This window comes from Nyctereutes procyonoides, unplaced genomic scaffold, assembly GCF_905146905.1.
Source record: "Nyctereutes procyonoides isolate TBG_1078 unplaced genomic scaffold, NYPRO_anot_genome, whole genome shotgun sequence".
Classification (NCBI taxonomy): domain Eukaryota; kingdom Metazoa; phylum Chordata; class Mammalia; order Carnivora; family Canidae; genus Nyctereutes; species Nyctereutes procyonoides.
Window position 1 is genome coordinate 29257313 of NW_026575044.1, and position 72089 is coordinate 29329401.

At 34.9% G+C, this 72089-nt stretch overlaps 1 protein-coding gene, 1 non-coding gene and 1 pseudogene across 2 annotated transcripts in view; 2 read left to right on the forward strand and 1 right to left on the reverse strand.

Annotated features, from left to right (window-relative positions):
• Positions 1-5315: 5315 nt before the first annotated feature.
• Positions 5316-36300, forward strand: LOC129508646 (elongation factor 2-like; annotated as a pseudogene).
• Positions 36301-48112: 11812 nt separating this feature from the next.
• Positions 48113-48223, reverse strand: LOC129509184 (U6 spliceosomal RNA). The gene has a single exon (XR_008664298.1). It is a non-coding gene; the product is annotated as a U6 spliceosomal RNA (small nuclear RNA).
• A 1143-nt stretch (positions 48224-49366) lies between these two features.
• Positions 49367-72089, forward strand: part of CCDC178 (coiled-coil domain containing 178) — a 374243-nt gene continuing 351520 nt past the window's right edge. Inside the window, exons 1-4 of the mRNA XM_055323597.1 lie at positions 49367-49433; positions 49824-49913; positions 58958-59097; positions 71055-71077. Of these exons, the coding sequence (XP_055179572.1) occupies positions 49367-49433; positions 49824-49913; positions 58958-59097; positions 71055-71077 (320 nt within the window). The remainder of the gene's footprint in view (positions 49434-49823; positions 49914-58957; positions 59098-71054; positions 71078-72089) is intronic.

The window sequence follows — 72089 nt, forward strand, 5'->3', positions numbered from 1 at the left end:
CCTCAGTGTCCATCGAAAGATGAATGGATAAAGAAGATGTGGTCTAATTATACAATGGAATATTAATCAGCCATTAGAAATAACAAATACCCACCATTTGCTTCGACATGGATGGAACTGAGTGAAATAAGTTAATCGGAGAAGGACAAACATTATATGGTCTCATTCATTTGGGGAATATAAAAAATGGTGAAAGGGAATAAAGAGGAAAGGAGAAAAAACGAGTGGGAAATATCAGAAAGGGAGACAGAACATTAGAGATTCCTAACTCTGGGAAACGAACAAGGCTTGTTGGAAAGGGAGGTGGGCGGGGTGTGGGGGTGACTGGGTGAGGGGCACTGAGGGGTGCACTTGATGGGATGAGCACTGGGTGTTATGCTATATGTTGGCAAATTGAACTCCAATAAAAAAAAAAAAAGTAGGATGCCTAACCAAGTGACTGAGACACCTAGGTCACCCCCTTCTTTTTAAGAAAACTACCAGAATAATTCTTTACTATATTATTTAGGTCTGTTTCCATGGGAGATTGGATATGTGAGAACTATCCCTTTAGCAGGTTGCAAGTCTGGTACTTTTCACTATTTTAATCAATTTTAGAACACTAGATTCAATGCTATGGTCAATGCTATCTTATAGGCAATTTCTAAATTCGCTAAGACAGTATTATGGATCAGATGAAATCATGACTGTCTTAGAAAATAGCGACTTAATTTCCTCCACAGAGTGCAGAATCTTATGTTGATAGCTTATAAAATGACATGAATTTCACTCGCTATATCTTTACTGAGCATTGCCTTCATATTCACTTTTGCTTTATGCTTACATAACTTTTTCTCACAACAAATTTAAGATAATATACAACAAAATATAAAATGAAAGCTAATGTAATGTAAGTGGCAGCTGAAAATAAGGGCCAAAGGGCTTACATGGTTGCTAAAATTAGGCTTCATGTCTGTTTGATAGGATAAGAGAAGAAACTCAGATAGCTATCTGAATCTCATAATTTATACATGGTTTACACTGATTTCTTGAGTTAAACAACTGCCTGTAAGATCTCTCCTGATATTCAATCCATTCAGACTCTCTCTCTTGCACACACACACACACACACACACACACATTAATTTTCTACACATAACTTTGTGTAGATCTACTGTGTGATATGATGAACAATGTTATCAACAATTAACATTGTAGTACATTTCACATACCTTTTTAATCAAAGTACCATTTGATAAAAGTTGAAAGAGTAACATTAACTGTTAAAATGACCCCATTACATGGAAAGCTAATAATGTTCAAACAGGTAACTTGATGTTGGTTGCATCTGATTCAGGAAAATATCTGAAACCACACAGGAAAGTCTTCAAACACTACATCTTTAAAACAACATATGGGGATCCCTGGGTGGCGCAGCGGTTTGGCGCCTGCCTTTGGCCCAGGGCGCGATCCTGGAGACCCGGGATTGAATCCCACATCGGGCTCCCGGTGCATGGAGCCTGCTTCTCCCTCTGCCTATGTCTCTGCCTCTCTCTTTCTCTCTCTGTGACTATCATAAATAAATAAAAATTAAAAAAAAAGAAAACAACATATGGTTTGTAAATAGTGTCCTTTTGGGCAAACTTTGATAAAACTGCTTAGAGAGACTTCAAGGTTGTATTCTCTGATGAAGTATTGCATTGTATGTATTCTATAAAATATATGGATTGGTGCTTTATGACATGCAGATGAGATGAATGGAATCTTATAATGAAAACTCAGGGGGTGCTTTCCTGGATAAATGACTACAACCTTACAGAGGGTGACAACAGGGATATCTGTAGGAATGTTTAGTATTTAGAAGCATTGAAGATTTACTTTAGAAAGTTCTAAAGGTAATCTTTAGCACATGAATATTCTACATTGAATATTCTCCAAATTCTACAGCATTGATGATAAAGCAAAATGGTTTTGGTCTTCAAATATTTTAAATCATATTTCATTATAGAAAAACATTAGTAATGGTCTCTGAACTTACTTTCTCGTTGTACATCAGTGTGAATTACTTACAGTGTAACACTGAATCAAGTTTTTGTAAAAGGTGATTGGATGTAAGAAAATTGAATTTTGGAGAGTGTCTTGCCAAACACAGTAAATTTTAATTTAGAGAAACTGATAGCATGCCACTTTTTCAGATATAATTAGATACTGGTTCCAATTGTCTACTGAAGACCCTGCTGGTCCATCTTAATAAAACATTATTATGAATAAATAGAAGGATTCAGCTAATTCTCTATAGCAGGTGTGGTATGCATTTATTTAATATAAAAGCAGCTCTAAATAATTCTGGTGTAAGTGAAAAAGGGGTCTAAAACATTCTCTTGTTAAATTTAATTCTTGAAATGTTCAAACACTGTCAGAGATAAATTAAGATAGTTGCATGCATAGGTCTTAAGAACTAATTAGATAGGGGCTGATTAGGAAGAGAAAGCCAAGAACAACTAAAGGACATGTTTATACTTGATATGTTTTCATATGGTTGAAAATTGTTTAGATTCAACCAAATATCTTTACAGTATCTATACTATTTTCTTTCTTCCTAAAATATAATATCTAGCATGGTTCCACTAATGGTAAACTCCTTGTTTTTTCAAAATATGTTTTTTCTCTCTTTCTTGAATGATAGTTTTTCATGGAATGTATTCTTATTTCCTCTATTTTTGTCATTCTGATCTTTATCTTTTATTGTATGTATAGAAAACTATTTGTTCTATTTTTAGAGAAAGTTTGTTTTTATATTTGTTAATAAGATGACCTTATCTATGTGTTCTTATTTATAATTGATCTGGTATTGGTTTAACTTTACAGTGTCTGATTTCTGTCCTAGTTGAGTGTCTGCTACAATCTTGCCTTGGGTTTCCTGAGATACTCCTGTATCTTTATTTAAAAATCTCACTTTCATTTATTCAAATTAAATTAGTAGGAGTTTTAGTTTTCTATACTACCTAACAACTTACCCTAAGTGCAGCAGCTTAAAATAACATCTATTTATTAGCTCACAATGCTATAGGCCAGAAATCCAGGAGAGGTTGATTGAGTTGCCTGCTCAAGGACATACAGGTCAAAATCAAGCTTCTGCAGGATGTATTCTCATTTGGAGCACATTCTTTTTCTACGTCTATTTGACTTGTTGGTAGAATACAGTTCCTTTAGGTTATAGGACTAAGGTCCCCATTTCCATGCTGGCTGTCAGCTGGGGCCTTCTCAGCTCTTAGAAGATGCCTGCATTCTTGCCACATGGTCCCTCAATCTTCAAAGCTGACATTGGAAAAGATCCCTGGTGTCAAATCCCTCTGAAGTTTCAAATCTTTGACTCCAGGAAGAGGACAGTTCCTTTTAATGATTCATCCAATCAGGTCCAAGGCACCCTGGATAGTATCTCTTTTCATTTATTTTTTTATTGTTTATTTTTTTGATGGTCTCCCTTTCAAAAGTCAATTGTACCATACAGCAAGCTAATGAAAAGAATAAAAGTCCAGAGGATTAGGCAGAGAATGTATACCACGAGGTAGGGTCCTTGGGATCCATCTTAGAATTCTATCGTAATAGGGGCAGCCCAGGTGGCTCAGCAGTTTAGCGCCACCTTCAGCCCAGGGCCTGATCTGGAGACCGAGATCCAGTCCTGGGTCAGGCTCCCTGCCTGGAGCCTGCTTCTCCCTCTGCCTGTGTCTCTGTCTCTGTCTCTCTGTGTCTCTCATGAATAAATAAATAAAATCTTAAAAAAAAATCTATCATAATAGGTATATAGCAATTATCAATGAGTTCTAATAAGTGAAGAGAAAATTGTCAAGAAAGGTTTCTAGTAGGTAAAGTTTTGTTTTGCGAGAAAAATCTAGGTATTTTAATATATTCATTTAGATACTTTGAATCCTCATGAATATGTATTTATTGGTATGCAAAATGATTTATTTAGTTTAAATTTAACATTGTATTGCTGACATGTCAGATTTAAATGATTAATGGAAGAAGATGGGAAAGTGGAGAGTACATTCTAGAATCTATTTTTTAATTACAAAAAGAGCTCTGCTTCTGCATATATAAATATAATATTAAGACCTCTTCCTTTTTTGCATCTTTGGCTGGAATAATCACATGGCCTTGCTGATTTCCCACCATTGTAAAGAATTACTAATTGAATCGACTCTTTTTTTTAAAAAAAAATATTTTATTTATTTATTCATGAGAGACACAAAGAGAGAGAAAGGCAGAGCCATAGATTTTGATTACTTAATCTTCCAGGCTTTTGCCTGTTTCCCGTGTTGCCTGGAAATACGATTTGTCTGTGTGAGAATACTAATTCTTATCTTGATGCTATGTTTTTAAGTATCTTTAGTTTATCACCTAGTGGTTTGCTTCATTTGAGAAGGCAGCTGATGATGCCCCAGTGTTTTTGAAGTCTATTTCATGTCACAGTATATATATATATTCATTGAAGAGGAAACAAAGTTTAGGCATACATTTTATGCAACTTAATATTTTGTGAGATGGACCTACCATACTTCAAAGATTGTTTTTTTTTAAAAAAAGATTTTATTTATTTATTCATGACAGAGAGAGAGAGAGAGAGAGAGAGAGAGAGAGAGAGAGAGAGAGAGAGAGGCAGAGGGAGAAGCAGGCTCCATGCAGACAGCCCGATATGGAACTTGATCCCGGGACCCCAGGATCAAGGCCTGGGCGGAAGGCAGGTGCTAAACCGCCGAGCCACCCAGGGATCCCCCCTGAAAATTGTTTTTTATTAAAAATAGACCCTTACACAAATGGCTTGAATTCACTTTCCCCACCTGAAACTCCAGGTACAAAGAACAGTTTTCCTTTTCTCCCTAATAGTGTTTAGGTTTTTCAATACCAAAGTCAGCTTAGACCCAACAACCAAACCTAACAGAGCTTAGCACTTAAGTCTTTCTTGTACTGCACCAAGGGGCAAAAGAGAACAGACGCTGGCAGGCTTCCCTTTCACAGAAATGATAAATGAGGATACCAGAAACAGCTTTTTGAGAATAAGAAAGAGTCCTGCTTTCTTCGGATTTAATATGTCTGTGATGCTCTGATTCTCATAGTAACTGCTCTAGGAGAGGCGTCGACTGGCGCCCACCCCGCCCTCTTTAGTGAAGAGGAAAAGGAGTTTGGCGCGCGTGCTGGTTACTAAAGGAAGGGCGCCGAGGGCGCGGCGCGCGGGGGGCCTCGCGCTCAGGCCGGGCGGGGGCGCGGGGCGGGGGCGCGGGGCGGGGGCGCGGGGCGGGCGCACCACCCGCTCGGGAGGCCCCGGGGGCGCGAGCATGGAGGGCAGGGCCGGGCCGGGCCGCCTCCGCCCCGCGGTTGCCTGGACACCGAGTAACCGACCCGGAGGGCCTCGGCCGCCGGCGCCGGGGAGGCGGCGGGGTTGGGCAGGAGCGGCGCGGGGAAACGCGCGGAGCCGGTGAGTCGGGCTGCGCACTCCTCTGGTCGCCCGCACGGCTCCCAGGGGCAGCATCCAGACCCGAGGAGCCGGGGCGCCTGCGCCCAGAGTTACACCCCACTCGGTCAGTTCCTTAATCAATCCCTTACGGGCTGTCACTCGGCGAGTTTAAGAAAAATCCCCGTGGCTCGGGTAAGGGATGTAAAGTCTCCCTCCACTGGCCGCCCAGCTGTACTTCACATTGTCCAGAACTGCATCCCTAAGCTCTCTTTTAATAATTATTTCTACCTTTTATTTTGCTTATAAGGCCTCCTTGTGGTGGCTCATGTATTATTATTTGGATTGCTATTTTTCTTCTTTTGATATTTTGTCTTTCAAGTGTCTGCTCAAATACTGCACACCTAGTTAGGGCAGAGGCTGGGAATTTGTTTTGTTCTATAGCACCCCAAGTAAGATGATCCACAATAACACCTCCTTTCTGCCAATGAGGAAAATGAGGCACACAGCTGATACGACTTAACTAAGGCCTGAGAATTTGCAAGATTCACTTCCAATTCAAAGAATTTTCTATTTCTTCCTTGACACTCATTGGATGCTCAATAAATATTTGAAAATTGACTTGGTCATATCCCAGGCCCATTTACTATTGCATGATCTGTCTGGACATCTTGACCCAAATGTAGCATTCTAGAGATATCTCTGTTACTGGGTAGCTCAGTTCTTGTCTCAAATGCACTAGAGAATTGGAGACCCAAGACCTGAATGGGGAGAGTTTATTGAGCAGTTGAATATAGTACACTTTCAAGAGTGAAAGCAGGCCACTGCTTGAACAAGAGTAGCAATGACACCCAGAAACTCTAGAAGCATCCTTTTATTTTTTTTAAGATTTTTTTATTTATTCATGAGAGACAGAAAGAGAGAGAGAGAGAGAGAGAGAGAGAGAGGCAGAGACATAGAAGGAGAAGCAGGCTCCCCTGTGGGGAGCCTGATGTGGGACTTGATCCCAGGACCCTGGGGTCATCACCTGAGAGGAAGGCAGACACTCAACCACTGACCCACCCAGGCATCCCTAGAGGCATCCTTTTAAGCCTGCTTTTTGCATATGTAAATTTGGCATTGATTGACATTTTTGATTGACAACTGGTGACCTTAAAGATACTTAAGGGCAAGTTTCACCCTTTGTGGGCATGCTCAGCACTTAGAAGTCCCCTTGTGGCTTTTGAGCCAGCTCTGTGGCTAGGCCTTTCCTATTCTGTTAGCCCTTAGAGGTGGCTCTGAAGGTGTGGCTGTTAACCCTCAATGGTAGCACTGACAGTGTGGCCAGCACCTGCTTTATCCCTCCTCACTCATGCCTAACAAAAAACTGCCTAATATCCCTAACTGTCCCTCCTCTCCACCAAGTCACTTCTTGGTCCTACTTGGAAAATTGGGTTTAGGACACCATTTAGCAAAGTTAAGAACTTAAAGACAAACGGACGGCTAATTGTCAGACACATCCAAACATCTAACAACTTAAAGGATTTTGAGCTGTTGATGTTGAATTATACTCTAGACATTTATATGTGAGACTAGTGCACTTCTTTTTTGGGGGGATTTTATTTATTCATTAGAGACCCAGAAAGAGAAGCAGAGATATATGTGAGGGAGAAGCAGGCTCCCTGTGGGGAGCCCAATGCAGGACTCCATCCCAGGACCCTGAGATCACAACCTGGGCAGAAAGCAGACACTCAACCACTGAGCCACCCAGACTGCCCACGACTAGTGGCATTTCTATCCTGAATTCATAATACTTCTCATTTTATTCTTGCATTCTTAAGGTTTTATTATTAACCATATCTAGCTAATTTCCAGAACGATCAAAACAATAAATTTGAACATTAATCTGATTTTACTTGGGTGAAGTTCCATTATGTTGGGAACTGCCACAGCTCTTATATACAACTCAGCCTTTTCTCTTCCGCTCTTGTTCAGATTCAACATAACCTCAGACTCAACTAACCTGTTACTACATCCTCAGACTTTGTTCTTTCTTCTCTATGCTCTATGGCAGTGAATGATACATGCATATATTTTCTTTTTCCTTTCAACTATGGACTTTATTCTCACACAGGCTTATTCCACTAGGCTAAAACTATGATTTCCAAGAGTTCCGAACTCATAAATTCCCATCCTTGTTCCCAAAAAGAAAAATCTAGAAATGCCCTGAGATGAGACTCCTTGACTCCAGTTGGTTCACCTGCCTGTCCCTGGAGCATTTATGTTGAGGTTAGGACTACTAGGATTCATAGCAATCTATTTAACCATGTAAATGGAGTTGGCAAACAATTTCTCAAAACCAAGGAACCTTCCTTAAGAAGGAGAGTTTCTGGAGAAAAAATAGAAACAATATTTGTCTACCCAGAGTTTACTTAGGCATATGAAACATTTTTTTTAAAGATTTTATTTATTTATTCATGAGAAACACAGAGAGGAGAGAGAGAGGTAGAGACACAGGCAGAGGGAGAAGCAGGCTCCATGCAGGGAGCCTGATGTGGGACTTGATCCCGGGTCTCCAGGATCACACCCTGGGCTGAAGGCGGTGCTAAACCGCTAAGCCACCTGGGCTGCCCAGGCATATGAAACTTAAGGTTAATGAGACTATTGACTAAAAAATTGCTAAAATGCTAGACATTGGAACCTAGACAAAATGGAAAGCAGAAAAGATATATAGTAGAAAGAAAAGGGAGGGAGATTAGGCAGCTGGAATACTCAAAGTAGGTGAAGAATTTGTATTGTGGTAATGATGTAAGAAAGAGAATTGGATTGATCATAAGCTTTTGTATTATGTGCCTGGTGGAAAAATTGTACATTCACAAGCAGATGGCTGCATGGGTGAGCCTTAATGATCATGATGTGTTTTCTGCACAATAATAACACTAATAAAAATATACGGAATTTCAAAATTGATTCTGAACTTTTAACCTCAGTTATAATGCTATGGACACAAAAACCACCCAAATAAAAATAAACAGAGGCTATTTGTTCAGAGCCTGCAATAGCAAGGGAGTCAGCCACCATCATTTGTTTAGGGCGGGTACTCAAAGGGGACAAGGGAGTGGGAAAGTTTTCTAGTGAAAAAAAAGAGAGAGACAACACTGTAGGTGTGTTCTGATTGGAGGCTGTGGACAAGGGGACACTGGAGATGGGCCAACAAGGAGCTGAGCATCCTACATGATTGGTTTGAGAAGCTTATTTGGCTTTCTCTGGCTGGTTCTGAGTTGGAAGTACAGGCAAATATTAGGAAAGCTGGCAGGAATTGACAAAGTCCTGACTGTTCCTGGCTGATTACTGCAGAGGTTGTGGTTTAGCTTCCTGCACTGGTTGGTGTAGAAGGTTGTGGGTTAGAATTCTATTTTTACATATGGTTTGGCCCTTGTCCATCTGTATATTCAGTCTCTCAATGTTCACAGAAATGCAGTTAAGTAAACTTAATTTTACCCTCATATTCTAAAACTGAGATATGGAGAGAATTGGACAGGTTAAGTATAGTATTCATGAATATGCAATTTGTTAGTGAACTCTCATTCACTGAATTTAAATCATGGCTATTTATTAAACACTTATTATATGCTGGTCAGTGGACTAAACAGTTTGCATATACATGTTATATTAATCCTCATGACATTTTGAGATATTATTGTTTTCACCATTTTCTAGAGGAGGAGCCTGATGCTCAAATACATTAAGTAGTCTTTCTCAAGGTCATGTAACTGGTAAGGAGCCCCTCTGGAACTTAATCCCACATCTTACTGATTTAAAAGATATGTTCCTTGGCACTTGGTTAAACTGATAATCTACTTTCATCACTCTGTCACTGTATTTCACCTTAGTCTGTATCTATGAACATTACCATCTGGCCTCTTTTCCTGGGTACTTATAGGATGTTTATATGAGCAGAGATAATTAAAAGACCTTTCCGTGTGAAATGAAGGGATTTAATCCACCATTAGGATACTAAAAAACATTTGGATTGAACCACAGCCAACAAAATGGATGAGCTGGGTATGTAAAATCACATGGTGAAAGTAGAGGGTGATGAAATGGTTGAAAGGGCAGTGGGCAATTACAACCAAGAGGGCACAAGTACCTAAAATGGACTGCTTCTCTTAATAAACTAATAAAATAGTTTGCATAGAAAATTAGTTATCTATAAATAAACTAAATATTGCTGATGGTTAGTAAGATGTTTCGTGGACAAACTAGACAATTATTTTCCTTTTAAATTTGTTTTGTGGAAATGAGACTATATATTTTTTCCTCGAAGAGAAAACTATCCTCAGGAATTGTAATTGTTGAGCCCCCAACTCACACTTACGACAAATTCTTTGAGGGACTGAAGAAAGAAAGATGAGCATTTTGGCTAGTAACATGTTAGCCAGTGTCAATTATGTGTTAATCGCCTTTAGTGTTCCACTGTTTATGGAACTCGTTTACTCTGTTTGTGCTCTCAGAACAATCTTATTATAGGCAAGGATGTAGCACAGAAACAATAGAAGATATGCATGGAAAAGTGTCCGGAGATCTCAGGCACAGATTTCTTTATTCTCCCACCTCTGAGTCACATAGGTGCTTTTGGTCAGTGGACTAAACAGTTGCATATATATGTCTGTACAGACAAGTCTGGAACCACTACTGCTGTGCATCTGAAGAACCTCTGTAAGCAAGAAACCCAAACCTTCTCATGTTAGAGATCTCTTATAATGAACTCCTCATACAGACCTATTCTAGCTATGTTTCCCACTTTTAGTTTGAAAGATCCCCTCTCCAGGCTCTACTGAAATTAGATGCAATTATAAATCCAATTATTATTACTAAACAGTGCTGGCAGGCTGATATATACTTCTTTGAAACAACTCACAGACCCATGGTTTCAAAACATCATTTATCTTTAGTTAAGGCTTTCCATAGTGTTGGCCAAGGGTCAGTAGCTCTGGTGATAAGCTGCAATTAATCCAAACAAGCTAAAATGAACCCATTATATGCATAGCCTATGGAGATGGCAACTTTTAAACTAAATGCACACATTTTTTTCATAGTAGAACTAGCAAAAAAATAAACATCCCCTTTTTTTATCTACATATCACTTCATGTCTAGCTCTTTCCATCCTGTATCTGTTCATTTTCTGGAAAAAGTAGTTTATGCATATCTTTTCTTCAAGCCCATTCATTGGGCTTCTTGCTACCCAAACTCTACTACTGTCATTTAAGGTCACCCATGACTTACTGCCACATTGAATGGCCTTTTTCCTCCTAGTCTTTATCTTATGTAACTTTTTGAAGCTCTGTAGGTTGTTTGCTCCTTCTTAAAACTCTTTTCTCTTGGTTTCTATGACCCCATTCATTCCTGTTTCCTGTGCACATTTTCTAGAAATTGTTAGTTACTAATTTTCTTGGCTCTCATTGTCAAGATTGCTTTTTGTTGCTGTGTGATCTCATCAAACTACCAGCTCTAAAATGGTAATACTAGAAACTCTAGCTCGTTTCAAATTTTTCATTAATATTAGACACACATGTAACATTATAAAGCTCTCATATATAAATTAAAAATAGTCATCTTTCCTCTAAATCCTACCAGTTCTTCCTCACATAGACTCAAATGAAGATAATGGCATTCCCATCTATTCATCCTCTCATGCCAGGAGTTACTCTAGATTCCTTCTCTGTTAACACATCTAATTCTTACCAAAAAATGCAATCTGTGCCTCTTAAATACTTTTTGGTTCTTTCTTCTCCTCTCCACTTCTACTTCCTTTGGCTTAATTTCAAAAATATTCACCTTGATTAGTAGTCTTCTTCTTGATAATTTTTTGCCTCAACTCATGCTCTCTTTCAATTAAGCCTCTGGCACGGCACTGGATTGTGACTACCTATTCACTAACGTCTTCCCACAAAAGATTCTAAATGGTTATAAAGGGATCTTGTGTATTTTTGTGTCTTCAGTGCCTAGCATGTAATGTACATTCAATAAATATTTCCTGAGTGAATAAATGAGTATGAGTCTAGAAAATATGTATGAAAAATTACCATATGCTACTGACATGCTTAGAACAATGTTGTCTGAAACACTTCTCTACAGTTCTATCACTATCTCTTCAGTCCCAGAATGCGTAGCTACTAGCTATCTGTGGTTACTGAGTCCTTGAAGGTGGCCAGTGTAGCCAAGGAACAGAATTTTTCATTTTAAAATTTAATATGGCTAGTTATTTAGTATAGGACAGCACAGCTCTAGAAAACGGGCTCAGAAATTTCCTTTCTGCTCCCTTAATCATCAACACTTCTAACTAAGATTCTGGAGATGTTCTGTCACCCAGAGTTCAAAAATTCCATTCAAGAAAAATTTTTGTCTATTTAATACATGCCAAGCACTGTGGCTTCAAAGAGGAAACAAACAATCTCTACAGAACAGGAAAATGCCATCTAGCAATGGAATTTGATTCCTGGAATTAGGGCACATTCTGAGGATTTATTTAGACAGTGGGAAAGAAGATTTTATTTGTTTTTCCCTTCCTCCTCCTTCTCCATCTAGATTCTGAAGTAGCGAATGGAAGTGGAATTGTCAAAGCTATACTTCTGAAGATGATGGGAGCCATTCTGGATCCCACTTTATACCCCTCCTTCAGATGATGAACTCTTGCTGGTTTCTTTGACCTATTTAGTTTTCATTATTTCTTCTCTCCTTTCTACCCTCTATTATGTATCTGTTTGGTATTTCAATTGCTTTTAGATTTATTAATTTCTTTGTATTTTGTAATACACTGTCAAAGATGACCCAATATCATATCCCTCTGGCTCTAGACAATTTCACCAAACTGTCTCATTTATTATGACTGGCTCTTTGTGGTGTGATAGCAAATTTTCAATCAGTATGACAGCATTTATAGCCAAGCTAATTTAGATTACTTAGCAAATATTATGCCATGAGATTATGTATAAAATGATATCAGTAGGGCCCAAATATGTTGTATATAATGTATTTCTTTACCCACTAATTTGAACATTTCCATAGAAAACTGCAGTAAGAAGCTCTTGGCATAATTTCTTTGTAATAAATTCCGAATGCTGCTTATTACTTTTGATTTTCTTATTCTCCAGATGGTTACACATTTGCGCTCTATGTGTCTGTTATTTCACTAAGCACAGATTTCTTACTGGGCGCTATTATTTATTTATTTTTATTTATATCTTTGGTTTATCTTGTAGCAAACAATTTCTCTTAACTGATAATTTAAGAGAGGAAATTAGTGGAAAGCTTCATTTTCCAGTGTGATTTAATATTTTTCAAGAGTGATACCACTGGACGAACTTTGATATCTATACTGAACATTAACAATTTAAATCATATAGGAGTGAAAAGTATATAATTCCTAGAAAGTATAAATAAGTAATGCTTGTATTGATATCTTTGCTAAATCATAATAATTTTTAAAAATCCAAATATTTACATTTTAAAATCTTTCAAAAAGAGAATCATTAATAAAAGAATTACTTACTTCTTTTCCCCACGGCATAATGATAACCTCATAGTGACATCCATTTTGATTTTCTTTTTCAAAAGTATAGGAAAGTATACCCTTTCAAACAAAGAAATCACTTGTATTGAATTACTGGCCAGTCATGGAGTGGGAAGCTATTAAGGTACATTACTGTTTAGAATGAAACATGTAATAGGAAACCTCAGTATTTTATTAAATTTTTTCAACTAACAGCTTAAAGCTGTAGTTAGAGGGAAATAAAGCTTCATTGTCAAGTTTCACTGTATTCTTTATTTTCTGATTAGTTTTATTTATTTATTTTTTGTATATTTTTTATTGGAGTTTGATTAGTTTTAGTCTCATATTTTTCTTCCCTTCAGAATACTTATGGGCCTCTGGTAAAGAACCTAAGATGGGGAACTCTGAATGAGTAGTGGGGTAAGGGGTGAGTGACAGCAGTGCATTACCTGTTTTCAATTTAGTGTTTGAAGACCTGTAGGAGGGAAAAAAACAAAATAAAACATGACCTTTTGCCAAGGTCATATTCACGGACGAGTTAGTCTTTCGGTTTTTATTAAATTTTAACTTGATAGTTCATATGAACTAGAATTCTTTCTTATTCAATAACACATGCTTTGTATTAATCCAGTAGTTGCATTTTGGGGAAGATCATTTAGGGAGTCTGGATAAATAAAAATCAGATATACTCTGGAGGCTCCATGGCAATGTATGGGATAATTCTTTTGTAAAAGCAGGAAAGTCAGCACTAGGTAACAGTTCTAAATAGAATTTTTAAAGTATCTCCTATGTGAAAACTCAGAATTCCTCTCAGATTATCCAACCTTTAAACCCTACAAAGTTAATAAAAATGACAGGCAGAATGAACAGTCTTGGTGAATGTTGTTAAAATTTCTAACTGAAGGTTAATGGACATTGAATAGTGTTCTTCATTATTCAAATATAACCTTAGAATAGTGGATAATATCAGAGTCTTTCTTATAAAGCAATAAATAAACCTGTGGAAAGGTCACATTTTATATACCTTAATACCACATTAATCAATGTAACTGAATTGTCTTCATATTTAGTTTCTTAAGAGACAAAAATTTGAAAAATTTCAAGGAAGTTGCTTGTTGATATCTTTAAAAAAGTAAATCAATGGGAAAAGGCAAACAATTTCTCAAAGTATTTTTTTACGGTTTCTCTTAGTAAAGCATTATAAATGAATTATAGATGGAAATAGTATAGAGATAATGTGTTCCTTATTGCTAGGTTCAGTCCTTTAGATACGTTACCAGAATTGTTTTTTCAAGAGATTTGTTTTTTTGTTACTGAGGATCCTAGAGTGCATAAAATTAGGAAGTGCCTTTATTGGTATGTACACCTTGGATGTTATATTGGGGTGTGTGTGCGTGTGTGAGTATATGGGGAAAAAGCACGAAAGGTTAATACTAACATTGGGGTTGAAAAAATATATTACTGCCATTCCTAAGTAAAACTTAGAGTTCCATTAGAATGATTTTTTCCACTAGCAATATACTTCTATTGATGTAGAAAGCCTGGATCTTAGTCTATAAACTGAGCTGTGTAAAGAATACCACACTTTGTGGTAGCTCGGGTGGCTCAGTGGTTTAGCGCCGCCTTCAGCCCAGGGCGTGACCCTGGAGATGGGGATCGCTTTTCTCTGCCTGTGTCTCTGCTTCTCTCTCTGTGTCTCTCATGAATAAATAAATACAATCTTAAAAAAAAAAAAAAGAATACCACACTTAAAATTTTCTTTTAATTCAACTAAATTTCAACTTGGTGGTCCCATCCCACCAGTTCAGCAGGAAATTTACCATTATTCATAATATATACATTAATATGGTTATATTCATAATTATCTATACTTATACCAAAAGTGTTGAAAAACAAAGTTTATACATCTTAGATGGAAAAGAAAACATTTTTTACAAGTGTTTATCTTTTTATGTGGAATTACAGAAAAACAGCACATATAGGGATCCCTGAGTGGCGCAGCGGTTTGGCGCCTGCCTTTGGCCCAGGGCGCGATCCTGGAGACCCGGGATCGAATCCCATATCGGGCTCCCGGTGCATGGAGCCTGCTTTTCCCTCTGCCTGTGTCTCTGCCTCTCTCTCTCTCTCTCTCTGTGATTATCATAAATAAATAAATTTAAAAAAAATTTTAAAAAAAAGCACATATAACCTTACTATAGCAGTATGGCAATCTCCAGTTTAAGCTTACTTTTATTAACAAATAGGTTCTTTGGTTCCATAGGTTATAAATATTCTACATCCTCTAGTTTAAATGACAAATGAAGATAAATAATTTATAATATGGTTACCTGAATAAAAAAAATTTCTAGGTAAAAGTGATTTTTCTTTACATTTTTTATTTCATTAAGTATGGTTCCTGATTAAAAGAGGTCCCTTTTTAAATTAAAATTATGGTTTCCTTTATTAAAAAGAAATGTAGATTATTTCTATTATATATTATTTTCTCTCCCCTGTAAGATTCAGGTAATATATCCATTGACAATATAGACTTTTTTTTTTGCAGTTTCCATGTCTGTATTACCTATCGCTGTGTGATAAATGGATTCTTCTATTACTTTACTGTATCATAACTTCTGCAAAAAAAGTTTTATTGTATGATTGTATGAATTACTAAGACTAAATAGTTTTTCTATATCATTTTGCTCTCTTTCCTCCAGAATGTGTGTGTGTGTGTGTATGAATTACTAAGACTAAATAGTTTTTCTATATCATTTTGCTCTCTTTCCTACAGAATGTGTGTGTGTGTATGAATTACTAATACTAAATAGTTTTTCTATATCATTTTGCTCTCTTTCCTCCAGAATGTGTGTGTGTGTGTGTGTGTGTGTGTGTGTGTAGGGATTGTCAATTCAAATTCTTTGCTCATTTTTTCCTGTTTGAATATTTCATTTTTTCTCACCAATTTTTATAACTTTTTATATATTAAGTCATAAACATTTTGTTACCCACATTTTAAGAATTGCTTCCTGATTTGAGAGATTTTTTTAAAAAATAGTTGGATGGCTTTAAATTTTTATGGAGTCAGAGCTCTAGAACTTTATGTATTTTTTGGTGGTAAGCTCAGAGACCTTTCTCATTTTTATATAAAGGTTCCTCTACCTGTTTTTCCTTTTGCACTTAAACTTTTAATCTATTTGATTTTGAGCCTAATTCTATAGTCTCAGAGACTACATAATCATTTCCCTTGATTCTATTAAAATCAGGTTTACATTTTACAAATTATTGGGAAATATTGCACATTTTGTTCTTATTTTAAAGAGTTACTGTATACAATAGCACATTAAGGTGTCCTGAGAACTCTTTTCTTACTTTTGTTTCACCCTATGAACACCAGTTGTAATACTTCCCTTGTCTCTCTGTAGCTAGAGAACAGCATGATGATAGAGTGCAGGGCTAAATCCAGTTCTACACTGCCCAGGTCCAAGTCATTGGCAAGCACTTAACCTCTCAGTGATTTCAAGTCTCCTTTGCAAAACAGAGCCAGTAATCCTATCTGCCTCATAGGTTGTTGTGAAAATAAAAGCATATGAGGTATGCTTTAAGTTCAAACTATCATTTTTGTTTTCATTGTCAGGACTCTAGCTATTTCATGAAGTTAGTAGTAATGTCTCCAAATAAATTGAAACTTTTGGAGTGCACCAGGGACTGTGCCTCAAAATTTTCTTTCTTTCTTTTTTTTTTTTCAAAGTTTCCATGTATTTTCTTAAATCCTTATCAGAAATAGTCAAAAGTGTTCAATAAATAGTTCACATTCTAAAAAGAGTCAAATGAAAAGGCACATTTCTTCAAGAGCAAAGTCTGTCTCAAAGTAAAATGGCATAGTATTTTCTAATTAAAATATTTCTTCCATAAAAATTTTAAAGCTTCAAATTCATAAGAATTTGTTATTTTTCATCTCAGAGATAAAGTAGCTCTTGTATATGAATGACTTAAAGACTATATTTTGTCAGCATATGTAAATGTTTCTCAGGACGCCCACTGTAAAAATTATTTGATGTAACTTAGAGGTGAAATAGTAACAATACATGATACTGACCTATGAAATAATTTAACATCATAAAAGCTGATTTGACTTGCTTGTCGTTCTTTATGTCTCAAGTAATTACCAAAAGGTGAAAAGCTCATCTCTTGGACAAATTTAGAATATGGTATGAGATTTCTTTCTGAATATATGTGTGGAAACGGACTTTTTCAGTTCTAATTTGATTTGTAGAGAAAGATTATATCTAATCTTTCTGAAGATGTATTTGGCTCTAGCAAAACCATGAGCTGTAATATTTAATGTATCTTAACTCTAATCCATTGGATGTAATACAAACATAATATAAAGTCAATGGGACTTTATTAAAGAAAGAAGACATTAAGAATCAGAGGAATAGAGCTTAAAGATTTATAAAAGAAATTACTATAGATATGTGTGAGAAAAATGTGAAAAAAAGCCTTGTCTTTTCCAGTTTTCTTTACCATTTTGCAATATCTTCAACATTGCCACAAAATAATCTATATAGTCTATATATTACACATAATCTATATATTATACAATATATAATGTATACATTATATAATAAGATATCAAAAAATTAGGAAAAAATGTGCTTGTGAAATCAACACACGAGGACACGAGGCAGGATTTATTCTTTCTTCTATTATTGTTGTATACATTTTCTACAATAGGATTTTTAAAATTTTGGAACTTGGGTTAAAATGAAAGTCAATATTTGATAAATGCACGTTTAGTATTATTATGTTTTTAATGGGTGAACTTTGACAAACTTTTTTTTACAGTTTCTTGAAATAAACTTGAAAATGGTTGTCAAGAATGAACATATGATTGCATCTTTGTGACTTATTTATTCCCAAACTGATAATTTGTACCTATTAATCCCCTTTATCTATTTTATCCATTGCCTTACCCACCTCCCCTCTGGTAACCACCCGTTTGTTTTCTGTATTTAAGTCTGTTTTTCTGTTTGCTTTTGTTTCTCTGTTCATTTTGTTTTTTAGATTCTACATATAAATAAGTCACAGAGATGAAAGGTACAGCATAGAGAATATAGTCAATATACTGTAATAACATTATATGATGACAGACGGTGACTACACTCATGATGGTAATTAATGAGTAATGTATAGAACTGCTGAATCAATATGTTGCATACCTGAAATTAATATTTTATGTTAATTATACTTCAAAAAATGATCATAATTGCATATTGAAAATTGAAATGTTTTTTCTAGAACCTATGATTAGAATATTGACCTAAAGTTTATCATAAATATGAAATTTTTCTACATTTAAGGTAAGATTGTACTACTTAATGAAAAAATGTTGTCTTTAATCTCTTTATAAATATATGTAAATACCAATTATTTTGTTTTGTTTTATTAACAATAACTCTAACTTTGATTTCTACGGTCATTCAAAAATTTTCCACTATTCACTATCCTCATCTTGTTACAACCATTTTTTTAGTTTTTACGCTGTTGCACTTTGATTATAAAAAATGAGACAACAGTCTTCTCCTTTCATATCTCATAATTCAATGGGGAAAAACACGTGCATAATTATTTACGAAACTCTACAATATATAACACTTAAGTAATAATAAAGTATAGGGAGGAGTAAGTAAATTTGTTTTGTGATGAGAAATAAAAGGAGACATCATAATAGACACTTAAGGAAAGGGAGAGTAAGAAGAATGTGCAAGGGAATGGCAGCATGGAAGTGTATGGCTTGTTTTGATGACTGGTATGATTAGAATATGGAATGTGTGATAAAGAGGCAAGGGGTGACAGGAATATACTAAGGAATATTTTTATTGTCTCACAGAGATATAATTTTTAGATTTTGTGTTAAAATTCCTTGGTGTTACAAAAAATATGTAATATATATCAAATTGGGGAGTACCTTGAGGACACATGTTTTACTCTTTTATATCTTAAACAAGTAGCATGGTGACATAAACAAGATATAAACTAAAAACTGCTAAATGAATCAATGTATGGCTAAAATGAAATAAATCAAGCATTATCAAATATTAAAGTGGATCTTAGAAGATAATTCAGTCCAGTCTCTTAGATTTTTCCAAATCCTTCTTACATAACACTTAATAAATTATTTTATAGTTTCTCCATGTTATGAGGTAGAAAGTGATTATGGAGAAATATTCTTCCATGTAGACCACTGTTAGTCTGCCTGTCATTTTTGGAATAAAGCCTTTGAGGATGTCTGAGGAGACTTATTTCCCTATCTTCTCCTCTACTCCACCACTGGCAACATTATAGTGGGGACAGCTTATGATAATGGATGGTAGCCTCACCTCTGGCCATAACTGTGGCCAGGAATAAGAGAACAGACTTAAGCTAGTACAATAATAATATCCTGACTTCCCAGCAATAATTGAATGGGTCAAATAGGCACTTGTTGTGAGTAAGGCTAATTAAAATACCCCCAGGGATAACTGGAATAAAATTTGAGAAAGAGTCAGCACTACTTTGATGGCTGAAGCTCTATAATATAAATCCCAGGAGAGAAGATTTCTGAAACACACACACACACACACACACACACACGTTATAGAAACAAAACTAGAATGAGCATGAGAAGATTACTTGAGGCCAAGATACAGAGAATGTTGATGGCATCTAAGTCCTTATATTCCTGCTTCTGCTATGGATGGATGCTGATATTTCCTACTAATTAGCCAGTATCTTTCTGGGTGCCTAGGTGGCTCAGTTGGTTAAGCACCTGCCTCTGGCTAAGGTCATAATCCCAGGGCTCTGAGATCTAGTCCCACATCAGGGTCTTCGCTCAGCAGTGATTCTGCTTCTCCCTCCGCCCTTCCCCCTTGCTCAGGAACTCTCTCTCTCTCTCTCAAATAAGTAAATAAAATCCTTAAAAAAACAGAGAAACAGTATCTTTCCCATAAATACTCCATTTTATGTTTTATTCTTTGCTTTCTGTGGGGGCTTCTTGGTGTGTTTTTGTTTTGGCTTAAACTGAGTTTTCTTATCTGCATCAAAAAAGAACCAATATAATTGGCAATCTGGTTTAGACATTTTAGATATTTAGTCTCAGTTGTGGTTGGTCATTCCTCTGCTTCATTAAGATCAAATCTCTGATTACTGACCTTGGCCTGGATGCTGACTCTGATTCCTATTTGCCGCCTTACTTCATAGTTTGCATTTGTATTCTGTGCTCTTTATTAGCTATGTTTAACCTATTTCCTGTTGCAAGCTATTTAGATAGAATATTTGACATAATTTATATTTGGATCATAACTTTAAATGAGTTTAAAATCTCAGTTATATTATGGGATGAAAAATTGGGAAAAGTAAGTAATTACTTTTTAATATTCCAACAGTTTATGAAGTATTTCCCATTGTCAGACCTTTTATCTTCTTTGGGAAGAGAATGTAGACTTCTAACCATTACTAGGCATATTTAAATTGTCATAAAATGAATCAGCTACATTATAGAAAGAGCCAGTAAGAATAAAAAAATAAACATGTTTTCCACAATTACTGAAGGACTATCAGTATGTTTGCACTGAATACTAAAAAGAATGTATGAGGGAATCATGGCTACTGAGATGATTTAAGTCTAAAGTTGCTTAATATTTTCATGAGGATATGAAAAGAACAGGAAAGTAGCACATTAATTTCATAGCTTTATCAAAGCCATGAAAATAACACAGATAAAAAGAAACAGCATCTTGGGGCAGGCACCGGGGTGGCTCCGTGGGTTAAGCATCTGCTTACCCCTTAGGTCATGATCAGCAGGGAGTCTGCTTCTCTTTCTTCCTCTGCCCCTCCCCATGTCTCATGCTCTCTTCCAGGTTCTTGCTCTCCCTCTCTCAAAAAAAAAAAAAAAAAAAAAAAAAAAAAAAAAAAAAAAGGAGAATGCCTGGGTGGCTCAGTGGTTGAGCATCTGCATCTGCCTTTGACTCAGGGCGTGATCCTGGAGAATCAAGTTCCACATCGGGCTTCCTGCATGGAGCCTGCTTCTCCCTCTGCCTATGTTTCTGCCTCTCTCTTCTGTGTCTCTCATGAATAAATAAATAAAATCTTTTTTTTTTTTTTAAAAAAAGAAAAGTAGCATCTTAAAGAGATGAAGTATTTAATATAATTTATTAGGTTTTAGAGGATGATATGGTACTATCATTGACTTTTAAGCTTTAGTTTTTGTGGGTGTTGAGAATGAGTTTCTAAATAGTCTAACTACTGACTTTCAATATTATTTGTGGATTTGGGAAATGGGTGATCCAAACTGATTTATATGCTTATTTCCATTAAAAATAAATATATTTTCAAATAAGAACACAAACTGGGAGTAGATCCTTATAATGCATTAATAACAAAGGACTTTATCTAAAACTATTGAAGATTTAAAAAGCCAAAAACCACAACCCAGAATGTACTTTATCGCGTGTATACACTAGAGATACTCTATATGATACACAAAAATATGTAAAAGACCTTATAGTAGACATAGTTACAATAGCAAATATATTTTAAAACAACAAATGTTCATCAATAGGAGAATGGTGTACAAAAACAATGGAACTTTATACAGTAGTAAAAGAATGAAAGAAAGCTATTTATAAAAGCACAATCTCAAAAATGTACTAAACAATAAAATATCCCAGAATGATTTGTAGAGTATAATATTCATTTAAAGTTGTAAAACTGGGATCCCTGGGTGGCGCAGCGGTTTGGCTCCTGCCTTTGGCCCAGGGCGTGATCCTGGAGACCCGGGATCGAATCCCACATCGGGCTCCCGGTGCATGGAGCCTGCTTCTCCCTCTGCCTGTGTCTCTGCCTCTCTCTCTCTCATTCTATGTGACTATCATAAATAAATAAAAATTAAAAAATTTAAAAAAAAAATTTAAAGTTGTAAAACTGAATTTATTGTTATGAGATACATATATAACAAAAATAAACTGAAACTATGGAGATTATAATTTTGATGGTTTTAACTTTTGGTGAGGGAGGAAGTGAAATGTGACCATTGAATAATACAAATAAGTGTTAACCACCTATTTCTTAGTTTGCATTGTAGAATACAAGGTCTTTTATTTTATGTTGCTATGTAATATTTCATAAGTATATTTAAAACAATTGCGAATAAAATCACGAGATAAAGAGGGCTTTTATTTATCAGGAAGATAAATAGCTCAGAAATTTTGTTTTAGCAATGAGAAAGCAAACAAAATTTGAAGAATATAGTGATTTGCTAAGATTATAGCCTAATGTGATGAAACAAAAGGAATTGTAAGTGTAACATGCTAGTAAAGTATGGAAACAAGAATTGTAATAAAAAAACTTAGCTTTTGCCAGAAAATGCCAGAAAGCTTGAATAGATGGAAGGGAAGGTGAAAGTCCCAATTCAAATCTATAAACTATAAGCTGATTGCAGGCATTTTATTCTTTCATACCTTTTTTTTTCATTTATGCATTTTTTCATTTTCAACAAGATCCTGCTGAACTCCTTTTATGTTACAGATACTGTGGTGTAGATCTGTATTGTCCAATTTAGTAGCAGTTAGCCATATGTGGCTATTTAAATTCAAATTAATTAAAATGAAACAAAAAAATTCCTGGGTTATATTAGCCAGATTTCAGGTGATCAGTAGTGATTCCAAGTGATTATGTGGCTAATATAATGCCTACTGTTTTAGATAACATAGATTTATAACATTTTCATCACTGTTGAAACTTCTATTTAATGCTGCTGTTGCAGATGGTAGGACTACAGCAGTGAACAATACAGGTTTTGACTTCTAACAGAAAAGAGAAAACAAAGGAAAAGATTATAAAAATGTATTATCATGTTAAGTAATAATGAGCCATTAAAAAATAAAGCATAGTAAACGGATAGAGCATAAGTTGTATGCTCTGATGAAGTGGTTCTCATAAGAAATCATAACTATGGAAAGAAAGACCTTTCTATTTATTGGGAGGGGGTTGAACCAAGAAATGTGTGGCTTCATGAATGCCAAGATAAACAATTATTTTTAGAAGACAGCATAAAAGAGAGTTCTAGTAAGGTAAGAATTTTGAAATTGTAATTGGAAATAATAAATCAAGAGGGGAAAGGAGGTTATGGACTTTCCAGCCCAAGTAGAGGGATAAGACAAACCAGTAGTGGGATACTCCTCCACTATCAGAAAAGAGGGAGGCCATGAAACACACAGATGTGATTGGTTTGTGGGTTTGGTGATAGGAAATTAGAATTTAAATTCAATTCCTTCAGGATGCCTGGGTGGCTCAGTGGTTGCGCTTCTGCCTTCAGCCCAGGGCATGATCCTGGGATCCAGGATCAAGTCCCACATCAAGTGCCTTGCAGGGAGCCTGCTTCTCCTTCTGCCTATGTCTCTGCCTCTCTGTGTCTCTCATAAATAAATAAAATATTTTTTTAAAAAATCCAATTCCTTCTACTTCCTCTCTGAAGTGGGAGGTGCTATCTTTCAAAAGAGAGAAGTTGGGAATAGAGTTAAAGAAGAAATAAGATTTGGGGGGATCCCTGGGTGGCACAGCGGTTTAGCGCCTGCCTTTGGCCCAGGGCGCGATCCTGGAGACCCAGGATCGAATCCCACATCGGGCTCCTGGTGCATGGAGCCTGCTTCTCCCTCTCCCTCTGCCTGTGTCTCTGCCTCTCTCTCTCTCTCTCTCTGTGACTATCATAAATAAATAAATTAATTAAAAAAAGGAAGAAATAAGATTTGAAACCATTGATGTCTAAATATTTTTAGCTTGAAATTAACATTCCCCTTATCACTCCATTTTTATGACTCTATTCCTCCTCAGAACCCCATTTATGGAACTAAATTCTCTATTCATTTTTCTCTCAGTGGAACCCACTCCAGCTTTGATAGTCTAGCCCATTTTAGTCACCAAAACTGTAATTTTTCATTCTCTTTTCCAGTAGCCTTATATTCTAATGATGCAGGCTATGTACGATCTACTCAGGAATCTTTCTTTGGTAGTATACTAATAATGTTTAACAACCACCTCTGATTTCCATGGTATAAATTTTCTCACCATGGTTGATTTCAAGCTTCTATGTGGCCTCAATTGGCTTGCAAAATTAGTGAAAATCTAACACCCAGCTTTCTGGCAAAACTCATGAAGGACTTGGAGTTGTACTCTATTAGCAAGTTAACAAGTCAGCCTGCCATGATGATGAAAACAGCTTGAGGGTTCCAAGCAGTGACCAGGACCAAGATGAATGAATACTTTGGACAAAAATTGGCTGAAATGCTATCGACCTTTTTTGTGGTTATTCATTTCCCCTTTTTAGGACTGGTTCTAAAGTAATAACTATTTACAATTACCATTTCTGGGTCATTCTAAACTTATTCCTGCCTTTAGGACTTTTGCAGCTATTCCTGGGTAACTCTTCCCTAAAATCTTTTGGCACATTCTCTCAGTTTATTACAATCAGACATCACTTTCTTAAAGAGGATTTCTCCTTGGAATACTGCTTAAAATAGACACCCTCCCACTTCCATACTATCTCCTCTAGGTACTGCTCTGTTTGTGTCCCACATGATGTGATGGGCTTATATTCATGATCATTGTCCAAAATTTTTTCTAAGTTCCGTTGTGATGTATTCTTCTATATGGGTCATTTATAATTTATTTCTTCATTTACACAAGGCTGGAGATTTTCTAGGTATCATTTTTTCCCTTTATGACTTAATTTATTTTGAACTTTTTATTTCAAAATAATTATAGAATCACAGGAAATTGCAAAGAAATATACAGAGAGGTTTTGTGCTTGTTTCAGCTATCATTCCTCAGTATTAACATCATAAGTAATGATACTACAATAGCAAAAGCATAAACTATAGAGCTTACTCAGATTTCACCATAATACATGCACTTATTTTTGTATAGGTGTATAACACTATGGAATTTTATCACGTGTAGCTTTGCGTAAGCACCACCACCATCAAAATACTTAACTGTACATCATCATAACACTACGTGATGTTACTTTTCCACCTCTAGCTCACTGATCTGTTCTCAATCTCTATATAATTACATTATGTCATGAATAAAAGCCTACTATATAAGCTTTTGAGATGGGCTTTTTTTTTTTTTTTAGGATTTTATTTATTTATGCGACACACAAAGAGAGAGGCAGAGACACAGGCAGAGGGAGAAGCAGGCTCCATGCAGGGAGCCTGACATGGGACTCAATCCCGGGTTTCCAGTATCCCACCCTGGGCTGAAGGCGGCGCTAAACTGCTGGGCCACTGGAGCTGCCCTGAGATGGGCTTTTTTTTTTTTTTTTTTCAGTTAGCATAATTAATTTGGGGTTCATTCAAGTTGTTGCATGCATCAATAGTCTGTTCCTTTTTATTGCAGGATTTTATTCTGTGGTATAGATATATTACAATCTGTTTCACCACTCACTCACTGTAGGACATTTGGGTGGTATGCAGTATTTGGCAAGTCTGTTTTTGCCTTTTTTTCCCTTGCCTGAGAAGATCTATCTAGAAAGATGCCATGGTCGATATCAAAGTTACTGCCTGTGTTCTGCAGGATTTTCATGATTTCATGTCTCACATTGAAGTCTTTAATCCATTTGAACATTTTTTAATGTATGGTGTAAGAAAGTGGTCCATTTCATTCTTTTGCATGTTAGTGTCGAGTTTTAGCTAGTATAAACAATGCTTCTAAGAATATTACATACAAGCTTCTGAGTGAGAGTAAGTTTTTATTTCTCTTGGATATACGTTCAAGAGTGCAACTGCTAGGTCATATCTGCAAGTCCATTTTTAGTTTTAAGAATTGCCAAACTATTTTCCTAAGTAGCTTTATTATTTTATATTCTAATCAGCAATGTATAGGTGACCTAGTTCCTCCACATCTTTGCAAATGTTGGGTGTTAAAAACTTTTTTTGTTTATTTTGTTTTAGCCATTTTGGTAGGTATATAGATAGGTCACTGTGGTTCAATTTCCACTTCTTATTGCTGGGCAGAGATAGGGGTTCTAGCTCCCTGTTAGGCCTCCACTGACTTCTTAGCTGGGAGAGGTAGGAGTGCTTAGTTATTGCTTCCTATGTGATCTCCACTGAACCCATGTAGAGGGTGTAGCCTCGTGCCTGCTGGATTATGGTTAGAGTTGTGATTCACCATTAAGAATCCTTGTACTCTACCCCAGTACTTCATTATTGCTGTTGGGATGTGTGGAAGTCCAGGCTCCCCACACAGTATTCATTGACAATGAATGGGGAAAGGCTTGACTCCAACCAGTGGGATGAAAGTTCTGCATTCCTATTTGACTTCTGACATCGCCCCTACAGGAAGACTGGGGTGCCTTGTAACCACCTACCAAGGATGGAAATAGTCTAGGCTCCTCACAGCACTTTTGGGGGGGAGGGGGCACAGTTTTTTCTCTGGTGTTTGGGTGGAGTAGAGAGGTTAATGTCTAAATGCATTCTCTCTTGCTCAGTTGCTCTTTTCCTGGTCCCCTGACTAGAGAGAGCAGGCTTCTGTTGGAGATTTATTTGATCTGCACCCACTGGCATTTCCGAGTTGCTGATTTCTGCAACTTCAAGTTAGGATATATGACACTAAAAATCTTAGAAACTAGGGATCCCTGGGTGGCGCACCGGTTTGGCGCCTGCCTTTGGCCCAGAGCGCGATCCTGGAGACCCAGGATCGATTCCCACGTCGGGCTCCCGGTGCATGGAGCCTGCTTCTCCCTCTGCCTGTGTCTCTGCCTCTCTCTCTCTCTCTCTGTGACTATCATAAATAAAATAAAAATTAAAAAATAAATAAATAAATAAAATAAAAATTAAAAAAATTAAAAAAAAATCTTAGAAACTCACCTCATTGTTCTTCTGGTTCCAAGGTGCATATTCAGGCTGCCTTCTTCCTTCCATCGCTCCACCTTTTGTTTTAGGTCTTTATTACACTTAGGGGAAGGAATAGGGATAAATACACTCACTCATCTTTCTGAAAGCCGAGGTCAAGACTTTTATGCTTGCTTTTGTATTTTTCATCTTTCTATTACTGCATGCTTCATTCAAGATCTTTTTTTTTTTTCTGAACTTGTTCTACTAATTCTTTCTTCAGCTTTGTCACACCTGCTTTTTAAGTTTACTAGTGAGTTTAGAATTGCAGGTATAGCAGTTTGCAGTTCATATACTCCTGACAGACTTATCAAATCTGCAGTATCAATGTTCATAATTTTTATTTCTGGAATTTTAAAATGTGATGTTATATTTATAAACATCTTAAACATAGGTGGTTTATATCTGGTAAGTTCATTATCTGGGGTATCTTTGGGTCAGTTTCTGTTATCTTTCCTCTTTTGGTGATTTCTATTATCTAGTCTCTTTATGTGTGGGGTTACCTTCAACTTTATACTAGGCAAGAATCACGAGAATTACTTTCTTTGTTAAAGCTTCTGAGTCATCCAGATGATCTGTGACTGGGCTTCAGTCCCTGGGCAGTCCTCACATTGACTTTACTTCTGTTTCATTCTATTGCTTAAAATACAAACTTCTGGCATCTCATTTCTAGGAATGAGTTAATTTTCCAGGGCACCTACACTACAGAATTTAGATTGTATCTTTTGTTTCCAAAGTTTTGTGTGGCATTACAAGTACTGTCTAGCCTCTCAGCTGCCTGTCTCACATCAGATATTGCCCTTGGGAAAAGTAGCCTTACATGCTGGTCTCACTTCTGTAGATTTCTATGTTCTACTAGATCTTGGCCCAGGTATTTATTCCTATTTCTACGTAGTTCGAGATGCTTTCATGAATATTTAAAAAATACATTTTAACCATATTTTTAGTAGTAATTTGTAAGAGTATTTATCAAGTTCTACATCAGTATAACAAATTTTCTTATATTTTTCTGTAATTTTGTATAGAAAATATAACTCTATGTTTCAACTACAATCATCATTGAATTAAAAAATTAAATATTGCTTTACAGTAAAATTTAATTATGTACTTTTAGATAGCTTCCTTTCTTTTAATAAGTTAGTCTTAATAAAGTAGACTGACTTATTCAAAGGAGCTGGACTTGGGATTGGGTATTCTTTCATAGCACTCATCCCTAAGCTATCCTTTTATACTGAATGAATTTGCTCATTTCAGTAAGGATTTCCTTATTTGTAAAATTTTAAAAAAACTAGATTATTTATAATCTGTAAACTCTATGATGTTTTAGGTCAACAAATTAAAAGAGGTAGCTATTCTATGTTATAGAATTGCTGTCTTTCCGTTAAGTAGCTTAAATTTCTAATAAATATTGATTTATAGAATTATGGCAGAATAACTTGTTAAATATAGGGATGTTGTCAGCAATGTCAAAACTCTATAGGACAAAATATTTGATTTCTATATTGATAAATTGGAGAGAAAATAAACCTCATAAAGAGAATTAAAAAGAAAACTTACAGATTAAAGAGAATTAAGACATTTAGGTTGAATGTTATACTTGTAACATTATTCCAAAAAACTTTCAAAAACAGGAAAAAATATAAGACAATGAAAGAAATGCAAATGCTAAATATGTTTAGTGGTATTATTGCTATGTTTTTAAAAAATCTTCAAATATTTACAAATGCAATACTTCAACATTTGAGATTTGCCTAACTATGATCAAGGGTAGGTTAGACAGGGTAGTAGGTGGGGATATAGAATTCATACTGGCCATTAGTTAAAAGGACCCATAGATGCATTATACTTTCTCTTACCTTTGTATGTATTTGACTTTCTCTATCATAAAATGTTTAAAAAAAAGAACCGAAGGAAAAGCAAAGAAGAAATGATGATAAAGTTTAACCTTATCATAGAAAATGAACCATTATAGGTTCCAGAATCTCTTATAGAGATAAGGCTTATAGTCCACAGTTACAATGACAAATGCTAAATAAAATCTAGTCCCCAGGCAAGATGCCTATTTAAGTTGCAAGCAAAACAGAGGATTTAAGATCCTTTTATGAGGACTTTTATAGTTGGTGTTCCCCAAAAGGATCATAATAGTTCTCATTGGAAGAGTATAGAAGAGTATACTGTCAGATTTCCTTACATTTTTAACATAATTTAGTATTGATTTTTATATATTTATATTGAGAAGTAGAATGATCAGTTCTTGAATGGACAATTTTAGTCTAATTAAATGTATACTACTTTTGATTCATAACATTTAAATATTTTTCTTTCTAACTAGGTTTCAAAATATTATAAAAACCATGCCTGAAAGTAAGACAATTTCCTGTTCTCACATTGGAGGTGATCAAGCCAAGAAAAGTAAGTTTATCATTAAGTGATTTTCTTTGAAACTAGGTCATTGGTAAGTGCAATTAAATAAATCATAGAAGATAGCTGCAAAGATAGTAGTCTTCTCCAGGACAAAGGGTTACACAACCAAACTTACTGGGACCAGGAAGGTGAGGTAAGTGAAAGGAATAATCAGTTTAAGGAAAACCCTTGTCTGGATTATAATCAATTTATTTTATAATTACCACTGAACTAAAGTATAGGCAATATAATATATAAGTAGTACAGCAGAGACAGCTCTTACTGGCTCATGTGAGCCAATCACATATATCTCAACTCTACTCCACTGATTGCTTGAAATTGTCTGGTTGATAACAACTGCTAGGTATGAAAATTATACCAGCACCCATTGAAGATAAACACAAAATTAATAATGAAAAATACTTTGATAATTCTATCTTTAAAACTGTATTAGATTTATTTCATTACTTTGCATTCTGACTTTGCATTGATGTCTTTGCATGATATAGAGCAGAGGTCAGCAAATTATAGCCCATGGGCCAAATTTGAACAGCAGCCCTTTTTCTACAGCCTCAATGCTAAAAATGGTTTTATATTTGTAAAGCATTGTAATAAAAAGGAAAACAGAAGGAAAAACAAAAGAAAAAGGAAAGAGGAATATGCAACAGAGATTGCATGTGGCCCACAAAACCTAAAATTTTTACTATCTGGTCCTTTATAGAAAACATTTGCCAATCCTTGGTATAGAATTTTGCCTTGAGTACTGGGAACAAGTCTTTGTAGTTCATTGATAGTCAAGTTATCCATTGTTGCATGAATGCTACATAATAACCAACCAAAAAATGCAGGTGCATATAGCATTATAAACATTCATTTTAGTTCACTTATGCAGGAGTATGCTGGATAGTTCTGCTAATCTCAGGTGGGCTCAGGATGGCTCACTCATGTATCTGCATAAGCCACAGGTCAACTAATCACCACTACTAATTTCACTCATTTGGGGTTTGATCTTTCACAGGCCTATGGCTGGGAAAACTGGGCTGATTCATCTCTGCATGGTGTCTCTCATAGTCCTCCAGCAGCTTTGATCTCATGGCTTGAGAGGAGGAACAGAAGCTCACAAGGCTTCTTGAGGCCAAGGTTCAAAATTGGCACACTATAATTTATTTTATTTTATTGGCCAAAGCAGGTCATGTCACAGGATCAGCCCAGAGTCAATGATATGGGTTAAAGCTAAAGTTCACCACCATCTTTTGGTGATGAATGCTGCAAAGTCACACTGAAAGGAAGGTGAATACCGGGAGGAAAAACCTATTGGGACCATTATTTTAATCCGGCTACCACAATTTTATTTGGGGTTACAAAAGAAAGCAATCATTTAGTAATTTCAAACATGGTTGAGGATATTACACAAGGGATTTCATATAGGATTACCAATCTTGGGTAGGATTTTAGTACTCATCACCACATTTACTTTCACAGTATTTCAATAACTTTGGTTTTTAGCTCTTTATTCACTCTACCAATATTAGTTGAGAAAAATCATGGCATTTAATTGTCACAGAGCTTATGTATTGCAGTTTAAGAAAAAAAATTTGTTTTGGAAATTGATTTTAATCTCATATTAGAAATATGGGCTGGGGGGGGGGGGAAATCCCTGGGTGGCTCAGTGGTTTAGCGCCTGCCTTTGGCCCAGGGTGCAGTCCTGGAGTCCCGGGATCGAGTCCCATGTTGGGCTCCTGGCATGGAGCCTGCTTCTCCCTCTGTCTCTGCCTCTCTCTCTCTCTCTCTCTCTGTCTATCATGAATAAATAAATAAAATCTTAAAAAAAAAAGAAATATGGGCCAGGTCATTCATTTAAAACAATTTTCCCAAAGACACAATTTGGAAAGAAGATAATCAAATCACACTTGTACATATCTTTTGTTTAAATACTTGAAAAGAACTTTTTAAACATTTTGGATTATAGTGTTAATTAAAAACTAATTTGTTTCAAGACTTTTGAGATCCAAGCTGATAGTTTCTCTTTGAAAGACCTGATAAAGTCTATATTTTGTATTGTAATAGAACGTGACCAGTCTACACTGGTTTGCCAGCCAAAAAATCCTATGTGTGGTACATCAGGAGAAAGTTAATCATATTAAAAAAGGCAGGCCACCTGTATTTAGTCTATATAATGGACAACACAAATATAACCACATACCACATTATTTGATAGAATATGAGTATTCTATGATACAGATTATTTCTGTACATGCATAGGAGTTGGAAAATAATATGATAAATTGTTTTTGGTATCTGCTTAATAAGTTTAGAATTTTGTAATTAAATGACATTAGAACTAATATTCGTAATGCTGGCATAAATACTGATTACCAGTTAAAATTACCTTCTATCTCTTTGGCGTCATACCATTATTAAGCTCCCCATCCTCTGTGTAAACCAGCCAACCCCTATAAAATACATTCAGCTCATTAAAGCATTGAGATGTCTATGTTCAAACTACAGAAATTTATCAGACCTCAGTATTTATTGCTGTCTTGGCAAATTTCAAACTTTTAAGCCCAAAGCAAGCTTTACTGAATGATGTACTGAACCTAATTATGTACCAACCTTTGAAAATGTTTGTCATTAACTCTGTCATTAATATCACAGGAACACAGTGTGAGGTCTTATTTATTAACTTCTACAAGATGATATTCAGCATAAAACTTTTCTTAACATCAAAAATGATGTTTTTCTTATGTTGTGTCAATCATCATGAAACTACTATGGTCATATCAAAATTCTTATACTATAAACATAGAAAATTGGATAATTGTTCTGTGCTCTCAGCTGAAATAATTAAACAAATTATCAAATGTTTCCAAACTGTTCTGTATAGCCACAGCCATATATTAGAGCATGCTGACCAACAGTTTTTCAGATGACTCATATTTACAAATAGCTCTGGGAGAATAATTTCTACTATAATTAACAGCATCTTTTTACAAACTTATTGCAGGTAATGTGATTTTTTTAGGCAATATTTTTAGTAAATACAAAACTGCATTTCATGGCAGTATCACATATTTATTTGAATTATAATATTGATACTGCATTAGTTTTTCTATTTATTGTATTTCACAATGTATCTTTTCCATATTACAGGCAGAGGCTGTATTACTTTTTTTTTTTTAAATTAGTGCCTTATTTGTTGGAATAGGAAATATTTCATACGTTAAAAATATCTGTAATAGGGGATCCCTGGGTGGCGCAGCGGTTTGGCGCCTGCCTTTGGCCCAGGGCGCGATCCTGGAGACCCGGGATCGAATCCCACATCAGGCTCCCGGTGCATGGAGCCTGCTTCTCCCTCTGCCTATGTCTCTGCCTCTCTCTCTCTCTCTCTCTCTGTGTGACTATCATAAATAAATAAAAATTAAAAAAATATATCTGTAATATATATGTAAAGTATGAAGAATATTGATAAAAATGAGTATCTGTGCACTAATAACCAACATTAAGAAATAGAACCCTGAGTTTTCTCACCTCTCCTAAAACACATTTAGCTTTGTGTATTATACATAAAACTAATGCTATATATATATATAGTTTTATATGTTTAATCATATTACAATTTTAACTCTTATTAATTCACTAATAACTTAGATCATCTGAAAATAATGAGGTTTGTTTTTTCACTTTCTTCCCATTATAATTTTATCACTTTCTCTCTTCTATTGCTAAGTCTAGATCCTTTAGAACTCTGTTAAATGAAACAATAAAAATATGAACATTTATCTTCTTGTTCCTGATTTTTATTTTTTTTATTTTTTTAAATTTTTAAATTTTTATTTATTTATGATAGTCACACAGAGAGAATGAGAGAGAGGCAGAGACACAGGCAGAGGGAGAAGCAGGCTCCACACACCGGGAGCCCGACGTGGGATTCGATCCCGGGTCTCCAGGATCGCACCCTGGGCCAAAGGCAGGCGCCAAACCGCTGCGCCACCCAGGGATCCCTGTTCCTGGTTTTTAAAATGATATTTTTAATGTTTCACCATTAAACATAATGGTATTTTGAGATTATAACGTACTATAAATTATGAACATGTATTGAATTTTATGAATGTTTTTTCTATACCTACTGAAATTTTTCTGTGATTAAATTTTTCTTCTTTAACCTTTAAATTTAATGAGTTGCATAAACAGATTTTCAGTTGTTAAACTTTTCATTCATGGGACAGAATTAACTTACTGTAAAAAATTTTTTTAATATATTGCTGGATTTAATAGTTATTTGTTTAGGATTTTTGCATCTATGCTCTGGAATAACATTGGTCCCTAAATTTGTTTACTTACCTTTTTTTTAGTCCAGTTTTGTTAGCAAGGTATTTATAACTTCACAACTGGATTGGAAGAATGTTTCTTCATTTTCTATTCTCTGAAAAAAATATATTTTAATTAATTTTCTTGAATGTTTTAGTGAACTTATGACTTAATTTTTAGAGAAACACTATTGATATAAGTTATTGGTTATAGGACTACTTAGGCTTTCTGTTTATTCTTAATTTACTATTGGCAAGTTACAGTTTTTTCTTTTAAGAATTTGTTCATTTGGTTAAATCTTAAATATATTGACACAACACTGCTAATACCTTTTACTTTACATGCAGTTATTCCTACTTTATATTCATAATATTGTATTTTTTTTCTGTTTCTTCTGCCTTGTTAATCAGTTTTGCCAGATGTGTTCAATTTGTGCCAAACTTTTCAAAGTGGTAATTTCTGATCTTTTTAATTATCTCTAGAGTTTGTTGTTGTTGTTGGTCTGTTTTCTATTTTATTAATTTCAGATATTATTACCGCTTCTCTTCCTTCTACTTTCTTTGGGTTTGTTTTTCCACATATTTTTTTATCTTTTTTTTAAAATTTATTATTTATTTATGATAGGCACACAGTGAGAGAGAGGGAGAGTGAGAGAGAGAGGCAGAGACACAGGCAGAGGGAGAAGCAGGCTCCATGCACCGGGAGCCCGATGTGGGATTCGATCCCGGGTCTCCAGGATCGTGCCCTGGGCCAAAGGCAGGCGCCAAACCGCTGCGCCACCCAGGGATCCCTGTTTTTCCACATATTCTTAATTTGGATGCTGAGATAACTATTTTTTAGATCTTTTCTGATATAATTATTTAAATTATTTTTAAATATATAATTTAATTACATATTAAATATATTAAAATATTTAAATTATATATTTACATAATATATAAAATATATGATTAATCATATATTGAAACATTAAAATGATTAAATATAAATGTATTTAAAATATTTAAATATAATTTAAATAATTTTGTTTAGTATAATTATTTAAAATTACAAATTTCCCTTGAGATATCATAGATAAAATAAAATGGACTAGACTGTCAAATCAGACCCATTTGAAGCAGAGATTTACTCAACTGTTCTGGGTAATACTGTTTAACTTTTAAAAACTTATACTCACATATCATAAAATTCACCTCTTTAAAGTGTACAATTCAGTGTTTTTAATATAATCACAAAGTTGCGTGACTATCAATGGTATTTAATTCTAGAATACTTGCATAACCTCTAAAAGAAGCCCTATACCATTACCAGCCACTCTTTATTCCCCATCCACCCAGCCCCTATGTGCCTTGGTAGGGATATCACAGGACTGGTGTGTGTTGACTACTTTCTGCTGAAAACGGGTACCACAACCACCCTGGAGGACACCCACAACATGCAGTTGATGAAGTTCAGGGTAAGGCCTGTCATCACCTTCGCAGTGGAGGCCAAGAACCCTGCAGACCTGCCCAGGCTGGTGGAGGGGCCGAGGCAGCTAGCCAAGACGGACCCCACGGCACAGTGCATCATTGAACAGTGAGTCCTGGGAGCACCCAATCGCGAGTGCCAGTGAGCTAGCTGCGTTTGGGGACCTGCCTAAAGAATCTGAAGGAGGAAGGACCACACCTGCCTTCCCATCAAGAAATCCGACCTAGAGTCAAAGGTGCTCTGCCTATCCCAAAGCTCCAAATAGATACACTCTGCTGTACCTGAGGGTGTGGCCCCTCCCGGACCACCTGGCAGAGGACTGCAACCGGGTTGAGGTGTGGAGCCGCCAGTAATTGAAGTAGCGGTACCCTGCCTAGACCCACCGGATCCGGTTGGTGTTCTTGGCCTGATGGCCTCGGCCCAACATCTTCAACATCACTGCACAGTACCTCGGCAAAGTCAAGGAGACCACGGTGGCTGGATGCCAGTGGGGCTGCCATGCCAGGAGAACGTGCGAGGCGTGGGCTTTGACTTCTGCGATGTGGCGCTGTACAAGGACACCATCCCGACCACCCCACCGGTGGCACCGTCTCTGCTGCAGCACATGGACAGCCGGCACCAGCCTATCCACCCGGCGGAGCTTCAGCGGCTGGAGGAACTGGCTGGCGGCCTCTACAGTGTCTTCAACAGGAAGGAGGGCCACGTGTTCGAGGAGTCCCAGGTGGCTGGCACTTCCATGTGTATCGTGAAGGCCTATTGCTCCTCAAGGAGTCCTTTGCTTTACTGCTGACCTGAGTGGAGGCCAAGCCTCCCCCAACTGCATGCTTGGCAACCGGCAGATGCTGTCGGGGACCCCGTGGACCACAGCGGCCGCCCCAGCCCAAGCACAGTGGAGTCGCGCAAGCGCAAAGCCCTGTACGAGGGCCTCTCAGCCCCACGTGACTTCCTGGACAAATTGTGGGCGGGGCTCCCGGCAGCTCCCACGCCCCGCTTTCAGGGGCCTGAGCAGCCGCGAGCAATGGCGGCCGTCTCAGGGCGTTGGCCGAGTGCTGGAGCCCTGTGTGGCACGGCCTGTCAGCTTTCCGCGCCCCGCTCGGTGCCGTCACTCAGCATAAGCCCTGTGGTCGTTTCTTTCAGTATTTATCTCAAGATTTCAGAGGTAACAGAAATGCCCTCAGAGCCGGGATTTATTTGCCCGGGAAGGCTGGGAGAGGCCGGATGGGACACCGTTCTGGACATTGCATATGAATGAATCTGTGGAATAGTTGGCTTTGTGCGTCTGTCTTCTATTAAACTAGAAAAACTTCTGGTTTTGGAATTTCAAGGTTCCATTTTATGGCTGAATAGTATTAACGTTGTATGCATATTCCACATATTGTTTATACATTCGTCACTAGATGGATATTTGTGTTTCCTCTTTGGGGCTCTCATGAATAACGTTCTTAGTATTTGAGTACAAGTTTTTATGGGGGCATATGTTTTTATTCCTGTTGGGTATACACATAGGACTGGAATTGCTGGGTCATTTGGTAACTTGATGTTTAACTTTCTGAGTAATTGCCATTTTTTTCCCCCATAGCAGCTACAGTATTTTACATTCCAAATAGCAGTATGTGAGGATTCCAGTTTTTCCCTTGTCAAAGCCTGTTATAGTCTGGGTTTTGTTTTTGTTTTTGTTTTTTGGTTGTTTTTTAAAATTATTATAGCCATCCCTAGCGGCTGTGAAGTGACGTTTCATTGTGGTTTTGGTTTGCATTTCTCTAATGACTTGTCATGGGAAGATCTTTAAGTGTGCATTTGTCTATCTTTGGAGAAATGTCTGTTTAAATCCATTGCAATTTTTAAATTGGGTTGTCTTTTCTTTTTTTAGTCTTGAGTTGCAGGAATTCTTTATGTATGTATTTCAGACACTAGATTTTTTACCAGTACATGATTTGTAAATGTTTTCTTTCTTTCCTTTTTTTTTTTTTTTTTTAAGGATTTTATTAATTCATGACAGACACAGAGATAGAGAGAGAGGCAGAGACATAGGCAGAGGGACTCCATCCCAGGACCCCTGGGATCACACCCTGATCTGAAGGCAGAGTCTCAACCACTGAGTCACCCAGGCATCCCTGATTTGCAAATATTTTTACCCATGGTAGGGGTTGTATTTTCATTTTCTTGATAATGTCCTTTGTAGGACAAAAATTTTATTAGATGAAGCCAATTGGTCTGCTTTCTTAAAATTGCGTGTTCCTTTGATAACACATTAAAGAAATTATTGCCTAATCCAAGATTACAAATATTTACATCTCTGTTTTCTTCTAAGAGTTTTATAGTATTAGCTCTTGCACATAAGTTTATGATGCATTTTGAGCTAATTCCTGAGTATGATTTATAGTAGGAGTCAAAATTCTTTCTTTTACATGTATATCTCCAGTAGTCCTAGTACCATATGTTGAAAAAAAAAAGACTTTTTTTTTCCTCATTGAATAGTCTTGGCACCCTTGTTAAAATCAACAGACCACAAATAATGGGTTTATTTCATGAATCTCATGCTCGCTTCAGCAGCACATATGCCAAAATATTTCATGAATCTCAATTCTACTCCACTGAGCTACATGTCCACTTTTATGCAGTACCACACTGTATATTATAGCTTTGTAGTAATTTTTAAAACCAGAAGTGTGATTTCTCCAACACTGTTCTTTTTAGCTAATCTGAGTCTCTTGCATTTCCATGAATGTTAGGATCAGTTTGACAATTTCGGGGGCGGGGGGGAGGGAGGGGAAGCCTGTTGGAATTTGATAGGAATTACATTGAATCTATACATCACTTTTAGGGATTTTGGCATCTTAACAAGATCATGTCTTTGAGAATACTTATCAGGGTATCATTGTATTTACTTAGTCATTAATTTTTTTTTTTTTTTGCAAATAATGATTTGTAGATATTTGTGAAGAAGTCTTGCACTTCTGTTAACTTTATTCCCAAACAGCATATTTTTGATGCTGTTTATTTCATTTTTTTGTGTGTGTAGTTATTGTGACTAAAAATCTCTGGAACAATATTGAAAAGAAGTGGCAGAGTGTAGATATGCTTGTCTTTTTTCCTGATCTCAGGGGAAAATTTATTTTTTACTATAAAGTGTGGTTAACTGTGGATTTTTCACAAAGATTCTTTATCCTGTTGAAGAAGTTTCTCTCTATTCCTATTTTTTTGTGTGTGTTTTAACCATGAATCTGCATCTATTGAAATGCTTGTGTGGTTTCTTCCCTTTATTCTGTTAATATAGTATATTGCACTCATTGATTTTCATATGTTGGAACATTTCTAGGATAAATCTCACTTGGATATGGTGTATAATCCTTTTTTATATTGTTGGATATAGTTTGGATTTGGCTGGTATTTTGTTTTTTTTTTAATTTTTTATTTTATTTTTTTATTTATTTATGATGATCACACACACAGAGAGAGAGAGAGGCAGAGACATAGGCAGAGGGAGAAGCAGGCTCCATGCACTGGGAGCCCGATGTGGGATTCGATCCCAGGTCTCCAGGATCGCGCCCTGGGCCAAAGGCAGGCGCCAAACCGCTGCGCCACCCAGGGATCCCTTGGCTGGTATTTTGTAAAGGTTTATCTCCTAATATTTTTTCTTTCTCCTTGGATTTAGTTTGCTCTTTTTTTTCTTAGGATGTGACATAAGGCTATTAATTCAAGTTCTTTTTTTTTTTTTCATATAGACATATATAGCTACGTATTTCCCTCTGACTATTGATTTTACTTATTTTTTACTATATGTGTAAAAGTTATGTGTTTAGTTGCATTTTCTTTTTGTTTTCATTTATGTCAAAGTATTTTCTCATTTCCCTTGTGATTTATTTTTTTGACCCATAATTTATTTACAGTTCACATATTTGAAAATTTCCCAAATTTCCTTTGGTTACAGATTTCTATTTTTGACATTGTAGTCAAAGAAGATAGACTTTGTAAGATTTCATCACTTATTCAAATGTATTGAAACTTATTTATGGCATAATATGTGCTTTTATTGAGGATGTTCCATATGCACTTGAGAAAATGTGTTTTCTGCTCTTAGTGAAATATTTATACAGTTGTTTCTTAGGTCTAGTTGGTTTATCACGTTTTCAAGACTACTGTTTACTTGTCTATCTTCTGTCTAGTCATTTCATCTATTATTTAACTTGGGCAGTTGAAGTCTCCCACTGTTGTTGAATTGTCTATTTCTTCCTTCAGTTATGTCAGCTTTTACTTGATTTTGAGGCACTGTTGTTAGGTTATATATGTTTATAATTGTTATAGCTTTGTGATGGATTGACCCTCTTACCATTATAAAATGTCCTTTATTTCTAGTAATAATTTTTGTCTTAAAGTCATCGTGTGCAATTTTATGCAAAAACATTCCTTTATGATTCTTTCAAAATTTTTTTTCTTTCTCAGTAAAAAAGGTATTTGTTACTTTTCAGTATAATTCTTATATGGTTACTCTTTGGATAAATTTAGATCATTTGGCTAGCGCTATCTTCTATCATATTTTAACTTTTTCAACACTCGTATCTCTTATGTTTTGCATATTTTTGCTACGAATTTCCTTTTGCCTATTCGATCCTGGGACTCCAGGATCACGCCCTGGGCCGAAGGCAGGCACTAAACCGCTGAGCCACTCAGGGATCCCATATTTCCTATTTCATAATTTGCATAGAATGAAATGCTCAAGCTTTAAATTTGTAATTTAATGTATTTTGATAAATGTATACTTGGTAAATGTAGAACCACTGCCCATTTTTGGATAAAAAAGATTTTCATTACCCTAGAAAGTTTCTCACCTACCTTAGGCAACCACTGTTCATTACCTATCACAGTATTTTAGTTTAGTTTTTTTTTAATCTCATAATGATGGAATTATGAAATAGCCATTTTGTTGTTCTGATTATTTTTGCTCAATGTATTTTTGAGATTTACCAGTGTTATTCTGTGTATTAGTGGTTCATATATATATTTTTTACTACTTAGCGTTATATTCTTGTGTGACTACACTGTATGTTTTGAAATTTAATTTTCTAATGATGGACATTTAGGTTGTTTCCAATTTGTACTGTTAGGAGTAAAGCTATTACACATATTCTCAAATAATTTTTTTATGGACCTATGCTCTCATTTACCATGAGTTAAAGTTTAGCACTCTTTTTGCATCATAGAGTAGACATATTTAACTTTATAAGAAACTGTCAAATATATTTGAGAATTTTTAAGCACTTCAGAAATTGTAAAATAAAATACAAGATTTCTCATTTGTCTCTACATTCCTCTTTCCAAACTTAATGGGTCCTAATTACATGTATAAATACCTATCAACACATACATCTCTTTAGAAAACAAAAAGTGATGATGAAACTTACTTATAAACTTTTTGTCTTCCTGTTTTTCATTTAATAGTGTACCTTGGACTATTTTCTGTATCATCATGTAATAATGTATCTATTTGCTATTTGCTTTTATTTTCCTATTTGTTATTAAACATACAACATTGTGTAAGTGTAGCTTGTACAATGTGATGCTTTAATACACGTGCATATTGTGAGATATTTATCAAAGTAAGATTATTGAACACATCCTTAAGTTTACATAATTGTCATTTTATTGTTGTTATGAGAAATATAGAATCTCTGTTAGTAACTTAGTTATCTGTAATCACCATGCTGTATGTATCTAAAACTTATGCTTTTTATAACTGGAAGTTATTCCCTTTGACTCAACATCTCATTTCTCCCAGTTTTCAGCCTCTGACAACAGCTGTTTGACTTTCTGTTTCAATGAGTTTGGTGTGTTTTTTTACATACTACATATAAGTGAGATCATTTGTTAGGTTTTTTCCAAAATGAATGGCGGAGAAATTAAAAAAACAAAAACAAAAACACCAGAGCCAGGCAATAGGTTCGAGAGTGCTTTTAATGAGGAGCGCTCCTGGGCGAGGGTCAGTGACTCAGAGAGGTGGCCCGAGTCAGGGAAGTCGCACAGGGTTTCGGAGTGTGGGGGTCTTTAAGCCTTATTGGTTCCGGGTCCAGATTCGGGTGGGTCCCTTGCCAGATTAGGCAAGGGAACACCGTGTCCCTAGGTGATTGGCTGGGGGTGGGGATCGTACAGACGATGGAAGGTGGTCCCTGGCTGGAAAGTCCTGGATGGAAAGTTTTGGTTTCCTGTCTAGGCTTTGATTTACTGGAGATGATGTGGTGGTCATGGCTGCTTTGGTGGGAAGATCAGCCATTTTGACCCAATTTGAGATGTCCGCCATTTTGGGTGCCCCTGTCTCTCAGCCAGCCAAACAATTTGGTTTTGACTTTTCTCTGTCTTATTTGACTCTTCTCTGTCTTATTTGACTCAGCATAATTCACTTAAAGGTCTATTCATGTTGTTTCAAATGACAGGATTTTCTTCTTTTTTAATGGTTGAATAAATTCCATCGTGTTTACTTATGTATATATACAGTAGTAACATAAGTAAACACAATGGGATATTGTTGGGATGTGTATAGATATACATATATATTTGTATATGGACACTTAAGTTGCTATTGTGGTAATGCTGCAGTAAACATGAGGTACTGATATCTCTTTGAGATAGTGATTTAATTTCCTTTAGATATATACCCAGAAATGGGATTACTGTATCACATGAAGTTCTGTTTTCATTTCTTGGTACTATTTTCTGTAATGGCTATACAGTATAAATTTATGTTTGCACCAACAGTGCATTAGGAATCCTTTTATCTCTACATTTGATACTTCTTGTCTTTTTGATAATAACCACTATAACAGATATGAGGTAATAGCTCATGGTAGTTTTGATTTATATTTCCCTGATGATTAGTACTGTTGAATACCTTGTCATGCACTTGTTCATTTGTATGTCTTCTTTGGAACAATGTCTACTCAGGGTCTTTGCCATTTTAAAATTGGATTTTGTTATGCTATTGAATTGTATGACTTCCCTATATATTTTGGATAGTAATGACTTATCAGATAGATGTTTTGCAAGTATTTCCTCCCATTCTATAGGTTGACTTTTTCATTGTTCTTTCTTTTGCTGTGAAGAAGCTTTTAAGCTTGATGTAGTTCCACTTACTAATTTTAAGTTTTAGTTGGTTGTGCTTTTGTTTTTTGTCATATTGAAATAACCCTTAGAAGATGTTAATTCCAATGTCAAGGAATCTCTTTCACATATTTTCTTTTAGGAGTTTATATGGTTTCAGATCTTACATATTAGTCTTTAATCCATTCCAAGTTAATTTTTCCTGAGTTGTGTAAAGAAGGTGTCTGGTGTCATTCCTTTGCATATGAATATCTAGTTTTCCTAGCTTGTTTCCTTCCTTCCTTCCTTCCTTCTTTCCTTCCTTCCTTCCTTCCTTCCTTCCTTCCTTCCTTCCTTCCTTGATAAATCTTTCTTGGTTTATTTTTATTGAAGTGTAACTTTCATTTACAGTGTTATATTAGTTTCAGGTGTACAATATAGTGTTTCAGCAGTTCCATGCATCACCTGGTGCTCATCACAAGCGCCCTCCTTAATCTCCATCACCTATTTAATGCTCCCGCCCTCATCTTCTCCGGTAACCATCAGTTTGTTCTCCATAATTGAGAGTCTGTTTCTTTGTCTCTCTCTCTTTTTCCTTCTGTCATTTGTTTTGTTTCTTAAATTACACGAGGGAAATCTTACAGTATTTGTCTTTTTGTGACTGATTTATTTCCTTAGCATTATGCTCTCTGGCTCCATCCATGTTGTTGCAAATGGCAAGATTTCATTATTTATATGGCTGTATAGTATTATAATAAAGTAATGGTATTTATGGCTGAATATATATACCACATCTTCTTTATCTATCGATTTGATGGACAATTGGGCTGCTTCCATATCTTGACTATTAAAAAATGCTATAAGCACAGCAGTGCATGTATTTCTTTAAATTAGTGTTTTTGTATTCTTTGGGTAAATTCTCAGTAGTGAGATTACTGGATTGTAGGGTATTCTATTTTTAACTTTTTGAGGAACCTCCATACTGTTTCCTACAGTGGCTGCGTCAGTTTGCATTCCTACCAGCAGTGCACAAGGGTTCCTTTTTCTCCATATCTTCACCAACACCTGTTGTTTCTTGTGTTTTTTATTTTGTTTTTTTTATTTATGAAAGACACACAAAGAGAGGAAGAGACATAGGCAGAGGGAGAAGCAGGCTCCCTGTGGGGAGCCGGATGTGGGACTAGATCCTCGGACTCTAGGATTACACCTTGAGCCAAAGGCAGACACTCAGCCACTGAGCCACCCAGGCGTCCCCCCCCCCCCCCGCCTTTTTTTAATTAGCCATTTAGACAGGTGTGAGGGGATATCTTACTCTAGCTTTGATTTGCATTTCACTGATTATCATTGATGTTGAACATCTTTCATATGTCTGTTGGCCATCTGTATGTCTTCTTTGGAGAAATATTTTCATGTATTCTGTCAATTTTTTTAATTGGGTAATTTATTTTTTTGGTTGTTGAGTTTTATATATTTTGCATACTAACCCTTTACCAGATATGTCATTTACAAATATCTTCTCCCATTCAGTGGTTTCCTTTTAGTTTGTTGATTCTTTCCTTTGCTGTGCAGAGCTTTTTTTTTTTTTTTTTGATGTAGTCACAATAGTTTATTTTTTGCTTTTCTTTCTCTTTCCTCAGAAGAAATATGTAGAAAAACGTTGCCACAGCCAAATAAAAGAAATTACTGCCTTTGTTTTTCATGCACTTATAAATGGGATTGTTTCTCTTTCTGCTGCTTCTTATTGGTGTATAGAAATGCAACAGATTTCTGTGCGTTGATTTTATCATCCATTTTTATTTTTTCCTGAGACTTTACTGACTTGCTATAGCTAAAACTTGCAATACTGTGTTGAATAAAAGTGGTAAGAGTGGACATCCTTGTATTGTTCCTTATGTTGGGAGAAAAGCTCTCAGTTTTCCCCATTGAGGATGATGTTTGCTGTAGGTTTTTCATATGTGGCCTTTATTATGTTGAGGTGTGTTCCCTCTAAATCTACTTTTTAGAGATTTTTATCATGAATGGATGTTGTACTTTGTCAAATGCTTTTTCTACATCTATTGAAACGATCATATGGTTTTAATCCTTTCTCCCTTGCATCCCAAAGATAATCCCACTTGGATTGTGGTGAAGGATTTTTTTTTAAATGTACTGTTGAATTTAGTTTCCTAGTATTTAATTGACAATTTTTGCATCTATGTTCATCAGGAATATTGGCCTATAGTTCCCCTTTTTAGTGGTGTCTGTGTGATTTTGGTATCAGGATAATGCTGTCCTTATAGGATGAATTTGGAAGTGTTCCTTTCTTTTCTATTTTTTGGAATAGTTTAAGAAGAATAGGTATTAACTCTTCTTTAAATGTTTGGTAGAACATTGTTGAAGCCATCTGATCGTGGACCTTTGTTGGAAGTTTTTAAATTACTGATTTAATTTCTTTACTGGTTATTGGTCTATTCAAATTTTCTATTTCTTGTTTAAGTTTAGGTAGTTTATATGTTTCTGAGATTTTATCTATATCTTCTAGGTTGTCCAGTTGGTTGGTATGTAGATTTTCATAATAATCTCTTATAATCTGTTGTATTTTCTGTGTTGTTGGTTGTTATTTCTCCTCTCTCATTTGTGACATTGAGTCCTTTCTCTTTTCTTTTTGATAAGTCTGGCTAGAGGTTTATCAATTTTCCTAATATTTTAAAGAACCAGCTCCTGGTTTCATTGATCTGCTCTATTTTTCTTTTTTAGTTCTATATCATTTTTCTTTCTGCTGTTTATTATTTCCTTCCTTTTGATGATTTTATGTTTTATTGTTCTTTTACTACCTTGTAAGTTTAGATTGTTTGATTTTTTTTTTCTTGCTTCTTGAGGAAAGTCCTGCATTGCTCTAAACTTGCCTCTTAGAACTATTTTTGTTGCATCTCAAAGGTTTTTGGGCCATTACGTTTTCATTTTCATTTGTTTCCATGTACTTTTTTATGTCTTCTTTTATTTCCTGGTTGACATATATTCACTGTTTAGTGACGTATTATGTAACCTTCAGGTATTTGTGGTTTTTTTTCAGGTTTTTTTCTTGTGGGTGGCTTTTAGATTCATAGCTTTGTGGTCAGAAAAGATACATGGTATGACTTCGATATTCTTGATTTTATTCAGGCTGGTTTTGTTGGCTAATATGTGACCTATTCTGGAGAATGTTCATGCACATTTCAAAAGAATTTATATTCTGCTGTTTTAGGGTGGAAAGTTCTGAATATATCTGTTAAATCTGTCTGTCCAGTATGTCTCTCAAAGCCATTGTTTTCTTGTTGATTTTCTGTTTAGTTGATCTGTCTATTGCTGTAAGTGGGGTGTTATTGTACCCTACTATTATTGTATTATTATCAATAGTTCCTTTATATTTGTTATTAACTGTTTTATGTATTCGGGTATTCCTCATGTTGGGTTCATAGACATTTACAGTTGTTATATCTTCTTATTGAATTGCCCCCTCTATTATTATAGAGTATCCTTCTTTGTCTCTTGGTACAGTCTTTGTGTTAAAGTCTATTTTGGTGAAATAAGTATTGCTACTCAGCTTTGTTTTGACACCATTTACATGATAGTTATTTCCCCATCCTCTCACCTTTTTTAAAGATTTTATTCATTCATTCATTCATTCATTCATTCATTCGAGACACAGAGAGGCAGAGATATAGGCAGAGAGAGGAGCAGGCCCCTTGCAGGGATCCTGATGTGGGATCCCGGGATCATGCCCTGAGCTGAAGGTAGACATGCCATGGCTTAGCCACCCAGGGCTTCCTCCATCCCCTCACTTTGAATCTGCAGATGTCTTTGGGTCTAAAATGAATCTCATGTAGATAGCATGTAGATGGGTCTTATTTTTTTTTCATTCTTTACCCCATGTCTTTTGATTGGAGCATTTAGTCCATTTACATTCAAAGTAAGTATTGATATTTATTTCTTGCTATTTTATTACTTGTGGGTTTTTTTGAAGATTTCCTCGGTAACTTTCTTGTCTTTTTCTCTTTCATGTTTGTTGTTTTTTCTTTATTGAAATATTTGGATTTCTTTTTCTTTATTCTTTGCTTGTTTATTAGTGATTTTTGATATATCGTTACCATTAGGGTTGTATAATACCTCCTCTGTGTATAGCAGTCTGTATCAAGTTGATGATTGCTTAAAATTTGAAACCATTCTTTACTATCCTCCCCATGTTTTAGGTATGTGGTGTCATATTTTATATCCTTTTCTTTATGAGCTCCTTGACTGATTTTTTTACAGAAACTTTTTATTTTCACTGCTTTGTGTTTCCTCCTTTATACTGTCACTTTGGTCTCTCTTTCCTATGAAAAGAGTCCCCTTTAATGTGTCTTGCAGGGTGGGTTTACTGGTCACAAACCCCTTTGTTTGTCAAACTCTGTGTCTCCTTCTATTCAGAATGAAGCCTTGCTGGATAGAGTATTCTTGGCTACAGATTTTTATGATTTAGCATTTTGAATATATCATGCCACTCTCTTCTGGCTTGCAACTTTTCTGTTGAAAGATCTCCTGCTGGCCTTATGTTTTCTCTTGTAAGTTAATCACTTCTTTTGTCTTGTTGCTCTTAAGATTTTATCTGTATCACTATATTTTGCAAGTTTAATTACATTATGTCTTGGTGTGGGTCTGCTTTTACTGATTTTGATGGGAATTCTCTGTGGCTTCTGGATCTGGATATCTGTTTACTTTCCCAGATTAGGGATGTTTTCATCTATTATTTCTTCACAGAAACTCTCTGCCGCTTTTTCTCTCTTTGCTTCTGAGACTCCTAAAATACAAATTTATTAATTATATTTGATGAAGTAACTGAGTTTCCTAAATCTATTTTCATTTTGTTTATTTTTTTTCTCTCTTTTGTTAAGCTTGATTACTTTCCAGTACTCTGTGTTGTAGGCCACTAATTCATTCCTCTGCTGCTTTCATCCTACTATTCATTTCCTCAAGCATTTTTTTCATTTCATTTGTTGAGCCCTTTATCTTTGCTACTTTATTCCTTATCTCTGTGTTGAGAGTCTCATTCATGTCTTCCACTCTTTTCTCAAGTCCAGTATCCTTATGATCATTGCCGCCCCCACCCCCACCCCGAGCTGGTCTACTTGTGTCCCACTAACACCAGAGTGAGCAAAGACAGCCCACAACAGGCAAGAGAGTCAGTGCAGAAAGGAAAAGTAACTCAGACACAATAGTAGGGCATAAGCACCATACATAAGATACTCTCCTGAATTGCCAGGTGAACAGGAGACATTGCACTGCAGGTCATTCCAAGAGCTCCTCTTCATAAGGTCATTACTTTCAAGAGCAGAAAACATAGCTGACTTTCTTAACACAGAGAAACAGACACAGGAGAGGGAGACAAAATGAGGAGAGAGAGAAGTTTATCCCAAATGAAAGAACAGGACAAAACCCTAGCTAGAGATTTAAGCAAACAGATATAAATAACATGCCTGATAGATAAGATGCCTTAAGATAGATCTTAAGGCAAGGATTTTAAGGAATGTGGGACTGGGGTGTGCCTAACACCGTTTATGGAAGAGACTGTCCCATCTTCTTTGTCAACTATTAGTTGATCATATATGCATGGGTTTTTTTCTGGGTTCTCTGTTCTGTTCTGTTGATTTTTGTATCTGCTTTTATGCCAGTACCACACATTCTTGATTGTTATAGCTTTGTAATATAGTTTGAAATAATGAAGTGTGATGCCTCCAACTTTATTCTTTTCTTCTCATAATTCCTTGGGCTCTGCAGAATTTTTTGTGGACCCATAAGAATTTAGGATTTTTTTTTTCTGTTTCTATGGGAAATGCCATTGGATTTTGATAGAGTTTGATTGGACACATTAACAAAATTTACTCTGCTGATCCATGAGCACTGGATATCTTTCCGTATCCATATTCATCAATTTCTTTCATCAGTGTCTTATAGTTTTTAATGTATAAATCTTTATTATTTTGGTTAAATTTATTCCCAAGTATTTTATTCTTTTCATGCTGTTGTGTTTGTGTCAGCCTTGCACAGGGGCCATGGTAATCTCCTCTGTATTGTTCCAATTTTAGTATATGTGCTGTGGAAGCAAGCACTCTACATGGGATTGTTCTGTTTGATAGAAGTATAGCTACCTCTAATCTCTTTACATTTGCATGGAATATATTTTTCTGTCCCTTCACTTTGAGCCTTTATGTGTCTGTAGAACTGAAGTGAGTCTTTAGTAGTATGTGATTGGGTCTTTTTAGAAAAATACATTTAGCCACTCTATGCCATTTGTTTGGAGAACTTAATCCATTTATATTTAAAATGATTATTGGTAGGTAGGGACTTACTAATACCATCTTGTTGATTGTTTGCTGTCTATTTTAACCTTCTTTTGTTCATTTTTTCCTTTCTTGCTGTCTTTCCTTATGAATTGATGATTTTCCATAGTGGTATATTCTGATTCCCTTCTCTTTCTCTTGTGTATCTACTATAGGTTTTGCTTTGTGGTTACCTTAAGGCTTACACAAAACATTTTGTAGTTATGATAATATACTTTAAGCTAATTAACAACTTCAATCGTATGCAAAAATTCTACCTTTTTATTCTTTTTTATGTTTCTGATGTCACAGTTTACATCTTTTTACATTGTGTATACAGTAGTAAGTTGTTATAGCTATAGCTATTTTTCATATTTCTTTCGTCTGTATACTAGAGTTAAGCAATTCGCATGCCACTGTTATAGTATTGGAGTATTCTGAAATTGACATATACTTATTTTTACTGATTTGTTTTTCCAAATACTTTCATGTTATTAATTAAAGTCTTCATTTCAGCTTGAAAAGCTCCTTTCAGCATATCTTGTAAGGCAGGTTTGGTGGTGATAAACTCTCTCACCTCCTTTTGTCTGGGAAACACTTTCTCTCTCTTTCAATTTAGAAGGAAAACTTTGCTGACAAAGCTCGCAGGGTCCTCCACAAAGCAGGCCACTGGGAATTGTGATCACTTTCTCTGTAGGACTGTATTAGTAGCCTTTGCCCTTCTCCTTGTTTGAAGCCATTTCCACAATTCTTGCCTTTGCCTGCCTCTGAGTAAGGTGAAACCAAGCAGGTCTTTTATGCAGTTCCCTTTTTGAGTGGGGAAGCTATTCTACCGTATTCTCCCTTCTCCAGTGAGCGCAACTATTTCAAGCTGGAGTGTTCCCTCTTGGTGCTTAACAGTGTTGGCCTGGTGGATGGGATGATGCAGTCAAAATGAAGCTGTCTTCCTTCCCTTTTTGTGAGGTTATTGATGGGCTTTTTGTTCCATTGTGTTGCAGAAGTTTGTTGAAATCCATTCAAAATCCTGAGCTCTCTCAGAACTATTTTTGTTTGTTCATAGCCATGTAACTATTGAACTTTGTTGCAGGATGGAGGCTAGAGTCTCCTATTCCATTGTTTTGGTAATGTCACTGAACAGCCTCTCAGTGTTTGCTTTTAATAGCTAAATGCTATTTTGAATACCTTCTTTAGCTAGTTAACCCAACTAAAGTACCAGAGAAAATATTTAAATAAACTCTACTGTGGGTTTTGGTTTAATACTTGAGTTATAGTTGCTTTTGCAAGGACAATAGTTTTACAACACAGTTTTATGCATTATTTTGCTTATTAAAAAATTACATTAAAAATTTATATTAACTGCTCACTGAAATTTTTGTTTTCTTTTTAAAAGATAATGCCACATCACAAGCTTTGGTTCTATTTGGTGCCCCTAAGGAGGACATTGAGATTTTTCATGAAAATAAAATGACAAATACTGAAGGTAAGGACTGAATGTGAGTTATATAGTAATCTTTGTAAACCTTATTTACATTTATTTATTAGTTTGTGATGTCCATGTTATATTTTTATTTAGAAATGAATCCTAGGGCAGCCCAGGTGGCTCAGCTGTTTAGTGCCTGCCTTCAGCCCAGGGCGTGATCCCAGGGTCCTGGGATCAAGTCCCATGTTGGGCTCCCCGCATGGAGCCTGCTTCTCCCTCTGCCTGTGTCTCTGCCTTTCTCTCTCTATCTCTCTGTCTCTCATAAATAAATAAAATCTTAAAAAAAAAAGAAATGAATCCTAAATATCACTAATAGTTAACATGGTAATTATATAACATTAAGAATAAAATATCATAATTATTTTATTAACAATATACTGTTATTAAATTATAAAAATTGTTTATAATTTCAGAAATGTTGAATTTTTAAAGTAAATATATATATTATTTTTTACAAGGTTTTTTTTTAATTTTTTAAAATTTATTAATGAGAGACAGAGAGCGTAGAAGAGAGACAGGCAGAGGGAGAAGCAGGCTCCATGCAGGGAGCCTGATGTGGGAGTCGATCCCAGGTCTCCAGGATCAGGCCCTGGGCTTAAGGCGGTGCTAAACCGCTGAGCCACCTGGGCTGCCCAAATATATTTTTTTTATTAGTTATGCCAAGAGTAGCAGGTCTAGATTCTTTCTAGTTCTTTGGGGATATGTTTCTTAGAAGAAAAAGAAGCAGGGCTATGTTTTCATGGTATAAAATCTAGCGTTAAGAATCCATAAAATATTAGCCCTTGAAAGTGTTTCTAATATTGTATGTAGAAAGAGGTAGAAAGAGATGATAGCATGCATACATTTCATGTATAGGGGTTCATGCATATTTTCAGCTTATTTTGGTGGAGAACTCTATATTAATCAAAAAATTCTAATCTTGATTTCAAAAAACTTCTGCTCTGGAGATTTTCAACTTGACAGGATAAAATTGGAATAAGGTGCCATTCTGATTCTTTATTTCTCTCCAGTAGAAATGTTAATTAGAATTTTAATCTTCTGGCTTAGGGTTTATTGCCATAGTTTGGGACACACTTTTTAAAATATCAAATGATTGGTTTATGAAACAGACACAGAAATACACATGTGTTAGTAGGATATAGAGTTATTTAAGAATGATCCTTATATGGAATGTATAATCTTGCAAGCCAGGTAAAATATAACTATAAGCCAATTAGTACAACACAACAGAAAAGAATGGTTATAGAGAGTAATAGCAGAGATGGCACAAGGTAATTAAAAGGTTCAGTACCAAAAAAAAAAAAAAAAAGGTTCAGTACCTAATTCCAGTGTGTGAGCTTGGAGTTTCCCCACTGCCAAACAATTCTTGAACACCATCTAGGTCCTATAATTCATCTCAGTTCTGATACTGTCTACTTACCTGGAGGTAGAGTCAGAATTCACAAGGTAAGAGCTTAGTAATACTGTAAGGCTGCCCCTTCCCCCATTGCAGAGGTCAATCCAAAACCCAGGTTGTCAACTGTGCTTCTGACCAAATACTATAGATTAGAGGTTCCAATGAACCCCTTCTCCTTGGATTTACTAGAATGGCTCACAGAACTCAGAAAAGCATTTTTACTTACTGGGTTACTGGTTTATTATAAAAGGAACAGCTTGATGAAGAGATGTATAGAGCAAAGTAGGTGCAGATCTTCCATGCTCTCTTTGAATTTGTATTCTCCCCGAATCTTCATGTATTCCCTAACCTGGAAGCTTTTCTTTTGGATTTTTATGGACACTTTTTCACATAGATATGGTTGATTACGTTATTGGACACTGTCAACTGATTCAGCCTCCTGGCCCTCTCCCTTCCCTGGAGGTTTGGAATGGAACTAAAATTTCCAATTCTCCAATCATGTTCCGACTTTCCAATCATATTTCCTACTATTCTTTTGCTTGTCTTTTCATTTATTATAATATCTTTTTGAGGAGTTGAATGTTTTGTTTTTGTTGAAGTCTAACTTATTATTTTTTTCTCTAATGTTTCTCCCTCTCTTCCTTCATTCCTTCTTCCCTTTCTTCCTTCCTGTCTTCCTACATGCCTGCTTGCACTTTAAAGATATTTTTCTATTATATCCTTGCCTGCATTTTTTTTTTCTGATGAGAAATGTAACAGGTATCCATATCTATGTTCCCTTTATGTCATGTTCCTTTTGTTCTCTGGTTACTCTAAAGAATTCCTTTTAATTTTTTTTTTTTTTTTTTTTGTATTTCAACTGTGATACTCCCAGATATAGTTAGTTCTCTTGATATTTTAATTGTTTGGGATATACTGAGCTTACATGTGTTACTAAGTGTTTTTTTTTTTTTTTACCAAATTATGAAATAATGTGGCCATTATTTCTACAAATACTTTTCACTCCAAACTTCTTTTTTTCAAGAACCTTAACCTTACACATGTTAGATTATTTGATTTTTGTCTCACAGCTTTTTGAGGATCTGTCTTTTTTTCTTCATTTTTCTTTCTGTTCTTCAGATTGGATGATTTCTGTCAATTCATCTATACATTCACTGAGTCTTTACCAATATATCTTTTAATTTAAAATTTCATACCTTGCAGTTCTAGAATTTCCAGTTGGTTCTTTTTCATAGTTTTCATTAAAAAATTTTTTAATTTAATTTGCCAACATATAACACCCAGTGCTCATCCCATCAAGTGTCCTCCTTAGTGCCCTTCACCCAGTCAACCCATCCCCCCATGCTCCCCTTCTGCAACACTTTGTTTCCCAGAGTCTGTCATTGGTTTGTCTTCTTCTCTAAGTTTTCCCCACTCAGTTTTCCTCCTTTCCCTTATAGATCCTTTCACTATTTCTTATATTCCATATATGAGTGAACCATATGATAATTGTCTTTCTCCAATTGACTTATTTCACTCAACATAATACTCTCCAGTTCTATCCACATTGAAGCAAATGGTGAATATTCGTCATTTCTGATGGCTGAGTAATATTCCATTGTGTATATATATATATATATATATATATATATATATTCTTTATCCATTCATCTGTCGAAGGACATCGAGGCTCCTTCTGCAGTTCGGCTATTGTGGACATTGCTGCTATGAACATTGGACGTTTCACTATATCAGTATCTTTGGGGTAAATACCCAGTAGTGCAATTGCTGGGTCATAGGGTAAATCTATTTTTAACTTCTTGAGGAACCTCCACACTGTTTTCCAGAGTGGCTGTACCAGTTTGCATTCCCACCAATAGTGCAAGAGGGCTCCCCTTTCTCCACATCCTCTCCAACATTTGTTGTTTCCCGACTTGCTAATTTTAGCCATTCTCACTGGTGTGAAGTAGTATCTCATTTTGGTTTTGATTTGTATTTCCCTGATGGCAAATGATGTGGAGCATTTTTCCATATGCTTGTTGGCCATGTGTAGGTCTTCTTTGGAGAAATGTCTTTTCATGTCTTCTGCCCATTTCATAACTGGATTGTCTATTTCTTGGGTGTTGAATTTGCTAAGTTCTTTATAGATCTTGGATACTAGCCCTTCATCTGATATGTCATTTGTCAATATCTTCTCCCATTCTGTAGGTTGTCTTTTAGTTTTGTTGATTGTTTCCTTCAAAACTGTACAGAAACTTTTTATCTTGATGAAGTCCTAGTAGTTCATTTTTGCTTTTGTTTCCCTTGCCTTCATTCATAGATGTGTCTTGCAAGAAGTTGCTGTGGCCAAGTTCGAAAAGATTGTTGCTTATGTTCTCCTCTAGGATTTTGATGGATTCTTGTCTCACATTTAGATCTTTCAACCATTTTGAGTTTATCTTTATGTATGGTGTAAGAGAATGATCCAGTTTCATTCTTCTGCATGTGGCTTTCCAAATTTCCCAGCACCACTTATTGAAGAGACTGTCCTTTCTCTAGTGGATGTTCTTTCTGCTTTGTCAAAGACGAATTGACCATAGAGTTAAGGATCTCTTTCTGGGTTCTCTGCTTTGTTCCATTGGTCTATATGTCTGTTTTTGTGCCAGGACCACACTGTCTTTATGAGCTGACTTTAAGCTTTGTAATACAGCTTGAAGTCAGGGATTGTGATGCCCTCAGCTTTGGTTTTCATTTTCAGTATTCCTCTGGCTATTTGGGGTCTTTGACTGGTTTGGGGATCAAGGTATTGCTGGCCTCAACAAATTTGGAGGTATTCCCTCCATTTCTATCCTTTGAAACAGCTTTAGTAGAATAGGTATTCTTTAAATGTTTGGTAGAATTACTCTGGGAAGCCATCTGGCCCTGAAATTTTGTGTCTTGAAGGGTTTTTGATGACTGCTTCCACTTCCTCTCTGATTATTGGCCTGTTTTGAGTTTTTTCTTTCTTCCTGTTTCAGTTTTGATAATTTGTAGGTTTCCAGAAATGCATCCATTTCTTCCAGATTGGCTAATTTGTTGGCATATAGTTGTTCATAATACATTTTAAAAAATCAGTTGCAGTTCCTTGATATTGGTTGTGATCTCTCCTCTTTCGTTCATGATTTTATTAATTTGAGTCTTTTTTTTCTTTTTAATAAGACTGGCTAGGGGTTTAATCATCTTATTAATTCTTTCAAAGGACCAGCTCCTGGTTTCGTTAATCTGTTCTACAGTTCTTCTGGTCTCTATTTCATTGAGTTCTGCTCTAATCTTCATTATCTCTCTTCTTCTGGTTGGTTTAGGCTTTATTTGCTGTTCTTTGTCCAGTTCCTTTAGGTGCAAGGTTAGCTTGTGTATTTGAATTTTTTCCAGTTTCCTGAGGGAGACTTGTACTGTGATGTATTTCCTTCCTGGGACCACTTTTACTATATCTTAAAGATTTTGAACAGTTGTACTTTCACTTTCAATTAGTTTCCATGAATCTTTTTAATTCTTCTCTAATTTCCTGGTTGACCCATTCATTTTTTAGTAGGATGCTCTTTAAGTGTTTGAGTTTCTTCCATATTTCTTCTTGTGATTGAGTTCTAGTTTCAAAGCATTGTGGTCTGAAAATATGCAGGGGATAATCCCAGTCTTTTGGTATCCATTGAGATCTGATTTGTGACCCAGTATATAGTCTATTCTGGAGAAAGTTCCATCTACACTTGAGAAGAATGTGTGTATTATTCAGTTGAATTAGGATGGAATATTCTGTAAATATCTGTGAAATCCATTTGGTCCAACGTATCATTCAAGGCTCTTGTTTCTTTGGTGACATGTTGCTTAGAATATCTGTCTTTTGGGGATCCCTGGGTGGCTCAGCAGTTTAGTGCCTGCCTTTGGCCCAGGGCATGATCCTAGAGTCCCGGGATCAAGTCCCACGTCGGGCTCCCAGCATGGAGCCTGCTTCTCCCTCCTCCTGTGTCTCTGCCCCCCCATCAAATAAATAAATAAATAAATAAATAAATAAATAAATAAATAAATAAATCTTTTAAAAAAAAGGAATATCTGTCTTTTGCTGAGAGTGCCATGTTGAAGTCTCCTGCTATTAATATAGTATTATCTATGTATCTCTTTACTTTTGTTATTAATTGATTGATATAGTTGGCTGCTCCCACATTAGGGGCATAAATATTCATAATTGGTAGGTCTTCTTGTTGGATAGACCCTTTGAGTATGGTATTGTGTCCCTCTTCATCTCTTATTATAGTTTTTGATAGAAAATCTAATTTATCTGATAGAAGGATTGCTAGCCTAGTTTTTTTTGAGGATCATTTGAATGGTAAATTGTTCTCCAGCTCCTCATTTTCAGTCTGGAGGTGTCCTTAGTTCTAAAATTAGTCTCTTGTAGATAGCACATAGGTGGTCTTGCCGTAGTTTTCATTTTTATATTAATACTCCTTATATGTTCACTTATTAAGACCATATTTTCCTTTAATTATGTGAACATATGTTGTTTTCCTTAACTTTTTGAGCATGTTTATAATAACTACTTTAAAATCTTTGCTATATCAATGTCTGGGTCAACTTGGTTTCAGTTTCTACTGATTTTTTTTCTAGACTTTTAAAACACACTTAACACACTTTCCTGTTTCTTTGTATGATTTATTTTATTATTTTTTTCTTTGTATGATTTAATACTGGATATTTGTATAGTACATTGTGAAGATTCTGGATTCTGCTATCTTTCTCTGAAGAGAATTGATTATTTTTCTAGCAGGCAGTTCAGTCTGTCATTTGATGAACTTAAAAGTGGTATATGCTTGGTTTTATGCAAAAGTACAGATATAAATATAATAATTGGGGTGATGCACATAAAGTAACCACATATTAGAAGGAAGGATGGGCTGGTGAATAAATTACATAAATATCACATTCACTGGGCAAGGAGAGTTGGCAGTTTATGAACATAGTTTTTTATTTCATTTGTCCACACGATCAGCAGTTATTTTTCTTCACATGGAAGTTTCATGTTGCAGAGCCTCAACAAAACTCAACTGTAGCTTACATCCAGGAAGATCTTACCTCTTAGGCACTGATTCTGAGCAGGGAAGTTAAAGTTGGGCAGATGTTTAAAGAGGATGAAAGTCTTGTCTGAGATTAAGTCTTTAAAGACAGCCTGGGGTTAAGGGTCCAACTCTTGTTTTTAACTTAGGTGCTGATCTCAGGGTCCTGGGATCAGAGGCCTACTTCTCTCTCTGCTTGAGGATTCTCTCTCCTCTGCGCCTGGCTCCCGCTCTCCCCCTTCCTCTCAAATAAGTAAATAAATCTTAAAAATAATAATAAAAATAAAGACTCACCCTGACCATTTGTGCACAGGCTTCATGGAGAGGATTTCTATCAATATGTTTGACTGAAATCATTATTGTATCATGGAATTTTACAAAAAAATGATATTTTAACATCCCACCATTCATTTATTAAATGAGAAATCTGAGGTTAGAGACTGAGTCATTTTAACTTAAGCATAGTTAGTTAACACTCCAGTCAAAAAATGGATGAATGTGGACATCTAGTTTAGTAATCTAGAGCGTCTCTTTAAACTGAGTGAAATTAAAAAGAAACAGAAAGGAAAGTTTTAACTTATACTATGCCTATATTAGAATAAAAACAGTGATAATAACTCCTGAGTTCTGTTTCTGTGTTGTGCTACTTATGATGTCATGTCTTTACAGACTTTAGTGCCAATTTTAACTTCATAGTATTTCATTTTCTCCACTTTATCATATGTAAAATGTTAATCCTAAACCATGGGGTGCTATGGAGATTAATTAGCATTCGCATAATAGGGTTGAGAGTAGCACATGTGGGAAAAATGTTAAATGAGTCCTTACTATCCTTGTTTTCTCCACATTTAATGAAGCAAAACAAATGTTTTGAGTATAAGGACAACTGCCTGGTTGTTAAATGTGTATTAAAACTTTCTTATTTCTAAAAAAACAAAAAACAAAAAACTTTCTTATTTCTAGAGGGAAGGGCAGCATGCCCTTATCAAGATAATTGGATAGGAGATCAATATGTAATTTTCATCAGCTTGTTCTTTAGTCCTATGACTAAAGTGGAGGTGAAAATACATATCTATGTATGAACTAAAGAGGAAAGATGGAATATAATACAAAATGTTCATAGCAAGTATGTGTGTTTAGTATAGTCAAAGCAAACCAAGATACATTAGAACATCAGGACTGATATCTTAAAGAAACAGTCAAAATTCAAAAACAAGTGAAAATGTGAAGCATTTGAGATGCCTTGAAATATATTTTTAGGACTGCCTGTCTTTATTTTGCCATCTTTTTAAAAATACGAAAACAACCTTCAAAGTATACTCCAAAGCCAAAGTATACTCCAAAGTATACTCCAAAGCCAAAGTATACTTCAAAGATACAATTTCAGTCTCAGCTCTCCACCTACCAGATCTGTGGAAATGGACACATTATATAACTTCTCTAAGCCTTTGTTTCCTCATCTATGAGAAATCAAGATATAATTCCATTTCATAAAATTGTGAAGATTAAATAAAATGTGGAATCAAAAGTACTTAGCACAGTTCCATGACTGGAACATATTTTTAGTTCTCAGAAAATGTTAAAAAAATATATATGTATATGTAATATATGGGGTAGGGTAAACACTTTAGTTTATAAGTGAAGGAGATAAGCTATTTTCACAGATTGTGTTTTTGGAGGGGGGTATCATGAGACCTTATTTAAAATATATTTTAAAAATTGCTGTTCAAATGAAGACATTTACGTCTCTTGGTTGGCACTGAAATAAAAAGCACAGTCTGGAGGCAACAGCATAACTTCTATGTTCTTCAAGGTCAGCTGAAATGAGGACATCACATTGTTTTCACTGAGGCACCAAACCTATTTTGTGTCTTGCATTTAAGATCAGTGATTGCAGCTATAATCCAGCCCAATAGAGTCCTTAGAGGCAAAAGGACTGCAAGTAAGCACTTTGGTGGAGTTTCATGGACAACTTTGCTTGCTTCTGCAACCTTCAGTTGATTCGGGACATGCCAGGATTAGAATCACTGAGGCACATCGGACTGAGTGGATTTTATGATGAGTACAACTTGAATGCTATAGTAGGAACATCAATCACTCTTTGCATGAGACTCCAATTTTCAGAAATGGAAGGTAGAAAATGAGGTTATTATAAGGATGAAGGGGACCTGCTTTTATTATTATTATTTTTTTTCAGCAAGAGAAACTCATGCTGGATTTAAAGAAGAACTTCAGTGCATGAGTGGTTGGATATTATTTACACTGGAAGGTGTGGACTCTCTTTGAAGGGAAAACTTAAAATATATTTCAAAGTCACTTTTTAAGTGATTCAAGAACTATTTAGAAACAATTGGATTAACTGGTTTTCTGTCTTTTTTCTTTAGTTCTTTTTTTTCAATGATTACTTCATGATATTATGGAACACTTCATATAATTATATAATTTTAATATCATTCTATTACTTTCTGAAATATTTATCAATTTATTAACAAAATTTAAAAAGTATTAGTATTAATAAAGCAGAATAGTTTTTGCATATTCTGAACATCACAGTTTACTATTTTATATGTACCTGTTAACTAATTCCTGTCTGTTTTATTTTTAAGGGGTGAATAAAGGAATTTACTTTAGCTACCCAAGTCGACGTCAAAGCTGTACTTTAGTAAACATCCCAGCACCATGTGTCAACAAAATGATTTCACACATTGAAGATTTGGAATCTAAAATACAAGAACATTTGAAATGGGTAAGATCTAAAATGCTAACCTTTTTGCAAGTTCTATAGAGCCTATAAGGGCTGTTACTTAAAGAATTCAGGTAGTTATTTTTTTAATGATACTTGGACTATTTTATAGAATCTTTGCTCAGTTGTGTAATTTACTAATCTAGACATGTTTTTGTTATTCTCACTTCAGAAAGGTGAAATGACCTTACTAAATAGATTTTTCCCCTACCTGTTTGTTCCTTATCCAGAGGCAATCATGCTAAGTAGTAATTTCCATAAGCCAACTTGACTAGCAAATTAAATAGTATTTACATCGTTTTTAGGGAGACTAAACTGATTAGATGATTAAATGAGTAAATTGGTGTGTAAAAGGACAGCGTGCCCTTTTTAATGAGTTATTTTGTTCTAAAGAAATAATAGGTCTGTTGAAAGAGAATGTAATGATTCTGTCTTTTCAACCTGTTTGATTTTATTATTCTTATGGGAGTTCAATCTTGAAATCAATGTAACTTTCAGTTATTTTCAGAAGATGATGCAGTAATGATAAATAACTTCTAATACCTTTTATTAAGATTATTCTGAGCCATTAGTACACAATTATATTGCCCAAACAGGAGGATAAATCTGTCTATGCTATTTCTCTTCCCTCATCACCATTATTGAATCTGGCTCTGAGAAAGTTCTGAAGGGGCAGTCATGATACTTGATGTAGGGTGATGTTTCCTTCAAGAGGCATTAGAGTGCAGTCCTTAAAATTGCAACCTTTAGAGCAAATGTTCTATGACCTTAGATAAAAACGGACATAATGATATTGTGGATACAGTGCTAGCATATGATATGCACTCAATATTTATTAGTTATTGTTATTTCTGTAATATTGTTTATATCATTTTATAGTAGTTTTATAGTTATTTATATTTATTCTATTTATCTTTGTTTCTTCTTTGGTTCTCCAAACTTTTCAGAAAATGCTTTGTGAGTCATAAGTCTTACAGTATCCTCGGCCTTGAGAAATATTGTTAAGTAGATAGAAGATAATTAATCTTTATTGATTTGATATGCTGTATACTTCACATGTGTTTTAATTAATGATTAGGCATATTTTGTAAGTATTGAAAATAGATTTATAGGTGTTTTAGTAAATAATTCCAATAGCTATGATTGTAATAGCTATACTATAGTAGCTATTTTAACAACTGTAATAGCTCAAAACTATTTTTTAAAAAATATTTTATTTATTTATTCATGAGAGACACAGAGAAAAAGGCAGAGACATAGGTGGAGGGAGAAGTAGGTTCCCTGTGGGGAGCTTGATGTGGAAGTTGATCCCAGGACCCTGGGATCACGCCCTGAGCAGAAGGCAGATGTTCAACCATTGAGCCACCCAGGTGCCCCTCAAAACTATTTTTAAATGGTTATTCTTATATCTAATTGATAGTTGGGGACATAACAAATAGTTGAGAGACTTTTCAAGATCATAAGATAGAATTGGGATTTGAACCCACCATCTGTTATCAAAACCCTTTTTTTTTTTTTTACCCAGTCCCAATTAGGATTCTGAACAATCGATAAACTGTTAAACACAATGGATAATGGGCCAGCTGAAAGATTACCTTTGATAAAATAATTCACAAAGTTTACAAGATATTCTATAGCTTTTCTTCAGAAAAACTGAAAAAAAAAGAGCTTTTCTTATGTAAATATGTTATGAAAATGAGCCAGCTGAATAAATAAAGAAGCCTTATGAAGGCCAGCACCAGAGTGACTTGCTTAGTGTTGTCTTCTGGCATTTAGCTTAGAGCCTAGCCTGATACATAGTAGATGCTCAATAAATATCTGTTGAATGGAAAAATAAATGAGGACCTGAAGCAGAACCTTTCTTTTCTAGATACATCTGAGATACCTATCCACCCAATAGAGAAAGAGCTACCACTTACCAAACATCTGCCATTTTCTAGGGGCACTTGGGTGATATAGTCAGTTAAACATCTGACTTGGTTTTGCCTCAGGCCATGTTGGGCTCTGAGCTCAGCACAGTGTCTGCTTGAGATTCTCTCTCTCCTTCTACCTCTGCCCTTACCCACTGTGCATGCTCTCTTTCAAATAAATAAATAAATCTTAAAAAAAGGAAAAAAAAAGTATTTTCTATGTGCTTACCAAATATATATTTCTGTATTTGTACTTTACAGGAATCCAACTTTATAGGTGAAAATCCTAACAGGAAAGTCAAGTAATTCATGTATCATCACACAGGTAGTAAGAATTAGAGATGGAATTTGAGTCAAGTTCCTTCTGACTCTAAAGCCCCTTTCAGTTTCTTTTTTATAATCCCTAAGGGCAAAAGAAGGCCTTAATTCTCATTGATGTGGAATGTTAGTATTTTGACAACATGAAATATCCAAATAACAATGTAAGATAAATATACTTCTAGACTAAAACTGTATAATGAGAATAATGTGTTTACAAGTAAATATACAAATAAACTATTTGAAAGATTAGTTATGAAAATAATGCTCATAACCACTTTTTTAAAAAATCAGGACTTATTTTAGGCTTTTTCTGTTTTCTAAATTTAAAAAAAATGATATTTTGCTTTGACTACATATTTAGTAGTTAGACTTGCTAGTGTTGAACTGATAAGACTATATTTCTAGAGTATATTTTACACTAAATTTTTTGTATAGGTCATCACAACTATTGACTAGGCATTTACTATATTTGAATTATTATTTTGGGAATGAAATGGTAGCTACCTATCTTCTTTAAAATGATTAATTTTTCTTTCTGAATAAACTCATACATAAAAAGAAATTTCCAATACTACTTGGAAAAATGAACTTTTGGTAGTAGTAGACAACTTTATATTCATTGTCTTTACTGAAAAATTTAAAGAAAATTAAGAAATTGCACTTAAAGGAAATTTTAAAAATAGAGCCTGTGATTTTTTGATAAACAAAAGCTAATAGGATCTGTTATTTCCAAAAAGGTAAATTCATGTGGTTTTTGTGGAAAGATGATGTATTATATTTTCCTGTAGATCATAATTCAGAATTAGTTAAATCTAAGCATAAAATCTAGTTTTAAAGAGTGGGTTACTTGTGTCAGAAGTATATAAACTTTACAATTATCCTGAGAAAATATCAAATTTTTATAAATGTGCATCTGGATTCATTTTGATAATTCTAGAATACCTGAAACAATGCTGAAAAAGGACATTTCTTCTCAACATTTTTACCATTGAAAAGCATTTTATCCAATGAAAGTTATCAGCTGATTGTACCTTTGAGAGGAGTTTCACATTTTTCAATTTTATTCATTCATTGTCTATAGTCCTAGGCATTGTCTTTGCCTGTTGGGTTTTTCTTGGGGACTGCAAGAGGTGCATTTATGATGGGATTGATGTGAAGTCAAACAGAGAAAGAAAGTGATGTCCTCTGTAGGCCCACAGTTTTTATTTTTTTAATTGCAGTTTTTTCACTTTTGTCTAAGTTGTCAATTATGTTTTTCTATAAACTGGCTTGATTTTTAAAACAGCTTTATTGATATAACTTACATACAATAAAGTTTGTCATTTACAGTGTACAATTCAGTGGTTTTTAGTGTATTTACAGAGTTGTGTAATCATTACCATAATCACAAAAGACCATATATTGTATGATCCTATTAATGTGAAATGTCCAATATAGGCCAGTCTGTAGAGACAGTAGATTAGTGTCCTAGGGCTGGGGGCTACTATTGATGGTTGTGAGGTTTCTTTTGGGGATGATGCTTGTTTGTTTTTAGTCAGGATCATCTTAATATTTTATTAGATAAAGCTCTGTAAGTAATTGTAAAGCTGTCATCTACCTTGGTATGGACTGCATTAAATGAGTGAAAGATCAATCTTTTTGGATCAACCATTATGGTTTGTTTGCCAGTTAAATCACGGTGGTTTCCATATTTATAGTCAGAATGAATACTGTAAAGCCTGTGATTAGCAGAGATGAATCTACCATCAGCTTTCCATGCATTTATAGCAGTTTAATTGCAATTTTAAATTTTGAAAAGAAAACTCTCCAAAGTAGAGTTACTATGAACACTTTCTGTATCTTTTTGCAAAGAACGAGAAAATATGGAAGTATAATGGAAATAATTACCTTCATATATCCCCATTACAAGTAAAAGATTTTGTTTTATTTTTCTTCTACCTGTTTTTTCTAGACTGCCTGTAGATGACTTTAATTTGAAGTGATCTCTACTGCATTGAAAATTCTTTCTTCATTTAATCAATACAAATCATTAAAATGTTACCATGATTTGAAAGAATTACATAGAAAGTATTTAGAAATCATTCTTTAAAATATAAATAATTTATTATACAAAATAACAATATTTTATCAATAATAGTGATAAAGCTAATGTTGATTAGGTACCTACTCTATATTCTAGGCTGTATTAAATAATTAATGTATATGATTTCATTGAAACCTCATGGAAACCTTGTGAATTAGAAACTGCCATTATCCCAAGTTACAGATGAGGAAACTTATTCCAGAGGTTGACTTCTCCCAACATTACATAGTCACTGGCAAAGCTAGCATCCAGACAGGTGTCTGAGATCTTAGAACATCCTATTTTCCACCATGCTGTATCATCGATTCCTGAGAGTATGTGAACTATGAGGACCAAAAAGATGATTGTTAAAATACTTGTAATTCCAGTTGTAAACTTTTTGCTGTGCTTAAACCATTTTATATTTGTTTTCAATTCTGAAAAGTAACATTTAATCATCTGACTCTACTGATACTTGAGTTCTCTAATTCTGTTAATTCTATTGTATTTCATTTGAAACTTAAGGACACTTCAAATCCTGGAATATCCATTGTTTTCCTTCCTAGCATCTCCATTTTCTTTTACTTCCTTGACAAATGGATTTGTCTCTTAAAACACTAATTGGTATATCTGTTTTTCTTACTTTTTTATCCTACTATCCTTCTAGTCTGACATCTCTGATGAGCTCTCTCTGATGGTTTGCCGTCTCTACTCCTACACCTTAGGCTGCTAAATAGTGACAGAGAAAAATTACACAATAATCCCAATTTGAGATGTTATACATTCATTGTTTCCAACCTTAATGGAACCTATAATGGTGTTTTGAAATTATTCTGGTTTTTGTCAAGCAGAATTTTCTCTAGTATTCTCTGGTGGCTACTCATGCTTCTTTTGCTCAGATCTACAAATCTTCTACCTTACTACCATTCATCTCCTACTTCCTAAAGAAAATAGGAGGTATAATAACAGAAATGCTTAAAACTCTTGTTATCCCACTTATAAATATCCTTGTCCACAAATATTATTCCTTTGGTCCTTCCATGGAAAATTTCCTTCCCCCATCATTGGCTTCTTCCCACATCTGCATTCCATCTTCAGCTTTTGTAAGGATCTTGTTCCATGCGGTGTTTGTATTCATCTTCCAAATTTCTTTTTTTTTTTGCCCCTTGTCTCATTTCTGTTAAAATTTAAAATATTTGTTTCTCCTGTTTTTAAGAAAAAATTTTTTAATCCCATACATACCTTTAAATATATCCTTTTTTGTCTTTTTTCCTGTTTTACTTAACATCTGAAAAGAGTTGCCTAAATTTAGTATTTGTTTCCTCACCTCCCAGTTACTCACTTATTCATTATAATCTGGATTTGGTCCCTATTACTCTAATGAAAATATCTTCAGAAAAATGAATCATTGTTTTTTCTGTATATTGGTATATATATGTTTTTATATATATGAATTGTATGAATTGGTGTGTGTATATATATATATAAATATATATATATATATATATATATATATATATGAATTGGTATATACACACACACGCACAATACTGTTTCTCTGTCTCTCTCTCTCTAAAACTTTGTGGCTAAAAGAAGCATTTATTTGGTTATCATTGAGAAATTTCTTCTGTGTTCAGCTGGGCAATTTTGTAAGATCTTGCTTGGGGCCAATCATGTGGAAGTACACATCTGCTAACTTAGCTAGAAATGCTGATTAAGATGGCCTCACACCTATCTCTGGGACAGTGTTCTAGGAGTACATATCCCAATGGGAAAGAGCTTAAAATATTTGCTTGTGTTATGTTTGCTCAAGTCCTACTGGGAAAACACATAATCAATACTTCTGTTAATGCAGTCGAGTATTAAGACAAGAATGCCAGGAGATGTGATTCTTTAGGGAAAATTTGTGTAGCAATCTATCAGTCCATTGGCAACATGATTAATAACCCATCCAATTGAAGACTATAATCACCAACTCTCCAAAAGTTTTATTCTATTATTATATTATGGTATCAGAGATCCGAGATTATGTTTTGTAGCAGATCTGATACAGATGAAGTTTTCTGGTTTCAGTTTCTTCTGACCTAGGGATCTATGAATTAAACAATATTAAATACTTCTGCACACTTAGCAAACAGTGAAGCATGGACAAAGCTATCACAATAAGCTATCACTGTTATTCAAAAAGGGGAGAAATTAAAGACATAACTTTCACTGGTGCCCAAAATTCTGAAATTTATGAGGGCACATGGTGTTAGGTCTAGCAACATGTAAGTCTAAGAAATATATCTTGATTAGAACTCAGTTCTGCTTTCTGAAGATAGTTCCCTAATTTGTGGTTCTTCTTGTCTCTGCTTTACTCTCTGAGCTCTTGGTTCTGAGAAGTACTTAGATTTCCATAAGAAATAGACCTGAGTAACTATCCCAAACTTTTTTTCTGTATTGGTTTGTTCAGGCTGCCAAAAAATACAACAGACTAGAATACATAGACAAAGGGTTATTTTCTCACAATTCTAATGGCTGGCAGTCCAAAATCAAGGTGCTGTCACAGTTGACAATACTGAGGATTCTCTTCCTGGCTTGTAAACAGCTGTGTTTGTTCTCACATGGCCTTTCTTCTGTGCCCAGATGGTGAGAGAGCGAGCTCTGGTATCTTTTCATCTTCTAAATAAGAACACTAGTTTTATTGGATTAGGACCCCATCCTATGACTTCATTTAACTTTAATTATCTCCTCAAAGGTCTTATCTTCAAATACAGTCACATTAGAGATTAGGGTTTCAGCATATGAATTTTAGGAGGACACAATTTTACCTATAACACTGTCATAAATTGGAATTGTCTTTGCATTTTAAATCTTTTGTTTTTTAGTCCAAAATATTACAATTCCCATAAGAACTTTGGGGTTTCATATTAATTAATTAATCTGATTGGGTTTAACCTCGTATCTCAAAAGCTATGATCATATTATTTTTTTCTTTAACATCATTTATTTTATTTTTTAAAGATTTTATTTATTCATGAGACAGAGAGAGAGAGAGAGAGAGAGAGACAAAGGCAGAGAAAAGGCAGAGGGAGAAGCAGGCTCCATGCAGGGAGCCCAATGTGGGACTCAATCCCAGGACTCCAGGATCACGCCCTGAGCAGAAGGCAGGCACCAAACCGCTGAGCCACCCAGGGATCCCAATTTACTTTCGTTTAGTTCAGCCATTTTTATGTTCTCCTAAATAGTATTGTTTTATTAAAATAAACTTCATTTTAGAACAGTTCAAGACTTTCGGAAAAATTGAGAAGATAATATAGAGATTTCATATATACTCGACCACATTTTCCCTATTTTAACATCTTACATTAGGATAGTACATTTGTTACAATTAAAGAATCAATATTGTTACATCATTGCTAATTAAAGTCCATATTTTATTCCAATTTTCTTAATTGTTTTAATTGAGATAAAATTTGTGTCTAGAACATGAAGTCTATTTGAGAAATATACAATTAATGTGGCATCTTGAAGATAAAGCTTAATTAAAACATTTTGAAGAACAAAAGGCAAAATTGGAAGAAACTAATGCAAAGCTTCCAACAGACGTAGACTATATGAATATATGACATGCAAACATTTTCTTTGTGTAGGTTTTGTTTCACTTTTTTTATAATGTCCCTTGGTGTATAAAAGTTTTTAATTTTGATGAAGTTCAGTTTCTTATTTCTTTCTTTTGTTGCTTATGCTTTTGGTGTTAGGTCTAAGAATTGCAAACTCCCAAGTCATGTTTTATTCTAGAAGTTTTATGGTTTTAGCACTTATATTTAAGTCCGAAAATTTTTGTATATAGGCGGCATGTATATTCTTGTGATCAAGGTAAGATAACGGGGTATTAAAAATGGCTCTTTGTCCTTTATACCTCCTTCCATTACAGGCAAACCATTTTCTCCCAACCCTTAAATATTGACTGGATTTGGGATTTGCATTGAACAATAGATGTATCAGAAGAAATATACAACTTCTAAGCAAAGTCTCAAGAGACCTTGAAGCCTCTGCTGTCACTTTCTTGTTCCTCTAAGCTTCCCCTGTAAATAAGCCTAATTGATATAGCCTCCTTGACGATGAATGACAAAATAGAGAGGGGCTCAACCTGTAGCCAGCACAAACCACCAGATTTGTGAGTGAGGCTGTCTTGGCCTACCTGTCCTACTCAAGCTGCCAGGTGACTGATTAGTTTGAGATCACATTAGTTACCTCAGACAATACCAAGAAACTCATGTCCCTTCAGCATTCTGCTCTAGTTTTGATTATCTCTAACTTCTGGGCCTTAATCTATGAAATTTCTGTTAGAAAAGTATTATATAAAATCCTAATTATTAATTAGTTTAGGAACTAATAATATAATCATTGAATGCTCATTCTCTTCTCTGCCTGTTTAGTTCTGTGCATTTTCTTTGGGTTTATTTGGATTTTTCTTATAGACCTGTAGGAACAAATTACTATCTTTGGTTTGTTATATATATTTTAAACTTATCCTCTCAGTTTTTTTTTTACTTTATGATATCTATTAGTTAAAGTAAGTTTTTAATTTTAATGTACTTACATTTATCACTTTCCCTTTATTTTAAATGTTTTGCATCTTGTTTAAGAACTCTTTCCATACTGCAGAGTCCTAAAATTTTTCTTATATTTCTTCTGAAATAGTAAATATTTTTGCTTAAGATTTATTTTTAAACAATGTGGAATTGCTTTGTGTGTATGTGTGTGTGTATACCCAGAGAATGGAATAGGTCGTTATTTTCATTCATAAAAATACGAAAAATTACTTTTTTGTAACATTAATTTTATTGGAAAAACCAGTCATTTCTTACAAATCAGCTGTGCATTATCTATCATATATCAAATTTTCATACATAATTGTATCTATTCCTGACTCCATTATTCTACTGGTTATTTTTACCTCTCTGTTACAATACCTTATTTTACTAAACATGCTTCATAATATGTTTCAGTATCTGCTATGGTAGTTCCCTCTTTTTTTCTTTTTTATACTTCTTTGGTTATTCTTGGTACATACAAATTTTAGAATACACTCGTCATATTACATGGAAAACCCATTGGGATTTCAAACAACTGCATTTTTTAAACTTTGTAGATGAATTTAATCTCTTCAAAAGTTTTTTTAGATCCCATTAAATCTATTGTACTGTAACACAAGAAAAGTTCAGTAGTGTAGCAAATACTGAAACTAGTTTAGAGGGGAGGTCTAAATATAAGGTAATGACGGACATGGGCAAATTTATGAAAACATAATGTAAGTTTAAAGTTAAAGTACTGTTTTTTACATATTAATATATTTAACATATATTTGTGTATATGTAATTGTATGTACATGTTCATAGATATAACTAAAAAAAATATATATATAGATCAGTTGGCATGCATAAATTGAGCATTCTATGCTTTCTGCCCATTCACATTTAATTTTCTATTAATTTCTGTTCATATAGTTTTCCCCAAAATTTTTTTTGAATTTGTTATTTTTTATATATGTATAGAAGCATTTTTAATCTCTTCTATCTCATTTTCTCTCCTGTTGGTTACAGTTTTTTTTTTCTGCTTGTACTAATTTTTAACTTATTCATAGTATTCTTTCATAGGGAAATTTGTATGTAAAATCAATCCATTATCTGACAAATTTTGAATTGTTTAACAAAATTTTCCTCATATCAAGATTATTAAAATGTTTTCTTATTTTCAATACTTCTTTTTTTATACTTTGGCTTTTTTACATCTGAAGTTTACCATTTTATGGCATGAGGCACATACTTTACCTCTTCTAAATGATTGTTTAAATTACCCTAATATCATTCATTGACTTGTCTAACTCCTTTTGATTTGTAATGTAAATTTTATAATAAACTAAATTCTCATTCATATAGGTAATGAAATGATTACTTATTTCAGTCCTTTTTCATATTTGGATAAGATTCTTAAACTTCATCTTTCTTTTTTTAATATTTTGGAGAAATATATATATGTGTATATATATATCTTGAATTTTTTATTATATTCACTTTTGTGCATCCCAGCATTTCTGTTATATCTTTAGTAAATTATCTTGTTTTTTATGTTCTTAATTATTCCTCAAATATTTGTATACTCTTTTTTATTTTTTGTATTTATAAATGATGGACCAGACTGATTACTGGTTGTAAGCATAAGTTTTTACTGGCTTTGTTGTTGTTATTGTTGTTGTTGCTGTTATTTGTTTTTTTAGCAGCTTTCAGAGCCTCCTTACATCAAAGACTTTTATCCAGTATATAAAAATTTATACTGGAGTTCTTTGTAAAAAGGAAGTAATATGTTTAGGCAGCTTTTTAATTTAAATAAGCGTACATTTGAGTTTGTTGTAACTCCTTAAAATATTTTCATGCATTGATGCACCAGCTTTTTTTTTTTTTTTTTTACACACTAGTTTCTTTCTATGTGAGATTCTGCTAGTTAGGTAGGCTCTGTTTTGTTTCTCTCTAGAACCACAACTTCCATTCTTAGCCTTTCTGTCTTAGATGGATCTTCAGTGTGGCCAGAGAGGTCTTCTCATGGCGTGACAAGAAGGCATCTACTTGATATGCTTGCTAGTTATAAGGGTGCATTCACCTTATGAAAATTCCCCAGGCTGTCCATTTATGAGATGTGGACCTTACTTTAGGTATCTTATACTTTACTAAAAATATTTTTTTTTGCAAAAAAAAAAAAAACCCAAAAATACAAAAAAAAAAAAAAAAAAAAACCAAACTTCTCAGCCATGTATTCTAGATTTTGAGAATGGAAAGCAATGACTTGTCTGCTTCACCACAGGCAGGCTTTCAGTTTTTTACTTTATCACCTACTTATTATTACATACATTCATGTGCTCCACAGAGAAACCTTTTACCTCTCCTGAAATGGTTTTCATTTTTTCTTCTGAGTTATATTTTTCTTTGCTTTATTTTCACTGATAATCCATCTGACTTCTTTCTATTTCTGGAATTGTATAATATATGTTACAATGATTTTATTGACATATATTTTTCTCAGAAATATTTGTATGACATGGGAATTGAAAAGAAGTAATGTGTCCCAACCTAACATCTGGAATTAGAGATTATCTAAGAAACCCATAAAATTATAACTGTGTATTCCTTGTGTTTTTGGTATTTTGTGTCACTAATGGCCCAGGATACTCTGAGACTATATCTGTAGATCATGACTCCTACCATAGAGTTTATAGTCTAAAATAAAAGAGGGACACTATGGGAAACCAAATATTTGTGATCTTACCCAAGAGTGTTTTCCATTCTTTGGTTATGTATTAAAATTTAATGGATATAAAGTGCCTCTGATTATATGGAAAGTCTTTTGGGAATAAGTGGCATTGAACAGGCTTTTGATGAAGGAATGAGATTTGAAAACGCAGATGAAGGTAGGAACAATTAGGTGGGGATAATAATGAAAGGACTAGGTAGTAGAAATGTATATATCTGTTTTAGAAATAATAGAACATCGTTTGACAAAAGTGTAATGGGGTATGTGAAGTAGTACTTAGAGTTCTATCAGTGATTTCAAATATAAGCTAAGTCTACTATTATTTTTTGAGATATTTAAAGTTTGATTCTTACTGAGATCTTTTATTTTGACAGTTTGAAACTTCTTTTGAAGAATGGTAAGCACCTTTCATTCTTTTAAAATTGTTTTTATGTTTACATTTTAATGACTAAGGTGCTGTATGTGAGTTTTATTGCAAAATAAGCAGGAAATTAAAAGCAGAATTTTTCATATTTGATATTAAAATGTATTTTTTGAAAATATAAGAACTATGATATTACTGTAAATGGTAAAATAGGGATCTCTGGGACTCTGTCCCACCACAAGAAAAGGTTGGCAAACATTGGTTAGAATTGTAGAAATCTGAATTTAGTAAAACACAACAACTAGGGGAAAAGTTAATGAAGAGTCTGTTGCATTGTATTAGGAGAGCACTGTGGTACTATAAATCGCACACTTGCCATCCTCTAGCCCCCAGATCAGTGCTGGCCGTGAAGAGAGCAGTGTGTATTTGTGGTGCAGATTGCTAGTGCCAGAAAAAACAATATGGACCCTTATTCTCAGAGAATTGTGTTTCAGTGTTTTGACCTGTCTGATGGGTTTTCAAAGAACCAGCACAAAGGCTTGTCTTTGTTTTGCCTGACTTTGAGCAATCACTCAGCTGGAACCACTTAGAGGCAGTGTTTACTGAAAGCCTTTAAAGGCATGGTCTTGCCACCACGTCTGCAGCTGTGAATTAACATTTGAGATAAACATTAGACAGATCAAAATGCCTGGAAAAGAAGAGATACATAGGGGAAAAAAGGGCTTTCAAAGCTCTTATATATCCTGGAGAATCAAGAAGGGCATGCATATGACTAAGCTAGGCACATATTCAGGGAAGACCCAAGAAAACCCTGATCTTTTATTTCTGGCTGACCTTAGGGTCTGTGTGGGCAACAATTGAAAGTAGAAGCAGAGTTGTAAACAGTTTGGGTAAGCATTGAAGGAATACTTCAACACAGAGTTAGTCTGCTAAAACTAGAAGAGTGGTTTTTTTTTTCCTTTTCCTTTTCCCTTTTCCTTCCTTTCCTTCCCCTTCTTTCTTTCTTTCTTTTTTTTTTTTTAATTTTGACTCCAGGTATTTAAGA